The sequence below is a fragment of the Dermacentor andersoni genome, chromosome 1, assembly GCF_023375885.2.
Source record: "Dermacentor andersoni chromosome 1, qqDerAnde1_hic_scaffold, whole genome shotgun sequence".
Classification (NCBI taxonomy): Eukaryota; Metazoa; Arthropoda; class Arachnida; order Ixodida; family Ixodidae; genus Dermacentor; species Dermacentor andersoni.
Window position 1 is genome coordinate 405673742 of NC_092814.1, and position 72089 is coordinate 405745830.

Sequence of the window (72089 nt, forward strand, 5' to 3'; positions counted from 1 at the left end):
AGACTGCCGATCACCGGGACATCACTAAGCACCGGCAGCAGCAAAGCGACGTAATCTGTCTAAATGTTGTTCTCTACGGTGTGCAGGAAACGCTCTTGGATTACACTGCCGGAAGGAACTTGTCGTCCCCATCACAGATTCCCAAAGACCAGCTGCCAGCTCAGAATAGCATATTGGCCACACCCCCCGGAGTGATACGTAACCACGCAGCGACTTCCACCGTGGAGTACTGCTTAATACTGAGCTGCCGATCAGCGGTACTTCATATTGCATATTCCCTAAGACCGGCTACGAGCTGAGATCAGCACATCAGCCACGCCCCTGAGAGTGATACGCAGCCACGCAGCGACTTCCAACAGGGTCTACTGCTTAACTACTGGACTCCGGATCAGCGGAACTTCACTTGGCACTTGCAGCAGCAAAGCGTTGTAACCGTCAAAAAGTTGTTCTCGACCATGTGCAGCGATCGCTCTTGAAATACACTGCCGGAAGGATCGTCCCGTCCCTATCACAGTATCCGAAAGACCGGCTGCCAGCTGAGATCAGCAAACTGGCCCCCACCTTTCGGAGTGATACGCAGCCGCGCAGCGACATCCACCAGGGACTACTGCTTAAATATTTGACTACCGATCAGCGGTACTTCACTTTGCAGGGGTAGCAGTAAAGTGCCGTTACCGTCTAAAAGTTGTTCTCTACGGTGTGCAGGAATTGCTCTTGGCTTATTCTGCCGGATGGAACATGTCGTCCCTATCACAGGTTCCCAAATACCGGCTGCCATCTGAGATCAGCATATCGGCCAAGCCCCCCGGAGTCATACGCAGCCACGCAGCGACATTCACCACGGACTACTGCCTAAATACTGGACTGCTGATCAGCGGTACTCCACTTTGCAGGGGATGAAGTAAAGCGACGTAACCGTCTAAAAGTTGTTCTCGATGGTGCACAGGAATCGCTCTTGGATTACACTGCCGGAAGGCAGCTGTGTTCCCAATCACCGATTCACAAAAACAGGCTGCCATCGGAGATCAGCATATCGGCCACGCCCTCCTGAGCGGTACGCAGCCGCGCAAGGACATCCACCAGGGACTACTGCTTAGATACTGGACTGCCGATGAGAGGTGCGTCACTTGGGAGGGGCAGCAGGAAAGCAACGTAACCATCTAAAAGTTGTTCTTGGCGGTGTGTAGGAATGGCTCTTGAATCGCTCTCGGTCGCTGTGCAACGATGCACTCATCAAAGCAGTTTGCCTTCGCTGCGCAGGTCAGTAACCGGTATTCTTTTTTCGCAGAAAAATGAAGTGACTACTGTCTCCTGCAGCTACCGATCCTACGGTGCTGCGTTTGGATTGTTGTTGAATGTTCTGGTGTAGTGCGTGCCTTGTTGTTGTTGGCTGGCGATATCGAGTCAAATCCAGGTCCCGACACTGTACTCGCGGAACTAATAAAGCTGTCTACCGGTCAATCACAACTACTCGCCGAGGTTTAAGGCCATAGAAACCAACTAACAACTTCCTAACAAGGTATGTCTGACCTCAGTAACAGATTATCCGACCTAGAAACTCACTATCAAGATCTGGTAACACTACGCACCGACCTGGATACGATCTGCACTTACACCACCGGAACAGCCAAAGAAATCAGAGGAATAGAAGCCCGCCTGGACGACGCCGAAAATCGCTTGCGACGAAACAGTTTAAGTTTCTTAATATCAGCGATAACAATTCATCAGAAAACTACGCCCAATTTGAAGAAACGGTCATGCGCTTCTGCCGTGATCACTTAGATCTAACCATTGACCCAAAAGAAAGTGACGGGCTCACCGTCTTGTGCGCCATTCTTCTGGGCGCCCTGGCCCGATAATAGTCAATTTGATATTTTTTTTAAAACCAGAGTGCTTATTCTTTCTAATGGCCGTAAGTTAAGAGGGACTCATTATAGCATTGGGGAGAATTTTCAAGCCCTGCCCGAGATGCGCGAAAACATCTAGTTAGATTTGCCAAAAGTAAAACCAGAAGCTTTTCCTTGCGCTACAAAACATTGTTCATCGGTCCGAAACGGTACGCATTCGACGAATCATCGCAGACAGTAAAAGAAATCTCATAGCATGCGGTTCATCGTTATGTAACTAAACTTCCTGGTAGCAGTACTCGTGGGAAAGTTCCAAATCTTTCTTTTTCCACTATTTTCACAAACTTACGCAGTTTCCTCCTCAAACGCGAACACAACTGTAATTTTGGTTCATCATCTTCCACCAACATACTTGTACTATATGAAACGTGGCTAACAGATGACGTCACTGATACTGAAGTTCTTGCCGATCTACCTAATTTTAATGTTTTCCGAGGGGACCGCAAGGGCTCCAGAGGAGGAGGTGTTCTAATTGCCACTAACCAGCAATTGCCTTGTTCTGTTATTAACATCAAAACAGAACTTGAAATACTATGAGTAATCTGCCGTTCAGCACCTCAAACTGTCTTACTAGGTGTCTGCTACAGACCGCCCTACTGCTATCAAAAATTTTCTTATTACCTAAATGATAGCCTAAATCAACTTACTACTACACTTCCCAACGCGCGCATTCTTCTTTTTGACGATTTCATCTTCCCGTCTATTGACTGGCAGAGCTTCACATCAACAAGCAATGAAGAAATAAGTAACTTCCTTGACGTCTGTCTAAATTTTAATCTCACCCAATTAGTAAAGGACCTACACGCGTCGTACGTGATTCGTCAAACATCTTGGACCTTATACTATTAACCCTGAAAGTTTAGCGTATCTTACTTATCTCCGCAAAGTTAGCGACCACAAAATTATACATGCTACTTGCACCTTCATCGCAGAATCGCACCATACTTTCCTCAAAACGATTCGCCTTAACGACAAAGGCAATTGAAATGAAATGAACAACCAATTGCATGCTTTTTTTCCAGAATTCGAAAGAGGTTCTCACGACCGATCAATTGAGGACAACTGGCTTACTTTTCAAACCAAACTTGCCGAACTTACATCCAAATTCATCTCACCATTACACTTGCTGCCAGTCATAACAAACCCTGGTTCACAAAGTCCTTGAAAACATTTGATAACAAGAAGAAACGCTTTGTCTCTGGAGCAAAACTAAACCGAAGAGAATGCGCATGGAATAAATACTACAAAGCCGAGTCAACATATTTGCGGTCCATTTCTAATGCCAAACACGCATTTTTTCATACTGACCTGCCGAAGATCCTCACCAATAACCCCAGAAAGTTCTGGCAAGTTCTAAACCCTAATCATGCGCCTATCATCACACTTACCGACACACTTGGCGAGGAACTGAGCGACGTTGAGTGCGCAAATATATTTAACATTGCATTTTCATCCGTTTTTACAAACGAAACTGATATGCCAACATTTGTCCCAACAGCCCAACCAAGATCGCTCATGCCACCAATCACATTCGCTGCACACGACATCACCGGTATCATTGAAAATATTAACATGTTATCTTCTGCAGGTACCGACGAAATCACCAGCGAACTCTTAAAAAACTTTCTGAATGCTTCTTCAGTGCAGCTATCTATATTGTTCACCCAATCACTCTGCACGGGTAGCATACACAGCGATCGGAAGGTGGGAAGGTCGTCCCGGTTTTCAAATCAGGTAGCAAAGGATCGCCCCTTAATCATCGCCCCATCTCTTTAACAAGTGTGCCATGCAAAATCATGGAACATGTAATCTGTTCTTGCATAATGAACTTTCTTGGCTCTATTAATATCTTTCATTCTTTTCAACATGGATTCCGTAAGCACCTATCTTGTGAAGCACAATTAGCTATTTTCTTCCGTGACCTGCATATGGACCTTTATTCTAATCTTCAAACCGACTCAATCTTCCTAGATTTCGCGAAAGCCTTCGACAAGGTTCCTCACAAGCGCTCGCTGCTAAAACATTTTTGGTTAAACTTGCATCATAACGTAGTGCAGTGGATAAAAGAATTTCTGGCAAACCGTACCAAATTTGTTCAGATTAATAATCAAGCCTTTAGGTCTCTTGCAGTAACATCAGGCATCCCGCAGGGGTCCGTCTTTGGTCGCCTTCTATTTTTAATATATACTATTACGGTATCATTGAGCGCTGCTCAAGAGACGAGCCGTAACGAGAATGACGAAGAAGTTGGTCGGTGCCCTTGGCACGAGTGAGTGTCAGCCTGGCTGCCTGGCTCCAGTGTAATTTGCGTGTAAATAGCATCTTTCGTCTGTGTCTTTCCACACGTAACATTTCTGGTGGAGGTCAGCGATACCCGTCCTCACCATGGAACTCCGAAGTGGTCGGCACACCGAGCTTGTCGCCATGTCTCCCGGTGACGAGCGCGCCTCTGGAACGACTTCGGCTTGTCCGACTGCTCCACTCGTCACGGTTGCCCCACATCGTGACCCAGGTGTGTTCTCCGGCCTGGAGAGACAGGATATCGACGACTGGATCAAGCTCTATGAACATGCCAGCGCGAATAACAGGCGGGACCGAACGATTATGCCCGCCAATGTCATCTTTTATCTCGGCGGCACCCCACGCGTGTGGCACCAAACGCATGATGACGAAATAACCACTTGGGACAGCTTCAAAGAAAAGCTACGGGCACTGTTCAGCGACCCCATTTGGCTCAAGGCTGCCGCGAGAGAGGCTCTTGCGTCTCGTGTTCAGTCATCTACAGAGCCAAACGTTTCCTACATCATCGACGTCTTGGCTCTATGCCGTAAAGCTGACGATCATATGTCCGAAGCAGATAAAGTGGCAGATGTGCTAAAAGGCATCGCCGACGACGATTTCAATTTGCTTGTTTTCGGCAACGTCTCGACTATCACCGCCATTATAAAAGAATGCCGTCGCTTTGAACAGGCTAAGAGCCGCCGTATCTCACACCACATTGCGCGCCTACCCAACACAGCTGCTACGTCGACATGTGAGGGTAGACCGCGTCAGATCACCCGTATTGTTCGCCGCGAACTCGAGGCCGCCTGTTCTCCAGCCTTCTCCATGACGCCTCCCGGTCCACCAGCAACCACCATTGCGATGATTCAGGCCATCGTCAGACAGGAATTTGAAAACATGGGTCTCGTCTCGACCCAGCGTTCCCCAGTTATCTAGCGGCCCTCCTCGTCCCTGGCAGTGCTTTTCGGGCACATCTCGCCGTAACCCTTCGGAATGGCGTACCCCTGATGACAGGCCGACCTGGTTCCATTGCTGTCGCATCGGCCACGTCGCCCGTCGCTGCCGCAACCGATGGCCACCACCACCTCGGACTTACGCCGCCACTTATTCCCGCACCTTTGGACCTTCTGTACCCTATGCCACCCGTCATGAACCCACTACCGCTGAGGCCCTTGCTCCGAACCTTCGCTACAGTCGCCCTCACCTCGACGCCACCAGTCTCGTTCGCCCCAACTCCGCCGCTTTTCTTCGCCGCCTATCGCCTCTCGGACCCAGCCGGAAAACTAGGCACTGCAGCTTCTGGAGCTGAAGTTGCGTTGTCGACCCTGCCCTCAAATCCTCTCCTCACGCTACCTACTAACCGAAACCTTCTTGACGTTGACGTTGACGGCTATCCTGTCACGGCACTCATCGATACAGGAACACATCTTTCTATTGTGAGTGCTGCCTTCCGACAACGACTGAACAAGCTCCTCACCCCAGCGTCGGCACGCGTCGTCCGCGTTGCGGATGGCGGTACTGTGCCTATCATCGGCATGTGTACGGCACGTGTCAGCATCGCCGGCCGCCACACTCCTGTCCCCTTCACCGTAATTGCTCATTGCCCTCACGACCTTATTCTCGGCCTCGATTTTCTCTCCGCCCATTCTGCTCTTATTGACTGCTCTTCCAGCACCCTTCGCCTTGAGTAGCCGATGCTCATAGAACCTTCTGACGCACCCCTATGCCGCTTACGCTCCACCGGCTTTCTTCGCCTGCCGCCAAGTCCATAGCCTACATTGAACTGTTGTCTTTCCCACCAGTTCCTGATGGCGAGTACCTCGCCACTCCTCTGCCCGACATCCCAATACAGTATGACGTCACCGTGCCTCACAGTATACTTACTATTACTGCGAACCACACTCGCATGCCTGTCTGTACCTTTGGGTTGGCAAATCAAATTCTACCGCAAGGTATTGCCATTGATTGATTGCCGCAAGGTATTGCCACCATTGAGTGTCTCGGCGACCAATACGTGGCAGCGTTATCGACCGATGGTTCTCGCGAGCTTAGCATGCTCCTCGCGCCAACTTCGGGCGTCGATCACAACATGAAGAAAATGGTTGCGACGGACCTGTCCTCTACGCAGGTTGAATATCTTTGCGGAGTATTGTAGTCCTACCGCGATATTTTCGACTTCGACGATCGCCCTTTATGCCAGCCGCTCGCGGTCAAGCATCGCATTCTTACTGGCGATGCTGAGCCTATTCACCGACGACCATATCGAGTTTCTGTGCCGGAACGGCGAGTAATTCAAGATGAAGTGAACAAAATGCTCGATAAAAACATCATTGAGCCTTCATCGAGTCCATGGGCGTCACCTGTGGTGTTGGTTAAGAAAAAGGACGGCACGTGGCGCTTCTGTGTAGACTACCATCACCTGAACAGCATTACAAAAAAGGACGTCTATCCGCTCCTACGTATAGACGACGCCCTTGACTGCCTGCACGGTTCCAGCTATTCATCCTCTATTGATCTTCGTTCGGGATATTGACAGATTGCTGTCGACGATATGGACCGAGAAAAAACCGCTTTCATCCCACCTGATGGCCTATACCAATTTAAAGTAATGCCGTTTGGATTATGCAACGCCCCGGCCACCTTGGAGCGTATGATGGACTCCTTGCTCCAAGGTTTCAAATGGTCCACACGCCTCTGCTACCTCGACGACGTCATCGTCTTCTCGCCAACGTTCTACACTCACCTTGAGCGTCTCACAACTATACTTGATGTATTTCGAAAGGCGCAGCTGCAACTTAACTCGTCTAAATGTCGTTTTGACCACCAACAAATTACTCGTCTGGGCCATCTCGTTGACGCTTCTGTAGTACAGCCTGATCCCGATAAAACTCGCGCTGTCCGAGAGTTTCCGGTTCCGAAGACAGCCGCAGACGTTCGAAGTTTTGTAGGGCTGTGCTCGTACTTTCTTCGTTTTGTTCCAGCTTTTGCGACAATTGCTAGGCCCCTAACTAATCTTTTGAAGAAAGGCGTACAATGATCGTGGGGTACTGCAGAAGCCGCCGCCTTCTCTCGTCTCGTCACTCTTCAAACCTCACCACCCATTCTCGGCCATTTCGACCCTGATGCTCCTACAGAATTACGTACAGATGCCAGCTGTCACGGCGTAGGTGCCGTCTTAGCCCAGCGTCAGCGTGGCAAGGATCGCGTTATTGCGTATGCGAGCCGCCTCCTAGCACCATGGGAACGCAACTATTCCATTACGGAACGAGAATGCCTTGCTGTCATCTGGGTGGTTGCGAAGTTCCGTCCTTACCTTTACGGTCGCCCTTTTTCCGTAGTCACTGACCATCATGCTCTCTGCTGGCTCTCATCGCTAAAAGATCCTACAGGCCGGCTTGGTCGATGGGCTTTGAGGCTACAGGAATTTTCATATTCCATGGTGTACAAGTCTGGCAGCCTGCACCAAGATGCTGACAGTTTGTGGCGTTACCCTGTTGACGACTCTGACTCCTCCAATATTGCCAGTGCTTCTTGTGTATTCTCTGTATCCCAGCTGCTTCATTTCGCCGACGAGCAATGCCGTGACGCCTACATCAGAGCACTCATAGTCCGTTTTGAACACTCTCTGGCCGATACTGCTCTACGACTCTTTGTCCTCCGCGACGGTACTGTCTACCGTCGTAACCTTCATCCGGACGGCTCTGAGTTCCTGCTTGTAATACCTAAATGCCTCCGTACCACAGTTCTAGAAAAGCTTCACGACGCACCAACGGCAGGACACCTCGGCGTACCGTGTACGTCGCCGTTTTTTCTGGCCGGGCCTTGCCCGTTCCGTACGACGTTATGTCGCCGCTTGTGAACTTTGCCAACGACGCAAGAAGCCTTCCCAGCTCCCCGCTGGTTACTTGCAGCCGCTCGACCTCCCTGCCGAGCCCTTCCATGGTGTCGGCTTGGACCTTCTCGGCCCATTTCCGGAATCTACATCAGGAAACAAGTGGGTTGCAGTCGCGGCGGACTACGCGACCCGCTACGCCGTAACCCGTGCTCTTCCGACCCGTTGTGCAACTGATGTTGCGGACTTCCTCCTACATGATATCATTTTGATGCATGGTGCTCCGCGCCAATTGCTTACAGACCACGGCCGCACCTTTTTGGCCAAAGTCATTGACGACATCATGCGTGCCTGCTCAATTTAGCATAAATTTAGCACCTCCTACCACCCCCGAACGAACGGCCTCACTGAGCGTTTGAACCGCACCCTTACAGACATGCTATTGAAATACGTTTCAGACGACCACCGTGACTGGGACATGGCTCTACCTTACATTACCTTTTCATGCAACTCTTCCCGTCTCGAAACTGCTGGCTTTTCCCCGTTTTACCTCTTGTATGGCCGCGAACCGACGCTACCACTGGACACTATGCTTCCGTCCGCCACAGCTTCAACTAGCCATTATGCCCGTGACGCAATCGCCCATGCTGACCATGCTCGCCAACTTGCGCGCGCTTCACTACAAGTGTCTCAAGACAAGCAGAAACAACGCTACTACCTCCGTCACCATGATGTCGATTTTGTGCCCGGCGCCCTCGTATTACTTTGGTCACCATCGCGTAAAGTCGGCCTTTGGGAAAAACTGTTTTCCTGTTACACAGGCCCATATCGCATGATACGCAAAGTGACCGATTTCACCTATGAAATCGTTCTAGCCACGCCCACAACGTCCTCCGCAGTGACAACCAGTGACATTGTCCATGTTGCCCGACTCAAGCCCTGCAACTCTCCATGCACATTGGATATTTAACAGCACCATGACGGTGCTTTTGCCGCCGGGCGTTAATATTACGATATCATTGAGCGATGCTCAAGAGACGAGCCACCCAGAGAATGACGCAGTTGGTCGGTGCCCTTGGCACGAGCGAGTGTCAGCCTGGCTACATGACTCCAGGGTAAATAGCGTGTAAATAGCATCTTTCGTCTGTCTTTTCACACGTAACAATATTAACGACCTACCAACACATGTCTCCTGTAACGCTCGTATCTTTGCCAATGACTGTATTATATATCGCACAATCAGTAACCCCTCTGAACAACTAACTCTCCAAAGTGACTTAACTTGCGTCCAGGACTGTTGAAACGAATGGCTAATGGAACCAGACCCCGATATACGGAAACTAATGTTATTTCAGCGAAAACGTAATCCTCTCCTTTTCCCTTATGCAATCCCGCACGTCACGATAGCATTAACACAGTCTTACAAATACCTAGGCGTAACGTTGTCTAACGATCTAACCTGGAACGCGCATGTCACTAGAGTAATATCATCTGCCAACAGAAGCTTTGCTTTCCTAAAACGTCATCTACGTCTAGCACCACCAAACCTAAAATTCCTTGCACACAAGTCACTCGTACGCTCTAAGCTGGAATATGGCTCTACCATCTGGAGCCCTAACCAAAAATATCTAACAAACTGTCTAGAATCAGTACAGAACCATGCCTCAAGATTCATTCATTCAAGCTAATCATAACATGTCAGAATATTATCGTTAAAAGTAGCATCCGGCTTAACAACCCTGGCTTCTCGGCGTCATATCGCTACTATGTACTTATTTCATAGGTTCTTTTATAGCTCACTTCATCATCCACCCTACATCAATTCTCCTGGATGCATTTCACTCCTGCTTGGTCATCACCTTGAAGTCGCCCGCCCACGTGCCCACACTAACACTTTTGCCTCATCATTCTTCCCACGTTCAGCCTCGTACTGGAACGGCCGTCGACACGACATCGACGCCATCACCTGGCCATCCACGTTTTTGAACTGTATATTTAACATATTTTCCAGCGAGCAAACTTGTACCTAGACATCTTTTTCTTGTGTGTTTATTTCATTTATAAGCTCCCCACCCCTTATGTAATTCACTTCACGTTATTACCTTCAAGGTAATAACGTGAAGTGAAGTGAATTACACTGCCGGAAGGGCCGTATCGTCCCAATCACAGATTCCCAAAGACCGGCTGCCAGCTGAGATCAGTATATCGGCCATTCCCCCCGAAGTGACACGTTGCCACACAGCGACTTCCACCAGGGACAACTGCTTAAATACTGGACTGTCGGTCAGCGGGACTTCACTTTGCAGGGCCAGCAGTAAAGTACCGTAACCGTCTAAAATTTGTTCTCAACGGTGTGCAGGAATCGCTCTTGGATTAAACTGCCAGAAGGAATATGTCGTCCTTATCACCGATTCTCAAAGACCAGATGCCAGGCGAGAGGAGCAAATCGCCCCCTCCCTCCCCGGAGTCATACGCTGCCACGCAGCAACTTCCAGCAGGGACTACTGCTTATACACTGGACTGCCGATTGGCAGGACTTCACATGGCAGCGACAGCAGCAAAGCGACGTAACCGTGTAAAAGTTGTTCTCGACGGTAAGCAGCAATCGCTCATGGATTACACTGCCGGAAGGAACGCGTCGTCCCAATCAGAGATTCCCAAATACCGGCTGCCATCCGAGATCAGCATATCGGCCACGTCTGCAGGAGTTATACGAAGCCGCGCAGCGACATGCACCAGGAACTACTGTTGAAATACTGGACTGCTGATCAGCGGTACTTCACTTTGCACAGGCACCAGTAAAGCGACGTAACTGTCAAATAGTTGTTCTCGACGGTGTGCAGGTATCGCTCTTGGATTACGCTGCCGGAAGGAACGTGTCGTCCCTATCATCATCATCATCATCATCATCATCATCATCATAATCATCATCATCAGCCTAGTTACGCCCACAGCAGGGCAAAGGCCTCTCCCATACTTCTCCAACTACCCCGGTCATGTACTAATTGTGGCCATGTTGTCCCTGCAAACGTCTTAATGTCATCCGCCCACCTAACTTTCTGCCGCCCCCTGCTACGCTTCCCTTCCCTTGGAATCCAGTCCGTAACTCTTAGTGACCATCGGTTATCTTCCCTCCTCATTACATGTCCGGCCCATGCCCATTTCTTTTTCTTGATTTCAATTAAGATGTCGTTTACCCGCGTTTGTTCCCTCACCCAATCTGCTCTTTTCTTATCCCTTAACATTACACCCATCATTCTTCTTTCCATAGCTCGTTGCGTCGTCCTCAATTTCAGCAAAACCCTTTTGAGGGATAGTGGCAACCTGCTGTTCATGATTTGAGAATGGCTGCCAAACGCACCCCAACCCATTCTTATTCTTCTGGTTATTTCAGTCTCATGATCCGGATCCGTGGTCACTACCTGCCCTAAGTAGATGTATTCCCTTACCACTTCCAGTGCTTCGCTACCTATCGTAAACTGCTGTTCTCTTCCGAGACTGTTAAACAATACTTTAGTTTTCTGCAGATTAATTTTCAGACCCACCCTTCTGCTTTGCCTCTCCAGGTCAGGGAGCATGCATTGCAATTGGTCTCCTGAGTTACTAAGCAAGGCAATATCATCAGCGAATCGCAAGTTGCTAAGGTATTCTCCATCAACTTTTATCCCCAATTCTTCCCACTCCAGGCCTCTGAATACCTCCTGTAAACATGCTGCGAATAGCATTGGAGAGATCGTATCTCCCTGCCTGACGCCTTTCTTTATTGGGATTTTGTTGCTTTCTTTATGGAGGACTACGGTGGCTGTGGAGCCGCTATTGATATCTTTCAGTATTTTTAGATACGGCTTGTCTACACCATGATTCCGTAATGCTTCCATGACTGCTGAGGTTTCGACTGAATCAAACGCTTTCTCGTAATCAATGAAAGCTATATATAAGGGTTGGTTATATTCTGCACATTTCTCTATCACTTGATTGATAGCGTGAATATGGTCTATTGTTGAGTAGCCTTTACGGAATCCTGCCTGGTCCTTTGGTTGACAGATGTCTAAGGTGTTCCTGATTCTATTTGCGATTACCTTAGTAAATACTTTGTAGGCAACGGACAGTAAGCTGATCGGTCTATAATTTTTCAAGTCTTTGGCGTCCCCTTTCTTATGGATTAGGATTATGTTAGCGTTCTTCCAAGATTCCGGTACGCTCGAGGTTATGAGGCATCGCGTATACAGGGTGGCCAGTTTCTCTAGAACAATCTGACCACCATCCTTCAACAAATCTGCTGTTACCTGATCTTCCCCAGCTGCCTTCCCCCTTTGCATAGCTCCTAAGGCTTTCTTTACTTCTTCTGGCGTTACCTGTGGGATTTCGAATTCTTCTAGGCTATTCTCTCTTCCACTATCTTCGTGGGTGCCACTGGTACTGTATAAATCTCTATAGAACTCCTCAGCCACTTGAACTATCTCATCCATATTAGTAACGATATTGCCGGCTTTGTCTCTTAACGCACACATCTGATTCTTGCCTATTTCTAGTTTCTTCTTCACTGTTTTTAGGCTTCCTCCGTTCCTGAGAGCCTGTTCAATTCTATGCATATTATAGTTCCTGATGTCCGCTGTCTTACGCTTGTTGATTAACTTAGAATGTTCTGCCAGTTCTATTCTAGCTGAAGGATTAGAGGCTTTCATACATTGGCATTTCTTGATCAGATCTTTCGTCTCCTGCGATAGCTTACTGGTTTCCTGTCTAACGGCGTTACCACCGACTTCTATTGCGCACTCCTTAATGATGCCCATGAGATTGTCGTTCATTGCTTCAACACTAAGGTCCTCTTCCTGAGTTAAAGCCGAATACCTGTTCTGTAGTTTGATCCGGAATTCCTCTAGTTTCTCTCTTACCGCTAACTCATTGATTGGCTTCTTGTGTATCAGTTTCTTTCGTTCCCTCCTCAAGTCTAGGCTAATTCGAGTTCTTACCATCCTGTGGTCACTGCAGCGTACCTTGCCGAGCACGTCTACATCTTGAATGATGCCAGGGTTCGCGCAGAGTATGAAGTCGATTTCATTTCTAGTCTCACCATTCGGGCTCCTCCACGTCCACTTTCGACTAACCCGCTTGCGGAAAAAGGTATTCATTATCCGCATAAAATTCTGTTCTGCAAACTCTACTAATAATTCTCCTCTGCTATTCCTAGAGCCTATGCCATATTCCCCACTGACTTGTCTCCAGCCTGCTTCTTGCCTACCCGGGCATTGAAGTCGCCCATCAGTATAGTGTATTTTGTTTTGACTTTACCCATCGCCGATTCTACGTCTTCATAAAAGCTTTCGACTTCCTGGTCATCATGACTAGATGTAGGAGCGTAGACCTGTACAACCTTCATTTTGTACCTCTTATTAAGTTTCACAACAAGACATGCCACCCTCTCGTTAATGCTATAGAATTCCTGTATGTTACCAGCTATTTCCTTATTAATCAGGAATCCGACTCCTAGTTCTCGTCTCTCCGCTAAGCCCCGGTAACACAGTACATGCCCGCTTTTTAGCACTGTATAGGCTTCTTTTGTCCTCCTAACCTCACTGAGCCCTATTATATCCCATTTACTACCCTCTAATTCCTCCAATAACACTGCTAGACTCGCCTCACTAGATAGCGTTCTAACGTTAAACGTTGCCAGGTTCAGATTCCAATGGCGGCCTGTCCGGAGCCAGGTATTCTTAGCACCCTCTGCAGCGTCACAGATCTGACCGCCGCCGTGGTCAGTTGCTTCGCGGCTGCTGGGGACTGAGGGCCGGGGTTCGATTGTTGTATTCATATAGGAGGTTGTGGCCAAGTACTGCACCAGGGGGGCCAATCCTGCTCTGGTGAGAGAGTGCGTTACCGGTTCTGGTCACCGGGATCAGGCCGCACTCCAGGCCTGTTTGTGCAATTTTCTCAACACACGGTTTTTTTTTTTTGGATTTTCCGGTGGATAATTGCGCGGCACAGGGATTTGGATCACGGTCCTCTTTCACTGGAGACGGATACTCTACCGTCCCCGTAGGAGTTAAATTAAAAATTAATTTATGGGGTTTTACGTGACAAAACCACTTTCTGATTATGCACGTCGTAGTGGAGGACTCCGAAAATTTCGACCACCTGGGGTTCTTTAACGTGCACCTAAATATAAGTACACGGGTGTTTTCGCATTTCGCCCCCATCGAAATGCGGCCGCCGTGGTCGGGGTCCGATCCCGCGACCTCGTGCTCAGCAGTCTAACACCGTAACCACTGAGCAACCACGGCGGGTCCCGCAGGAGTTGTACGCCTCATTTAACCTACAGTGGTGCCCTATTTGATCAGTCAAGGTGGACCAATCTGAGCTCGGTTATACCGCATGGATGGCACTCGGCTAGAGAACCTGGTATTTATGACCTGCACATGTGAGGCCATACATATTTGAAGATGTATATCTTTCTTTTTTTTTTTAATGAGGGTTCCCGTACAGTGATAAAATAAAGGACAAGACATTAAAAGAAAGAAAAAAAAAGAAAGAAAAAGGGGCGAAAAAAAAAGGAACATAACAGGTGATTTGAACTCGTGACCCTTCGATGTTGCCCGGAAAGATAGCTCAGTCGGTTGGTTCGTCAGGCCCCAGGCTACTTTCAAGCGCCACGGCTCCTGCTCCGAGCCTCACACTTACGTGGAAAGAGACTCATGTTGTCCGCGATAGTCAGTTTACTTTCTATACTTTCTAGGAAAAATGGCCGCTCGAGGAGAAGAGCGAACTCGAGCGGCTTTAGAGGCTAGGAAAATTGCCTTAAAATATTTAGACTTGAGGGAAAGCTTCCTTAACAAACTATAACACGGCAATCAGCACTCGAATACGACGAGAGAAATTACTGAGACGTGGAAAATTCCCTTGAAAAAAATCTGGTTTGCGAGACAAATGTTTGTATGTATTGAACCTCTTAAAAGATGAGGGGGGGAAATGTGCGCTCACCGAGAGGGCATCTTCAGCACGAGACCACCACAAGGCGCCTTACAGAGATGTGGAGAGCTTCGCGGCCGGAACGAAGCATCCCCTCTCCGCCGGCCAAGAGGGGAAAACGCGCTTTCCGATCGCTCAAGGTTGCGCGGACAAGGCATAACTCTAGCGTCTAGGAAAAGCTTAACCAGGTGCGATGGCGGCACGCATAGCGTGGGAAGCTAGCCGCCACAATAACTATACCAAGGACTGCTGCTGACGAGGGCGAAATACCTTCGTGTAATTATAATAACCCTAATAGGACTACTTTCGAAAGAAGAAAAAAAAGGAAACGGCCCAGAGGGCTATACTACGAGAGCTATGACTGATAGTTTTCTATATATATATATATATATATATATATATATATATATATATATATATATATATTCATCTCATCTATGGGATCGCATGCGCGCGCTGTTGCTTTGTCTCTGCGTGTAGTAGTTAAGAGAGCCAGTTTAAGGGCGGAGAAGAAGAAAGGAAAGAAAATCAAAAACTGCAGCGCCGTGGTTTTAAAGCGCAGATTCCCAAAGACCGGCTGCTAGAAGAGATCAGCATATCGTGAACGCCCCCCGGAGTCCTGATTGGGCATGGCGGCACCGCAACGAACATGTGGTCCTCAAACTCTTTCGTTTTTCTTCTTCAACCAATACCGGGAATCCTGCTGGCGACCCAGAGCAAGCAGCACGTTTCGCGACTTGCCGAACAAACCATCGATGAAAGTACAGGCATGGAATTCTGCGACGTTCCATGGGCGGATCTGTTTGCCGACACACGGGCATATAAACTGGACAGCTGTTATACCGTGATACCAGCCGACATGACGTCATCAACTACTGACGCTTATAAAGAGAACAGCTGACAGGATTTCGGCGTTGGGCACGGGGGCACCGCAACGAACATGTGGTCCTCAAACCCCTTCGTTTTTCTTCGTCTGACAATACCGGGAATCCTGCTGGCGACCCAGAGCAAGCAGCACGTTTCGCAACTTCCCGAACAAACCATCGATGGTAGTACAGGCACGGAATTCTGCGACGTTCCATGGGAGGATCTGTTTGCCGACACACGGGCATATCAACTGGACAGCTGTTATACCGTGATACCAGCTTACATGACGTCATCAACGACTGACGCTTATAAAAAGAATAGCTTACAGGATTCCGGCATTGCGCACGGCGGCACTGCAACGAACATGTGGTCCTCAAACTCCTTCGTTTTTCTTCTTCACGTGAGAAAATATTTAGCAAAATGCTATCACAGTAATGACCCGTTTCTTCTGGTGCTGCAGTGCCCTCGGCTAATGTGTTTTACGGTTAGCCGTAGTTTCGCACTTTTAAGACCGCTGTTGTTAGTGGATGGCGATATCGAGAGCATCCCTGGACCTTACACGAAGGCGAGTTTGGCAGAGATTCGAAATGTTGCCTCTGATCTAAATACTATCAAAGAAGAAAACACGAGAACCAATGAATCCTTAACAGCTATACTTGCCAAATTCGACAAGCTTGCTCTTCTAGAAGATAGCATAACTTCGGTTGAAGAAAAGGTATCGTTACAGGAACACGGCGTCAATCGCATGGCTAGACAAATCGATGAACTTGAGAACAGAAGCAGGCGGTCTAATTTAATAGTATTTGGCATTACCGAGAGCGAAAGTGAGACAACGGCTACTCTCGAGGAGGACATTACCGGCGAACTTCTCAGAGACACCCTCGGGGTGACAATATCAGGCTTTGAAAGAATTCATCGCCTCGTTGAAAAAAGCCAAACAACATAAGACCAGTAATATTCAAGCTTCTTGACTTCAGAGACAAATCCAAAATACTCAGAAATTGTTCGAAACTAAAAGGTTCCAAGGTATCTATCGGCGAAGACTTTTCAACGAGAGTACGGAACATAAGAAAAATATCTGGGCTAGCAGCAAGACAAACAGAGATTGACAAGAAAAGGTTTCGCTCCACTTTGACAAAATTAAAATCAAGGATTAGTTATTCACATGGGATGAGGAGACGAACACCAGAGTAGCAGTCCCAAAAAGCTAAGCAAAGCACGTAACCACTCACCCTACCAGACATATGAAAACTTTACCGTCATAATATCAATGCCAGAAGTGTCGTAAACAAGGTGGTCGAACTGGAAGCATTCCTTCTTGAGCATAGCCCTGATGTCGTCACTATCACCGAAACATGGCTCTCCCCACATATATCAAACAGCCGTATCTTTCCACCGGGCTATGTAGTGCTACGCAGCGACAGAAGTACACGTGGCGGCGGAGTTGCAATTTTAGTGAAGGACGACATTCAGGTAGCACCCCTACCACAAATCAACGGCGACGAGGCACTTTGGTGTAAGATTAAAAAGGCGAACTTATCTGCCGCTGTTGAAACTCTGTATTGCGCACCTAACTTAGGAGTAGATGGGTTACAAGCTTTGACGGAATATATGCAAATTCATCTTAAAAATGCAAAACAAATCATTCTTATTGGAGATTACAATCTTCCTGACATTGACTGGAATTCGAATTCCATTGGACGCAGAGAAGTAGCCTCTGCAGAAAGACTGCTCGAGATAGCATTCAACTTCGGTTTACGACAGATCATTCGACAACCCACTCGCATCACTTCCACAAGCTGCAGTATTCTGTATTTGATATTTCTAAGTGACAATATCCTGTCAGACAGTGCCACGTGGGAAGTATTGGACGGCGTATCAGACCTTAAAGCAACAAAATGTTCTATGTTATTGCACTCACCAAAGCGTAAGAATGAGCTTTTTACGAATGTTTTAGACTGCTCAAATGCTGATGATGTCAGCACTATTGATTTTCTTGAAAGCTGTTATTCGTCTTTTCCTAATGATTAGCAAAACGATACAGTTCGAGTAGATGACTTGTGGCTATTCTTTAAAAACATTGTTCAAAACTGCTTGACATCATTTGCATCCGAAAAAAAAAAGGTGCAGAAAAAGAACCCGTGGATACCCCGTGGTATAACGCACATGAAACGTAGGATTACAAGGCTAAGGAAAGCTAAAAATAGGTCTGATGAATCTCACTTAACCAAACTAATCCGCAAGCTCTCCCATTCTCTAAAAGTAAATATAAGAGCAGCTAAAGATAGATACCCTAATGTTTCTTTAAAAAACTTTATCAAAACGGCTCCCCATAAATTGTGTACCCGCCGTGGTTGCTCAGTGGCTATGGTGTTGGGCTGCTGAGCACGAGGTCGCGGGATCGAATCCCGGCCACGGCGCCCGCATTTCGATGGGGGCGAAATGCCAAAACGCCCGTGTACTTAGATTTAGGTGCACGTTAAAGATCCCCAGGTGGTCTAAATTTCCGGAGTCCTCCACTACGGCGTGCCTCATAATCAGAAAGTGGTTTTGGCACGTAAAACCCCATAATTGTTTTTTTCCCCATAAATTGTGGTGATATTTGACCTCTCGAACTCATAAAGAAAACAACCTACCACCCACTGAAGCTTTAAAGAAAGCGAAAATGTATAATGACTACTTTAACTCTGTTTTTACCACTCATAATGGCGTTTTACCACCAACAGGAATTTATGAAAGGACTAAAAGGGTACCAATGGACGAGATAATTATTACGGAACCAGGGATCTTTTCACTGCTTCTTAACATTGATGAGAAAAAATTCAGTGGACCTGATGACATTCCAAATACCTTCCTGAAAAGATACGCCGAGTGGGTGGTCAAATACCTCTCACTTATTTATCAAAAATCAATGAACAGTGGGACTTCCCTTGGCAGCGGCAGCAGTAAAGCGACGTAACTGTCAAAAATTTGTTCTCGACGGTGTGCAGCAATCGCTCTTGGATTACGCTGCCGGAAGGAACGTGTCGTCCCTATAACAGATTCCCAAAGACCGGACGCCAGCAGAGATAATCATATCGCCAACGCCCCCTGGAGTCATACCCAGCCACGCAGCGGATTGCACTAGGGCCTACTGCTTAAATACTGGAATGCCGATCAGCGCGACTTCGCTAAGCAGCGGCCGTAGCAAAGCGACGTAACCGTCTAAAAGTGTTTCTCGACGGTGTGCAGCAAACGCTCTTGGATTACACTGCCGAAAGGAACGTGTCGTCGTTATCATAGATTCCCAAAGAGCGGCTGCCAGCTGACATCAGCACATCGGCCACGTCCCACGGTGTGATACGGAACCACGCAGAGACTTCCATCACAGACCGCTGCTTAAATACTGGAGTGCCGATAAGTGGAACTTGACTTGGCAGCGGCAGCAGCAAAGCGACGTAACCGTCTAAAAGGTGTTCTCGATGGTGTGCAGCAATCGCCCTAGAAATAAACTACTGGAAGAAACGTTTCGTCCCTACCGCAGATTCCCAGAGACCGGCGGCCATCTGAGATCAGCATATCGGCTACGCCCTCCGAAGCAACGTTACTAGACTAGCTTCAGTTGTAAAACTCCCCGCCCGCGCGCTTACAGCCGCTGTCGCCACTTCTGTGACAGCCGCCAGAGGGCAACGCTGTTCCATCGGGCTCCACTGCAGACGCCTTGTCACAGCCTTCAGCTCGTGCGGACGGGCAGTTTGCGCGTGTTTCGCGCTCGCTGGCGTTCTCCCTTCTCCGAATTAGTGATACCACGAGAAAGCGGTATCCACTTACAGCAAGAAGATTTATCGCGCCAGTTCGTTAATACTGAAAGAAGGGTAAACTGCACGAAAGGAAGAAACGCATACAGCGAAGCGCGGAAGCTGCGTTTCTAAATGTCGTGTGTTTCTTCCTGTCGTCTTAACGTTTCGCGCAGTTTAGGCTCACGAGCCTGAATATCTGGCCTAAGTGCGTGATTGTAGGATGATCTGCATCCCCACCGAAGCTTCTCACCACGCCAAAGAAGCGCTACAAAAAGAAAGATGAGGTCGGTCTTTGTACACACAAGCCACAAAAAAAAAAAAAAAAAAGAAACAAGTCGGATTTTTCATTCCGTGAAGATGCTTAATCAGCGAAACTGAAACGTGCGGCCCCTGTGTTTATCACTGGGTTGAGGGTTCATTAAAGTATTTCTCAGTTATGAGGTTACACACACAATCGGCTACGAGAGAGAACGACGTCACTGACGGTATGCCCGCAGTCCGCAGTTGTCGCGTGCGTTCGATGTCTCGAGTTTGCTCGGCGGCGTGGTTAGCAGCCTTCGCCTGCGATTTGCCGCTTGTAATTCTTCAAAATTAAATTTCTTCAAAATTAAATCTTTCCGGTACGAAAGACCATGAGTGGCTCATACCCCGTAAACGCGGCCTCCCCATTACGACGACAGAAGTGAAGTGAAATTCTACGCTGGAAAGATGAACGGCCACGCAGCCAGCTGTGGAAGACGACGACGAACGCGGGAGCAGTGGCACAAGCGCGTGCCGTTGATTTCGCAGAGTGTTCCCGGTCGGCACGAGGAATCGCTCTGTTTCACGCCGATCGAAGCGTCGCTTTGCTGGGAGCAGAAAAAAAGTGGTGCGCCGAACTGTTGACATCGTTCCGACAGCGGCCTATGCAGCCAGGTACGCAGCACGGCGGCATCGTCTGCTGATATTCTTAAGAAACTCGGCGAAGGCTACAGTTCCAAGGATGACATGCTTGCGAAATTCGCTCTCAACAACGAACCACAGAATACATTAACGCTGCACCGCGTGCTTAGTCCGGCCCGCCCGCGTAGCCGGCTAGTGAGGAAGTGAAGCCGGGCGCGACTGCAGCGCCACGAAGGCGCGGGCGGGTGGCGGTTCCGCGCAACGGCGCCGAGTTTTAAAACTGAAGCTAGTCTAGTAACGTTGCTCCGAAGTGATACGCAGCGACGCATGGACATCCACCAGGGATTAGATCTTAAATACTGGATGTCGATCAGCGGTTCTTCACTTTAAAGGGCAGCAGTAAACCGACGTAACCCTCAAAAAGGTGTTCTCGACAGTGTGCAGCAATCGCTCTTAGATTAAATTGCCGGAAGGAACATGTCTTCCCTATCACAGATTTCCAAAAACCGGCTGCCAGCTGAGATCAGCATATCGGCCACGCCCTGAGGGTGATACGCAGCCGCGTAGCGACATGCACCCGGTACTACTGCTGAAATACTGCACTGCCGATCAACGCTACTTCACTTGGCAGGGGCAGCAGCAAAGTGCCGTAACCGTATAAAAGTTGCTCTCAACAGTGTGCAGGAATCACTCTTGGATTACTCTGCCGGAAGGAACCTGTCGTCCCTATCACAGATTCCCAAAGACCAGAAGCCAGCTGAGATCAGCAAATGGGCCGCCCCCCCCCCCCCTCTTCGCAGTGATACGCAGCCATGCAGAGACTTCCACCAGGTACTACTGCTCAAATACTAGACTACCGATCAGCGGGACTTAACTTGGCAGCAACACCAGCAAAGCGACGTAACCATATAAAAGTTGCTCTCGACGGTGTGTAGGAATCGCACTTGAATTACCATGCCGGAAAGAACATTTCGTCCCTATCAAAGATTCCCAAAGACCGGTTGCCAGCAGAGATCAGCGTATCTGCCACGCCTCCCGGAGTGATACGCAGCCGCGCAACTACATCCACGCAGTACTACTGCTTAAATACTGGACTGCCAATCAGCGGTACTTCACTTCGCAGGGGCAGCAGCGAAGCGCCCTAACCATATAAAAGTTCTTCTCAACGTTGTGTAGGAAGCGCTCTTGGATTACTCTGCCTAAAGGAACGTGTCGTCCGTATCACAGATTCCCAAAGACTGGCTGCTATCTGAGATCAGCATATCGGCCACGCCCCCAGGAGAGATACGCAGCCGCGCAGCGACATCCACCAGGGACTACTGCTTAAATACTGGACTGCCGATCGGCGGTACTTAACTCTCCAGGGGCAGAATTGCAGCGACGTAACCGTCTAAAAGTTATTCTCGACGGTGTGCAGGAAACACTCGTTTATTATACTCCCGCGAGGAACGTGTCGTCCCTCTAACAGATTCCCAAAACACCAGATGCCAGCTGAGGTCAGCAAATGGGCCACACCCCACCCCCTTCGCAGTGGTGCGCAGCAATGCAGGGACTTCTACCAGGCAGTACTGCTCAAATACTAGACTACCGATCAGCGGGACTTCACTTGGCAGCGACAGCAGCAAAGCGACGTAACCATCTAAAGGTTGATCTCGGCAGTGTGTAGGAATCGCATTTGAATTACAATGCCGGAAGGAACATTTCGTCCCTATCACAGATTCCCAAAGACTGGCTGCCATCTGAGATCAGCATATCGGCCACGCCCCCAGGAATGATACGCAGCCGCGCAGCGACCTACATCAGGAACTACTGCCTAAATACTGGACTGCCGATCCGCGGTACTTCACTTTGAAGGGGCAAAAGTGAAGTGACGTAACCGTCTAAAAGTCTTTCTCAACGGTGTGCAGCAATCGCTCTTAAATAACATTGCCGGAAGGAACGTGTCGTCCCTATCACACATTCCCAAAAACCGGCTGCCAGCTTAGACCAGCATATCGGCCGCGCCCCCGAGGGTGATACGCAGCCGCGCAGTGGCATCCACCCGGCACTACTGCTTAAATACTGGACTGCCGATCAGCGGTACTTCACTTTGCAGGGGCAAAAGTGAAGGGACGTAACCGTCTAAAAGTTGTTCCCGACGGTGTTCAGGAATCGCTCCTGTATTACACTGCCCGAAGGAACCTGTCGTCCCTTTTACAGATTCCCAAAAACCGGCTGCCAGCTGAGATCACTATATGGGCTACGCCTCCCGGAGTGATACGCAGCCGAGCATCGACTTCCACCAGGGACTACTGCTTAAGTATTGCACTGCCGATCAGCGGGACTTCACTAAGCAGCGGTAGCAGCAAACCGACCTTACCGTCTAAAAGTTGTTCTCGACGGTGTGCAGGAAACGCTCTTGGATTACACTACCGGAAGGAACGTGTTATTATCATAGATTCCCAAAGACCAGATGCCAGCTGAGATCAGCAAATCAGGAATCGCTGTTCAAACACACTGCAGGAAGGAACTTGTCGTCCCTATCACAGATCGGCTTCCCCCCCTCCCTGGAGTGATACGCAGACACGCAGCGACTTCAACCAGAGAATCCTGCTTAAATCCTGGCCAGCCGATCAGTGGGACTTTCCTTGGCAGCGGCAGCAGTAAAGTGATGTAACTGTCAAAACGCTGTTCTCGACGGTGTGCAGCAATCGCTCTTGCATTACACTGCGGGAAGGAACTTGTCGTCCCTATCACAGATTCCCAAAGACCGGATGCCAACAGAGATCAACATATCGACAACGCCCGCCGGTGTCATACCCAGCGACGCAGCGCCTTCCACCAGGGTCTACTGCCTAAATACTGGACTGCCGATCATGGGGACGTCGCTAAGGAGCGGCAGCAGCAATGTGACGCAACCGTCTGCAAGTTGTTCTCGACGGTGTGCAGGAAACAATCTTGGATTACACTGCCGGAAGGAATGTGTCGCCCCTATCACAGAATCCCAAAGACCCGTCGCCAGCTGAGATCAGCATATCGGCCACGCCCTCCCCGCTCCCGGAGTGATACGCAGCCACGCAGCGACTTCCACCATGGACTGATGCTTAAATACTGCACTGCCGGTCAGAGGGACTTCACTTGGCAGCGGCAGCAGGAAAGCGACGTAACTGTCTACATGTTATTCTCAACGGTGGGAAGAAATCACTCTGGGATTACACTGCCGGAAGGAATGGGTCGTCCCTATCACAGATTCCCGAAAACCAGCTGCCAGCTGAGATCACTATATTGGCTACGCCCCCCGGAGTGGTACGCAACCACGCAGCAATCTCCACCAGGGGCTGCTTCTTAAATACTGGAGTGCCGATGAGCGGTACTTCATTTGGCAGGGGCAGCAGCAAAGCGACGTAACCGTTTAAACGTTTTTCTCGATGGTGTGCAGGAAACGCTCTTGGATTACACTGCCGGATGAACGTGTCGTCCCTATCACAGATTCCCAAAGACCAGATGCCAGCTGAGATCAGCAAATCACCCTTCCCCCTCCTGGGAGTAATACGCAGACACGCAGCGACTTCCACCAGGGAATACTGCTTTAATACTGGCCTGCCGATCAGCGGGGCTTTCCTTGGCAGTGGCAGCAGTAAAGCGACATAACTGTCAAAAAGTTCTTTTTGGCGATGTGCAGCAATCGCTCTTGGATTACGCTGCCGGATGGAACGTGTCGTCCCTATGACAGATTCCCAAAGACCGGATGCCAGCAGAGATCAGCATATCGTGCACGCCCCCCGGAGTCATACCCATCCACACAGCGGCTTCCAGCAGGGCTACTGTTTGAATACTGGACTGCCGATCAGCGGGACTTTGCTAAGCAGCGGCAGCAGCAAAGCGACGGAACCATCTACAAGTTGTTCTCGATGGTATGCAGGAAAGGCTCTTTGATTACGCTGCCGGAAGGAATGGGTCGTCGATATCACAGATTCCCAAAGACTGGTTGCCAGCTGACATCAGCAAATCGGGCACGACCCCCCCCCCCCCCCCGAGTGATACGTAGCCACGCAACGACTTCCACCAGCGACTGCTGCTTGAATACTGGTGTGCGATGTCGTGCCTGGCGAAGGATGAATCCCAACATAAAATCGTAACGACTCTTTATTCTACTAACGATGGGAGCGGACGGGCATACCTGCGCTACGTTGGTCTCAGTAGCAGAAGGTAGAAAGCGGTTCTTCTCAGCCAGGCAGCCAGTTTTTATAGCCACCTTCGGTGACGCATACCTGGGGTTACGCGGCGGTGGCCCTATGCGTTATCGGCCACGCACTCCGGCTTGCAGCTGTGTTATGCTGGGCCGGATATTAAGAAGACGGAGGGTGCGTAGAAATATGCGCGGCGTGTGTGGTCACATCACCCCCCTGCGGAGTGGAGAGCCGTCAGGCCTTGTAAAAGTCTTGGTAGCATACCCGACGCCCACTGCGTGTAGTGGCAGGAGCAGGCTGCCTTGCCGGCGACGTCCGCAGGTGCACTGGTATTTCCTGGTTCGGCCAAATCGGTGTAGGCCGGCTTCAGTCGGTCGATAGAGACGTGAACGGCGTTCCCGTTAATGCGCTGGGTGAAGGTTTTGTCGTCGCGATGGAGAACTAGGTAGGGTCCGCTGTAAGGTGGCTGTAGAGGCCGGCGGACGGTGTCGTCGCGGAGGAAAGTTTGAGAGCACGTTGCCAGATCCTTGAAGACGAAGGCGGCGGTCTTACAGTGGTGAGCTGCAGGTGACGTGCGGAGGGCAGCGATGGTGCATCGGAGCCGGGCTATGAAATCGGTGGGATCTGACGTCGCGGTGGTGGATGGCGGTGCAGCAAGAAATTCGCCTAGGAGTCGGAGGGGTTCCCCATATACGAGCTCTGCTGGTGTAGCCTGAATGTCGGGCTTGAAGGTGGCGCGAAGACCTAGGGTGACGGCTGGGACGGCTTCAGGCCATGTTGAGTCCGGGTGTCATATGATGGCTGCTTTGAACTGTCGGTGGAAACACTCGATCATCCCGTTGGCGCATGGGTGGTAGCTGGTGGTCCGGGAGCATTCGAGCCCGATGGTCAGCCCGAGCAGCCGGAAACGGTGCGATTCGAACTGTCGTCCTTGGTCGGTGGTGACGCGGCGAGGGGGCCCGAAGCGGGCAAGCCAGCCTGCAAAGAAGGCCGAGGAGACGTCTTCCGCAGATTCCCTCGAAGGGCCATGCCTCAGGCCATCGAGTGTACCGATCGATGGCGGTGAGGCAGTAGCGATAGCGTCCAGGTGGAGCCAAGGGTCCTATGATATCAAGGTGGACGTGTGGAAACCGACCTGAGGTCTGGGGAAATGCGCCGAGTGGTGAAGTGACATGCCTGGTGACTTTAGCGCGCTGGCATTGAATGCAGGAGCGCGCCCAGGTGCGGCAATCCCGCTTCATTCAGGGCCAGACATAGCGGTCGGCCACGAGGCGTGTAGAGGCGAGTATGCCGGCATGGCTGAGATTGTGAGCTGGTTGAAGAGGCCACGGCGATGGGAAAGGGGCACCTAAGGCCTGCTTCGTGCTGTCGATATGTCGCAGTAGATAGTCGTTGTCGATTAAGGTATGGAGACTTGCTGCAGCCGTAGTGAGGACCCGCCCTTAAGAAGCTCCTGCAGTTCGGCGTCTGTGCTCTGAGCCTCGGCGAGGGCATCAGCTGTTATCTGCAAAGGGCTAATAGCTGCCACACGTGAAAGCGTGTCGGCGACCACGTTGTCCTTCCCGCTGACATGTTGGATGTCGGTGGTAAACTGGGCGATGAACGAGAGCTGGTTCTGCTGGACCGGCGGGAGTTTGTCGCTGCGTTGAGAGAAGGCGTAGGTGAGAGGTTTATGGTCGGTGTAGATAGTGCAGTGCTGTGCTTCGAGAATGTGGCGAAAGTACTGAACTGCTTCGTGTATTGCCAGAAGTTCTCTATAGTAACCTGGCGAACTCGACGGGGCGGAGGCCGTGGTTTCGTCGGTGGGAGTGGCCGCAGAAGGGTTCGTTCTGCGAGCTGAGAGTTTCTTGGAGAAGAACGCCAAGGGATGCCAGGTGTTGTCTACGCGCTGCATAAGGGCGGCGCCTGCGGCGATGCTAGAGGCATCCCAAGGGAGCGTCTGCAACAGGATGGGAGAGAAGTGTGGCGGTGCAGAGAGCAGCTTTGCATTTTTCGAAAAGTTCCGTTAAAGCCGGTGTGCCCGTGACGGGTTGGTTTCTTAGTAGACCAGCCAAGGCATCATGGAGGGGAGGCTGGTAGTCGGCTGCGTATGGCAAGAAACGCGTGTAAAAGTTCAGCATGCCGAGGAAACGGTGAAGGTCTTTAGCGGTGGTTGGTTGAGTGTAATTTTACATGTCTGAGATGCGTTTAGGTAAGGGTCGAGTTCCCTCTGATGAGACTTCATGGCCGAAGAATTTGACGACTGAAGCGCCGAGCATGCTCTTTGGGACATTGACGAGTTGGCCATGGTCATCGAGGCGTTGGAAAAGCAGACGAAGGTGCCTGTGGTGTTCGTCGGTGTTGCGGGAAAAGACCAATGTGGCTTCAAGATAGACGAAGCAGAAGTCGAGGCCTCGGATGACTTCGTCGATGGAGCGTTAAAATGTTTGTCCAGCGTTCCACAGGCCAAAGCTCATGAAGGGAAACTCTAACAAGCCGAAATGAGTAATAATTGCAGCTTTCGGGACGTCGTACGGATTGACGGGTATCTACATGTAGGCATTGACCAAGTCTTGTACGGAAAAAACGTGGCAGCCGAAAATTCAATGCGCGAAGTCCGGTAAGTGGTGAACAGGGTACCTGTCCGGAATTGTGCGGGCATTGAGGGCACGGTAGTCCTCACAGGGCCACCAGCCTTCGGTCTTTTTAGGGACGAGGTGAAGGGGCGAGGCCCATGGGCCGTCGGAGGGGGGGGCGTTTCCCTCCCGGAACATGGCTTAGAACTCTGCTTTGGCTATGCGCATGCGGTCCGGGGCAAGGCAACGGGCGCTACAGAAAAGCGGAAGGCCTGGGGCGGTCCGAATGTTGTGCAAGGTAGTGTGCTGCACGTCACGTGGCAACCCACTGGGGAGCGTCAAACCGGGAAATTTGGCAAGGATGGCGTGGTACGGTGAATTATATTCGACACTGAGCACTTTGATGCTTGACTGGTGGGTAGATGTTCGCTGTCCTGGCGCAGAATGTCCCGTTGTCGCGTCGATGAGACGGTCGTGGTAGTAGTCCGGAAGGAGGTTGTAGTGCGCCAAGAAGTCTTAGCCGATGATTGGCTCTGTGACGTCGGCGATGACAAAATTCCAATGAAGTTCACGGCGTAGGTTTTTAAGCTGGACGTGCAGGCGGAGCGAGCGATAAGTTTTGATAGTGGACCGGTTTGCCGCGCTGAGCTCGAAAGGCGGAGAAGGACGGGCACCTTGAAGGTGGGCTGTGGGTAGCAGCAAATGACGGAACCGCTGTCGACAAGGAACCGCTGCTTTGTAATTTGGTCGGTGACAAAGATGCGGTGGCCTCCAGGTTGGCAGCTCGAAGCCGTGGCTACGAGCGTCCGTTGGCGTTTCCCAGATTACTAGCGGTGTAGGGTGGTCGACATTTCCGTGCTCTCTCCCTGAAGCGTCGATGGTAGTAGCACCGGGCGTCGTCAACCCCCGCAGGAGCGTCTGCGCAAGCAGGCGTTTGGTGCGTTGCGACACCACGTACCCGAGCACACGAGGCTTGGTCCCTCCCGCGTGTAGCCGTGCGCGGCTTAGCCGTGTCTGGGGAAACGGGGATCCTGGGGGTTGAGCTGATGCTGGGTGTTTGGAGATTTAAGGCCCCCCGGCGGAGGCAACACACCCCTTTGGCCTCTGCTTCACATAGACGGCACCCCCGGACTGACCCGCCCGGGTGAAATCGGTAGTTGTCTTTTCCTGTCTCTCTCTCCCTCCAGCCTTCGTCTTTCTTTGACTTTTCACCTTTCCTGTCCTCTCTTAGCTTCCGTTTATTTCCAATTTTTCCAGGCAGCAAGCGTTAACCTTGTGTGAATAGCCAACCTAGGTTATTTCATATTCGGTTATAGTAATTACGTACAGCTGGCGTTTGCAGGACTTGTTTTTACAGTTCCTGTAGCGTCCCCTCGTAGGGCTCCACAGTGGGTGGCTGGCGTTATTTCCGAAAACTACACATTCCTCTATGGATAACTCCTTCCCTCAACTGCCTGATCGCCCTCAGAAAAGAGGGCGCACCGATGAAGTTTTCCAGTTTTTTGGCCGACAAAAAGAATCCTTCCCGCGCTTCCATGTGATTCATTCTGCAAAACCAGATAAACCAATAAGAACAATCTCACCCTTCCTTGTTTCCAAGTCATTGACTGAAGTCTTTGGTCTTGGTTATAAGGCGTCGATGATGGCAAGCGGTGATCTCCTCTTGGAGCTCCGCGATCAAAAACATTATGAAAAATTGTCGAAACTAGTGCCGTTTGGGGAAACCCAGATAATTATAACCCCGCACCGCACGATGAACACCACCCGTGGTGTTGTCTCTGACGATGACTTGATGGAGCTCACTGAGGCTGAGCTCTTGGAGGGCTTCAGTGACCAGAATGTTATCAATGTTAAACGAATTAAGATGAGGCAAGATGGAAAAGAGATCAAGAAGAAACACCTGATACTCACCTTCGGCTCAAGTGGCCTTCCCGAGTCCATCGAGGCAGGTTATATCAAACTTCGTGTTCGGCCATACGTTCCCAATCCTCTCAGATGCTTTAAGTGCCAACATTTCGGCCACAGTTCACAGAACTGGTGAGGCCGGCTGACTTGTGCCAAGTGCAGTGACAACGAACATTCCTCTGAAACGTGCCACAACACTCCACATTGTTTTAATTGTGATGGCTAGCATGCCGCATACTCGCGGTCGTGCCCGTCTGGGAAAAGAGAAAAGGAAATCGTAACAGTTAAAGTAAAGGAAAACATAAGTTTCAAGGAGGCACGCAGGCGGGTATCCTACCTGCCAAAGAAAACCTTTGCCGATGTGGCGCGTCAGGGGGCAGCGTCACAACGGCCTCCGGCGCCTGTCCGACTCACAAGCAGTAAGTCGGCAGTTACGCCATCTGTCCCCGCGGCGGTTGCAGCTAGCGCTGCTCCGTCAACCGAGGAGAAGGGACCATCGACCCCGAAGGTGGGCGCAGCCGAGGCTGCCTCCCAGATCCATTCCAGTGCTGGCAACGGCCGGTGCAGCCAAATCCCCCAGGGAGCCCCATTGACCTCCGGGCTGGTGGGCGCAGGGGTCTTGCCCTCCAAGACGGGACCTTCTCTGGCAACTTCTCGCTCACAAGAGCGCGTGTCCGGCGCCTCACAAGAGGCAATGGACACTACACGTATCCCCACGGCGCGCCAAGCGCCTAAGGAGTGGCGAGGCCCCCTCGAAGCTCCAGAAAGGGCAAAACCCCCATTACAGGGCCTCGAAAAAGCTCAGGAATCTAATCTCTGAAACCTATAATTAACACTTCTGTTTCTGTACACACAGCACCTATTGACTTCTAATATGGATACACAAATAATTCAATAGAACGTCAGAGGTCTTCTTAGAAAGCTTGATGATGTGCAGGATCTCATCCAAAAACACAATCCAAAACTGCTGTGTTTGCAAAAAACACACTTTAAATCCGAACACACAAACTTTCGCCGACAGTATATAACTTTTCGCAAAGATCGCGATGATGCTGTCGCATCATCGGGTGGTGTCGCCATTGCTATCCATAAGAGCATTGCGTGTCAACATTTACAGCTACAAACGCCTCTCGAAGCAGTGGCGGTTCGAGCTGTTCTCCTAAACAAACTCATCACCATTATCTCTCTTTACATACCCGCCCACCCCATTACAAATTAACGAAACATGAATTCCAATCCCTTATAGACCAATTGCAAGAACCTTATGTTGTTCCTGGTGAATTCAATGCGCACAGCTCTCTTTGGGGCGACTCTCGTATAGGTGCGCGAGGTCGTCTTGTTGAACAGCTCCTTTGTTCTTCTATTGCGTGTCTTCTGAATAAGAAGAAACCCACATATTACTGTCTTGCAAACAATACCTTTTCTTCAATTGATCTGAGCATAGTTTCCCCGTCCATACACCCCGAACTCGAATGGGAAGTTACGAACAATCCTTACGGAAGCTACCACTTCCCCATACTATTAGGAACACCTAAATAAAACGAATATCCACCACCACAGATGGAAGATTGACACAGCAGACTGGGAGAAATTCCGAAAGTTAACAAGTATATCATAGGATGACATGTCCTCGTTAGAAATTGATGCTGCTGTGCAGTATTTTACAGCCGTCATAATAGATGCCGTATCTAAATGCATACGTGAAGTAAGTGGCTCGGCATACAAACGGCATGTCCCGCGGTGGAACGATGAATGCAGAATCGCATGTAGGAATCAGAACAAAGCGTGGGGGTTGCTACGCGCTTGAGGCCAAAGAGAGATGAGGCCTTGAGAGATGAGGCCAAAGCCTGGAACAGGGTTAATAGGATTAGAGGGCAGCAAACATATTCCCTCCCTCTAGTAAATACACAGGGCGATACACTGCAAGATCAGGCAGACTCACTTGGGGAGCACTTTGAGAGTGTATCAAGTTCAAACCATTATTCGCAATCCTTCCTGAAATATAAACAAATCGAAGAATGCAAGCCATTCATCAGAAAATGTCGACAGAATGAACCGTACAACTGTCCTTTTAGTGTTGCCGACTTGAGAGCTGCCTTTAGCGCATGCAAGAGCTCTGCACCGGGATCTGATAGAATTATGTATGAAATGCTCAAAAACTTACACAATGGCACGCAAGTTACACTACTCACACTTTTCAACACCATCTGAGATGTAGGGTACCTTCCAACCGCATGGAAGGAAGCCATTGTGGTCCCTGTTTTGAAACAAGGCAAAGACCCTTCCTCAGTGGAAAGCTACCGCCCGATAGCACTCCCAAGTTGCATTTATAAGGTATTTGAAAAAATGATAAATCGGCGACTCATTCATTTCCTTGAACAGAGCAAAATGCTTGATCCTTATCAGTGCGGCTTCCGAGAAGGGCGCTCCACAACTGACCATATTGTACGTGTAGAAGCCAATATCCGGGACGAATTTGTACACAAACAGTTTTTGTCATCCACATTCCTCGATATGGAGAATGCGTATGATACAACGTGGCGTTACGGAATCTTAAGAGACTTTTCAGAAATGGGCATCCATGGGAATATGCTAAACCTAATAGAAAGCTATCTGTCCAATCGTACCTTGCGGGTAAAAGTCGGCAATGTACTTTCACGTCCTTTTACGCAAGAAACGTAAAACTGCCGGAAGGAACGTGCCGTCCCTGTCACTGATTCCCAAAGTACCTATGCCGCTGAGATCAGCATATCGGCCACGTCCCACGAGCGATACGCAGCCACGCGGCGACTTCCACCAGGGACTATGGCTTAATTATTGGACTACCGATCAGCGGGACTTCACTAGGCAGCGGCAGCAGCAAAGCGACATTACCGCCTTAAAGTTGTTCTCGACTGCGTGCAGGAATCGCTGTTGAAATACACTGCAGGAAGGAACGTGTCGTCCCTATCACAGATTCTAATGGACCGGACGCCAGCAAAGATCAGCAAATCGGCTTCCCCCCCTCCCTCCCTGGAGCGATACGCAGCCACGCGGCGACTTCCACCAGGAACTACTGTTTAAATGTGTGTGCCCGAAACGCTCTTGGATCATACTGCCGGAAGGAACGTGTCGTCCCTATCACAGATTCTCAAAGACTTGATGCCAGCTGAGATCAACATATCGTCAACGCCCGCCGGAGTCATACTCAGCCAAGCAGCGGCTTCCACCAGGGCCTATTGCCTAAATACTGGACTGCCGATCGGCGGGACTTCCCTTGGCAGCGGCAGCAGCAATGCGACGTAACCGTCTGCAAGCTGTTCTCGACGGTGTGCAGGAAACGCTCTCGGATTAAACTGACGGAAGGAATGTGTCGCCCCTATCACAGATACCCAAAAACCGGCTGCCAGCTGAGATCAGTATATTGGATACGCCCCCCGGAGTGGTACGCAACCACGCTGCGATTTCCACCAGAGACTGCTTCTTAAATACTGTAGTGCCGATGAGCGGTACTTCATTTGGCAGGGGCACCAGCAAAGCGATGTAACCTGTAAAAGTTGTTTTCGACGGTCTGCAGGAATCGCTCCTGGATTACACTGCCGGAGGGAATGTATCGTCTGTATCACAGATTCCCAAAAACCTGCTGCCAGCTGCGATCAGTATATCGGCAGCCCCCCCCCCCCGGAGTGATACGCAGCCGATAGCAAACTGTCGTAACCATCTAAAAGTTGTTCTCCACGGTGTGCAGGAATCGCTGTTCAAACACACTGCAGGAAGGAACTTGTCGTCCCTATCACAGATTCTAAAAGACCGGCTGCCAGCAAAGATCAGCAAATCGGCTTCCCCCCCTCCATGGAGTGATACGCAGCCACGCTGCGACTTCCACCAGGAACTACTGTTTAAATACTGGCCAGCCGATCAGCGGGACTTCACATGTGTGATGACCCCCTTATGGGGGCAAAGTTTCGTGTGCTCAATGGTTCGCTTGGTTCTCTTAGGCGGAGCCTCCGAGAACCCAATTGAGGACAAAGCCGTTGGTTTGAACACACACACAAAGACTTTTATACAAACTAAAAAAGGCTTAAGATAAATAGAAGAAAATAGAAAACATGCCTAAAATAAACACTCAACAAGACATTGCGGCAAGGAACACACATAGGGCTTGCATGAGGTTAACGAGTGCACGAGTCCGGGCTTGCCACGAGGGCGGGGACGCGTCACAGTCTCGACGCGGCGACGCGGCGACAAGCTGGCGAAAGGAGTGGCGTCGGTCTCACAATAGGTCGCGGTGTAAGCTGACCGACCGTGCGACCGCAGAAGCTCACCGGCCTTGAGGAGCTGACGGCACACTCGGGTAGACGGGCGACGCACAGGAACAGGCTGGCAGAAGGCCCAGGTCGGGTGAAGTCCTGGTGGGCCGGGTCCGGAACCCGACGGCCCGTCTTCAACGCCCGCTCCGGTGGTTGACCTCCTCCTGCCGTCGCTTCCTGGGACTCTCCTGGCGTCTCCCCGGCGTCTCCCTGCGTGTCCTCTTGCGTGTCCCCCTCGTTCTGCCGGCGCACCACGCTTTTTCTTTTGGTCTGGCCGATCTGGCATTTTCGGATTGGCTGCCCGACGCTCCGTGGTCTTTCTTGATTGGCGAGGCTTTTCTTCTTTTAGTTGTCTTTCATGCGCGGCGCGTTCACGTGCCGGGCGCTCTTCGGCGTCGTCGTTTTCCTCCTTCCGGCTCGGCGCGCGTGCACTCAGCGTCGTCTGCTCCTGACCGTTCCGATCGCCGCACCATGTCGCGCACCACACATCACAACATGGCAGCGGCAGCAGTAAGGCGACGTAACCTTCAAAAAGTTATTCTCACCGGTGTGCCGGAAACGCTCTTGGCTGATACTGCCGGAAGGAACGTGTCGTCCCTTTTACAGATTCCCAAATACATGATGCCAGCTGAGATCAGGAAATTGCCCTCCCTATCCCCGGAGTGATACGCAGCGACGAAGCGACTTCGACGAGGGAATACTGCTTAAATACTGGACTGCCGATCAGCGGGACTTCCCTTGGCAGCGGCAGCAGTAAAGTGATGTAACTGTCAAAAGTTGCTCTCGACGGTGTGCAGCAATCACTCTAGGATTACGCTGCCGGAAGGAACGTGTCGTCCTTATCACAGATTCCCAAAGACCGGATGGCAGCAGAGATCAGCATATCGTCAACGCCCACCGGAGTCATACCCAGCCACGCAGCGGCTTCCACCAGGGCCTACTGCTTGAATACTGGACTGCCGATCAGCGGGATTTCGCTAAGCAGCTGCCGCTGCAAAGCGAAGTAACCGTCTACAAGTTGTTCTCGACGGTGTGCAGGAAACGCTCTTGGATTACACAACCGGAAGGAACGTGTCATTATCATAGATTCCCAATGACCGGCTGGCAACAGAGATAACTATATCGACTACGCCCCCCGGAGTGATACGCCGCCGAGCATCGACTTCCACCAGGGACTACTGCTTAAATACTGGACTGCCGATCAGCGGGACATCACTAAGCAGCGACAGCAGCAAAACGATGTAACCGTCTAAAAGTTGTTCTCGACGGTGTGCAGGAATCGCTGTTGAAATACTCTGCAGGAAGGAACGTGTCGTCCCTATCACAGATTCTAAAAGACCGGCTGCTAGCAAAGTTCAGCAAATCGGCTTCCCTCCCCCTCCCTGGAGTGATACGCAGCCACGCCGCGACTTCCACGAGGGACTATTGTTTAAATACTGGCCAGCCGATCGGCAGCGGTAGCGGTAAAGCGACATAACCTTCAAAAAGTTGTTCTCGGAGGTGTACAGGAAACGCTCTGGGATTGTACTGCTGGAAGGAAGGTGTCGTCGCCATCACTGATTCCCAAAAACCGGCTGCCAGCTGAGATCAGCATATCGGCCACTTCCCCTCCCCCCCCCCCCCCCCCCAGTGATACGCAGCCACGCAGCGATTTCCACCAGGGACTACTGCATACTGGAGTGCCGATAAGCGGGATTTCAGTTGGCAGCGGCAGCAGCAAAGCGACGTAACCGTCTAAAAGTTATTCGCAATTGTGTGCAGGAATCGCTCTGGGATTTCATTGCCGTATGGAACGTAAGACCGGATGCCAGCTGAGATCAGCATATTGGCCACGCCGCCGGCGTGATAGGTGCAGCAATCGGTGTGCAGCAATCGCTCTTGTATTACACTGCCGGAAGGAACGTGTCGTCCCTACAACAGGTTCTCAAAGACTGGTCGCCAGCTAAGATCATCATATCGGCAACGCCCCCCCCCCGCCCCCCACCCCGAGCGATTCGCAGCCACGCGGCGACTTCGAACAGGGCCTATTCCTATATTAATGGGCTGCCGATCAGCGGTACTTTACTTGGCAGGGGCAGCAGCAAAGCGATGTAACCGTTTAAAAGTTGTTCTGGATGGTGCGCAGGAATCTCTCTTTGTTTATACTGCCGGAAGGAACGTGTCGTCCCTTTCACAGATTCCGAAATACGCAGACGCGTAGCGAAATCCCCCAGGGACTGCTGCTTAAATACTGGATGCCGATCAGCGTTACTTCACTTTGCAGTGGGAGCCGTAAAGCGACGTTACCCTCAAAAAGTTGGTTTCGACGGTGTGCAGCAATGAAGCAAGGAAGGTATCGTCCCTATCACAGATTCAGAAATACCGGCTGCCAGCAGAGATCAGCCTAACGGCTACGCCGTCCGGAGTTAAGCGCATCCGCGGAGCGATTTCCACCAGGTAATAGTGCTTAAATACTGGACTGCCGATCAGTGGGACTTCACTAAGCAGTGGCAGGAGCAAACCGACGTAGCCGTCTACAAGTTGTTCTCGACAGTGTGCAGGAAACGCTCTTGGATTACACTGCCGGAAGGAATGTTTCGTCCCTATGACAGATTCCCAAAGACCGGTTGCCAGCAGAGATCAGCATATCGTCAACGCCCCCCGGAGTCATACCCAGCCACGCAGCGGCTTCCACCAGGGACTACTGCTTAAATACTGGACTGCTGATCAGCGGGACTTCGCTAATCAGCGGCAGGAGCAAAGCGACGTAACCATCTACAAGTTGTTCTCGACAGTGTGCAGGAAACGCTCTTGGATTACACTGCCGGAGTGAACGTGTCGTCCCTATTACAGATTCCGAAAGACCGGTTGCTGCTGAGATCAGCATATCGGCCACGCCCCCCCCCCCCCCCCCGAGTGATACGCAGCCACGCAGTTACTTCCACCAGGGACTATTGCCTAATTACTGGACTGCCGATCAGTGGTACTTCACTTGGCAGGGGCAGCAGCATTCGCGACGTAACCGTTTAAAAGTTGTTCTGGACGGAGAGCAGGAATCTCGCTTGGTTACACTGCCGGAAAGAACATGTCGTCCCTATCACAGATTCCGAAATAGCGGCTGCCAGCTGAGATCACCATATCGTCCACGCTCCCCGGAGCGATACGCATCGGCGCAGCGATTTCCACCAGGGAATACTGCTTAAATACTGGGTGCCGATAAGAGGTACTTCACTTTGCAGTGGCAGCAGTAAAGCGACGTAACCGTAAGAAAGTTGGTCTCGATGGGGTGGAGCAATCGCTCTTGGATTACGCTGCCGGAAGGAACGTGTCGTCCCTATCATTGATTTCCAAAGTCCAGTTGCCGCTGGCAATCAGCATATTGGCCACGCCCCCCTCCCCCCCCCCTTGTGATACGCCTCCGCGCAGCGATTTCCACCAGGGAATACTGCTTAAATACTGGACTGCCGATCAGTGGCACTTCACTAAGCAGCGACAGCAGCAAAGCGACGTAACCGTCTACAAGTTCTTCTCGACGGTGAACAGGAAACGCTCTTGGATTACTCGGCCGGAAAGAACGTGTCGTCCCTATCACTGATTCCCAAAGAGCGGCTGCCAGCTGACATTAGCATTTCGGTCACGCCCCCCGGAGGGATACGCAGCCACGCAGCGACTTCCACCAGGGACTGCTGCTTAAGTACTGGACTGCCGATCAGCGGGACTTTACTTGGCAGGGGCAGCAGCAAAGCGACGTAAAAGTTTAAAAGTTGTTCTGGACGGTGTGCAGGAATCTCCCTTGGATTACACTGCCGGAAGGAACGTGTCGTCCATATCATAGATTCCGAAATATCGGCTGCCATCTGAGATCACCATATCGTCCACGCTCCCCGGAGCGATACGCAGCCGCGCAGCGAAATCCCCCAGGGACTGCTGCTTAAATACTGGATGCCGATCAGCGTTATTTCAATTCGCAGTGGCAGCAGTAGAGCGACGTAACCGTCAAAAAGTTGGTCTCGGCGGTGTGCAGCAGTCGCTCTCGGACTACACTGGCGGAAGGAACGTGTGGTCCCTATCACAGATTCCCAAAGACCGGTTGCCAGCTGCGATCAGCAAATCGGCCTCCCCCGCTCCCCTGAGTGATGCGCAGCCACGCAGCGACTTCCACCAGGGACTATTGATGAATTACTGGACTCCCGATCAGCGGCACTTCACTTGGCAGTGGCAGCAGCAATGCGACCGATCAGTGGCTTCCTGCACACCGTCAAGAGAACTTTTGAACGGTTACGTTCAAAAGTTGTTCTCGACGGTGTGCAGGAATCGCTCTTGGATTACACTTTCGGGAGGAACGTGTCGTCCCTAACACAGTTTACCAAATGCCGGCTGCCATCTGAGATGCGCATATCTGCCATGACCCCGGAGTGATACGCAGCCGCACAGCGACATCCACCTGGGACTACTTACTGCTTAAATACTGGACTGCCGATCAGCGGTACTTCACTTGGCAGGTGCAGCACTAAAGCGACGTAACCGTCTAAAAGTTGTTCTCGACAGTGTGTAGTAATCGCTCTTGAATGACACTGCCTGAAGGAACGTGTCATCCCTGTCACAGATCGTCGAAATTTCCGGCGAAGACGACGACGTCATCCAAGTAAACAAGACAGGTCTGCCGCTTCAGTCCTGCTAAAACCATGTCCATCACGCGCTGGAACGTTGCAGGCGCCGAGAACAGTTCAAATGACATAACCTTGAACTCATAGAGGCCCTCTGGCGTGATCAAGGCGGTCTTTTCGCGATCCCTTTCGTCGACTTCTATTTGCCAGTAGCCAGACTTGAGGTCCATCGATGAGAAGTATTCAGCATTGCAGAGCCGATCCAATGCGTCGTCTATCTGTGGGAGGGGGTATACGTCTTTCTTCGGTGATTTTTTTCAGTCGACGATAATCGACGCAGAAACGTAGGGTTCCGTCCTTTTTCTTCAATAAAATAACTGGAGACGCCCACGGGCTTTTCGACGGCTGGATGATGTCGTCGCGCAGCATTCGCGTTCGCGTTCTCACGTGGAAACTCGGTAAGGGCTCTGGCGGAGTGGTCGAGCGCGCTCTTCGGTTATTATGCCATGCTTTGTGACTGGTGTTTGTCGAATCCTCGATGACGTCGAAAAGCAGCCTTTGTATCGTCGAAGTAGACTTCTGAGCTGTTGCTGCTTAATCACGGGGAGACTTCGATTTATGTCGAAGTCTGGCTGGGGAACTACGGTCGTCGGGGTAGATGCGCAGAATCAGAGAGGACAAATGCATCGCTAGTTTCCTGAATTTCCTCGATGTATGCGATCGTCGTGCCCTTGTTGATGTGCTTGAACTCCTGGCTGAAGTTTGTCAGCAACACTTTCGTGTTTCCTCCGTGCAGTCTAGCGATCCCTCTTGCGACGCAAATTTCGCGGTCGAGCAGTAGACGTTGGTCGCCTTCGATGACGCCTTCTACGTCAGCGGGTGTTTCGGTGCCGACCGAAATAACAATGCTGGAGCGAGGTGGGATGCTCACTTGATCTTCGAGCAAACTCAAGGCGTGGTGACTACGAGGGCTCTCCGGTGGTATCGCTTCATCTCCCGACAGCGTTATTGACTTCGACTTCAGGTCGATGATTGCGCCGTGTTGGTTCAGGAAGTCCATGCCGAGAATGACGCCTCGTGAACACTGTTGCAGGATAACGAAAGTGGCAGGGTAAGTCCGGTCATGAATGTTAATTCTTGCCGTGCAGATTCCCCTCGACGTGATGAGGTGTCCTCCAGCGGTCCGAATCAACGGGCCTTCCCATGCCGTCTTAACTTTCTTTAATTGGGCTGCAATGGGTCCACTCATGACGGAGTAATCGGCTCCGGTGTCTACTAAGGCGGTGACTGCGCGGTCGTCGAGAAGCATGTCGAGGTCGGTTGTTCTTTGTCTTGCGTTACAGTTAGGCTTTGGCGTCGGATCACGGCTGCGTCGCGTACGTGGCGTCACCAGGATGTCTTTCGTCAGCGTGTTCTTTCCTGCCAGACTTCGTCGGGACGGCGGTGTGTCGTCGTTGTTACGTCGTCGAGATAGCCTTTTCGGCGTCTTCGTCGGTGGTGGAGGATGTTCGTCAGTTCGACGAACAGCAACCGCACCTCCATCGGTTGCTGCTTTTAGTTTTCCGGGTATCTGCTGACGGACCGGCCCCGGGCTGGGCCAGTGTATGGTCGGCGCTGCGGCGACAGGTAGCGGCCTGGTGACGGCGGTCGCCGAGGGCTCCACTGAGTAGCGGCGAGGTAGTCGGCGATGTCACGAGGGCGTTCACCTTCCCTCGGGCTCTGTGCGTTGACGGCGAAGCCTCGCAACCCAGGCCGCGGTATGGGCATTGGCGGTACACATGGCCGGCTTCGCCGCAGTGGTAGCAGAGCGGGCGGTGGTCGGGGGCGCGCCAAATGTCTGTCTTGCTCGCGTAGGTGCGCTGGGCGACAGGTGGTCATGCTGGCGGCGGCGGACGACGGAATTGCGGCGTTACAGGGCCCTGGCGCGGTCTCGGAGGGTGACCTTGACGGCATGCGACGACGGCGTAAGTCATCGCTTATGGCTGGTGCTGCGGTAATTGTGGTTGCACCTCGCGAACTCCAAGCGATCGGTGCACCTCTTCTTTCACGATGTCGGCGATCGAGGCCACTTGAGGCTGCGACGATGGCAAAACCTTGCGCAGTTCTTCGCGCACAGTGGCGCTGATGGTCTCGCACAGATCGTCCGTGGCCAGTGATTGAATTCCGGCGTAGCTTGTTGGCTTAGTGCGTCGGTCGAATTGCCGGGTCCGCAATCCCAGTGTCTTCTCGATGCTCGTCGCCTCCCGAAGAAACTCGTCGACGGTCTTCGGTGGGCTTCTTACCATTCCGGCGAAAAGTTCCTCCTTTACACCACGCATCAGTAGGCGGACTTTCCTGTCCTCGGACATTTCTGGGTCGGCGTGGCGGAACAGACGCTTCATTTCCTCAGTGAAGATTCCGATCGTCTCATTCGGGAGCTGCGCTCTGGTCTCCAGTAGAGCTTGGACTCGCTCTTTTCGCACGACGCTTGTAAATGTTTGCTGGAAGCCGCTTCGGAAGAGGTCCCACGTCGTCAAGGTGGCTTCTCAATTCTCGAACCACGTCCTGGCGGCATCCTGCAATGCGAAATAGACATGTCATAGCTTGTCGCCGCTTTGCCAGATGTTAAACGTAGCGACCCTCTCATACGTTTCCAGCCAGCTTTCCGGGTCCTCAAATGTGGAACTGCGGAACGTCGGTGGTTCCCTGGGCTGCTGAAGCACGATGGGGGACGCTGAGGCTGCCATTGGGTTTGCCTTGGTGACAATCTTCTTGGTCTTCTCCGGTAGAAGTCCGTGCTCCGGGGGCAGCTGTTGAAGACGGCGGCTTGCTCGATGGTCCGGGACTACGTTGGTGTTCTCTTTGCGGTCCTTGCTTGGATCACGGCTTGTCGGGGGCGTCTGATACATGAAAAAAAGCGCCTCCACCAGATGTCACGTGGTGGGGACGTTGAAGAACAGAGTTTCAATACTGTGAAGGACAAAACTAACTTTTATTGGGCAAACCTGTGTCCACAAAAACAGGCTACACTTATCGCACAACGATAGCGGCGAACATGGTCGGCGATCGTCGAAAATGTGATCAGCCGGTGCAGCGCGTCGGCTTTTATACAGTAGTCATCGAATGTTCCAGACTACTCGTTGGGACCCACGTGCCTTCTACAAAGTTCTACACCATTCGCGTCACGCGATGAAATGAGATAACACAAGGTTCGGCAACAACAGACAGCGGATAGAAGCATCGATAACATTCCAGAAACTTCGGATACAGGCAGGCGCGTGCCGCGCTGTGCGATAAGATTTGTTAGGCGGCGAAACCTGGTCGCCCAATACATATAGGTACACCTGTCAATATATTATGACGCTGTAGTTATTTCATTAATTCGAACGAAGGTTTTACAGCAGGAAAAAGGTTGCTATTCCAGGTAAACTTGTGTTTTTCTCACAATTTATATAACCAAACTGTGGATGTGTGACATTCGTAACATATGAATGAATTTTAATTCATCCTTTAGTCATGCTTCAAAAAGAGACTAGAAATTGCATGCGGCACCTCTCCAATCAGCAGATCGTACATATACAGTCAAAAGTGGTACTTTCCTGCAGTGCCGCACTCTATATAACCTTTCGGTTCAGCAGCATTCGAACTATTGACTGTGTTTTCAGAAGGAGAAGTGTACTTGACACAGTATATGCATGTGTGAATTTGGTTTTCTTTGTATGTGTTGGTTCACTGACACAAACAGTGCAAAAATCAGTTGTACCATGTGGCTGACGACGACTTCTGCTGCTGGGAATGCTGCACTTCATCTTTTATAGTACTGCATGGCATCTCAAGCAAAGCTAGCACATAATATTATCAAGAAATCTAACCGCTGTTATAGCTGTTTTCCTCAAAGAAAGCTTGTCCTTTATAGGCTGTGTTATTCTGAGCTCTCCACTGATGTTTCAGTAGTATCATCCCTTAGTGAGAGAGATTGGAGGAAATAATTCATGTTAGTGTTTAAATGGCGTCCTTAGTATGTGCATTTGTTCCAACAAACTTGTCTAGATTTCTTTTTTCTGCAGTGTACAGCATATGAAAGCGTCAGCAACTGCTGAGTTGCTAACCTGCATATGCATTTATCACTATGCAGGTGGCATTCAGCTGTACCACTGCAGTGCTGCGGAAGTTGCCAGCACCAGCGGCGTTGCAACAGCTGTTTCACAGCATGTCGGTATGGGCTAATTTACAATTAAGTTAGGATGGGCTAGTATTATGGACCACTGCTACTCTGTATTGTGACAGATCCACATGATAAGCGATGTAGTCGGTACAGCTAAAACCTTTCAATGTTTTACTATGGTACATGAAAGGCTCTCCGGCAGTAAAACACGTTGTGGGGCTAGTTGGTGCATAGCTTTCAATAGATTAAGCGCCAAAAATGACGGCACACAAGAAGAAATACAGACAGGACAAGGCGCTACTTGCAACTGTTTATTGAAATGACAGGTGGCTGATTATATAGCCATGAGGAGAGGGGAACGGAAAAGGAGGGACACTAAATATGTGAATGCGCACGTGCGAGAACACTCAAGATAAAGGGAATCACGCTTAATCTAAATCTAAAACTTATCTAAAAACACACTTTCATTCTAGTATATATTCAAAGACGGGGTACTGATACAGTTGTCCCCTCTTTTCTTAATCTCGTTGGCCTCCAACAATTCCCGCGCAACAGAATCTTTACTTTTATACATGATTGCCGTATCATGAAGCCTCGCTTCACATACCCGTTCATCCTCATTTCCGCAGGCCTTGCAATGAAGCGGCAAGTTTGAACCATATCCATTTTTCAATGATAGCTTATGCTCCCGCAGGCGTTCATTAATACATCGCCCAGTTTGGCCGATATACTCTTTTCCACACTTCAGTGGTATGTGGTATACTACCCCTTCTTCACACTTAACAAAGGGGTTCGTATGTTTAATAGAACACCCTACTTTTTTAGAGTCATCCGGACCAATCAGGCGGCACAAAGTAGCAAGTTTTCGCGGCGCGGAAAAAACCACAGGAATTTTGTATTTCACGGCGACGTGTTTCAGATTATGCGCCACTTTATGAGAATATGGTGTCACCACCGCTTTACCTTTCTTTTCGACTGTTTGACCTTCTTCACTTCTTTTTCTTTCTTTTTTGAGTTTTTTCAATAACGCCTCTGAAACTGCGCCTAAAGCCAAGCAAGGAAAGCCAGCCTTCCTCAACTTCAAGATCTCGTCGTCAAAGCTTGCTTGTGCCTTATGACAGCATAATTTTTTCAGTGCGGATTCTAGGCACATAGTGGCAATTGCTCGTTTAACAGTCTTGGAGTGTGTAGACTCATACGGCAACACCTCTTTGCGGGCACGGCGTCGGTACATCCAGCAGGAGCCTTCGTCAGTAAGGGTTATGCAAGATCTAAAAACTGCAAGCTGTTATCCTTGGCTAGTTCGAAAGTAAAATCTAAGCCTTTTCCTTGGTGTTTAAAATCAGTGAAATGCCCTGCACAGTATGCGAGTAAGTCAAGGGAGATCGTTCCGTCAGTAAAATTAAAAAATCGTCAACATACCTAAATACCTTGAGCACATTGCCTCCTTCAAACACCTTCGATAGCGCTCTGTCGATACCCGCAAGGAAAATGTTGCAAAGTACGGGAGCCACGCCCGAGCCAATACAAATTCCTTTCCTTTGCACATAAAAGTGGCCTTGAAAACACACAGCTGTTGAGCACAAATAAAACTCCAAGAGTGCCATGAAGTTTTCCACGGAAATTCGTGCTGTATTCTGAAAGGATACCTGCCCGTTCATCTCAATGCAGCTCAGGACGGCAGCTAACAATTCTTTTTGCGGAATAGAATAAAAAAGGTCAACAACATCTATTTAGAACAAGCATCCTATCGACTGGGACTCACGTAAAAAGGCTATGACGTCAAAACTATTCCTTACCATGAATGGGTCATCTATAACCAACGTGTTAAGCTGCTTTAGAAGGTAGCGGCTAACGTTGTTTTGCCAGGAAGCTCTTTCACTTACATTACATCTGAACGGTATATCAGCTTTGTGCGTTTTTGCAGTAAAGAATACATTTAAACAGCTTTTCCTACATTTGTGGATGCTGCTAGCCAGCTTCTGTAGTCCAAGGTCTTCACATAAACACACATAAACACACACATAAACACACATAAACACACATAAACACACACTTAACACACTTTGTTAAGTGTGAAGAAGGGGTAGTATACCACATACCACTGAAGTGTGGAAAAGAGTATATCGGCCAAACTGGGCGATGTATTAATGAACGCCTGCGGGAGCATAAGCTATCATTGAAAAATGGATATGGTTCAAACTTGCCGCTTCATTGCAAGGCCTGCGGAAATGAGGATGAACGGGTATGTGAAGCGAGGCTTCATGATACGACAATCATGTATAAAAGTAAAGATTCTGTTGCGCGGGAATTGTTGGAGGCCAACGAGATTAAGAAAAGAGGGGACAACTGTATCAGTACCCCGTCTTTGAATATATACTCGAATGAAAGTGTGTTTTTAGATAAGCTTTAGATTTAGATTAAGCGTGACTCCCTTTATCTTCAGTGTTCTCGCGCGTGCGCATTCACATATTTAGTGTCCCTCCTTTTCCGTTCCCCTCTCGTCATGGCTATATATTCAGCCACCTGTCATTTCAATAAACAGTTGCAAGTAGCGCCTTGTCCTGTCTGTATTTCTTCTTGTGTGCCGTCATTTTTGGCGCTTAATCTAATGGAAGGCTCTCCTTTTCGTCACTGGAACAGGGGAGAAGAGCATGCAGGCACTCCTGAATGTACATATATTGCAACACATGGGACACACAGAGACACTTTAGTGAAAATGCCTGCAGAGTCGGTTTGGCTCCCTCCACGCAGGGAGGACAAGCTTTTACCGTGACGCGGCCACTACGCCAGTCTCGTGCGTTGTGCTCCTCGAGGTCTTGGTTCCTCGCTACATCCGCGAGTCCGAGAGGGCCGCCGCCCCCTTCCTGGGGGTGCTGCCCCCCTTCCCCTCGGTTTTGCGCGGTCGCTGCCTCTCTAGAGCTGCCGAGACCTGCTGTACGGCCTTGAGGTGTGTCTCTTGGTCATAGCTCCTCGTTGCAGCCTCGAGCTGCGGCGGGATTGTCGTCTTCTCGCTAGCTTCTCGCGGATTTATGCTACAGTCCCCAAGGATGTGAGCCGCGGTGGCTCTCTCCTTCGCGCACAGTCTACACACGTCACTCGCGTACACGCTCGGGCACACGTGCTTAGCTAGCACCAGGGTGAGCAGGGACCCCGTCTGTAACTGTCTGTATAACCCTGCCTCCTTCCAGGTAAGCCCCGGGTGAGGTGGCGGCATAGTTTGTCTGTTCAGTCTGTACCACTTCGCTATTTCGTTGGAGGTGGTCATCTTGTCCTTGGCACTGCACCGCGACCAACACTCCGAGTCGGCCGTGCTTCCAGCTGCGCGGTTGTTAGTCCTCGCGCGGCCGAGTTGGTCGTCTCATTGTGGTTCACGTTCCCGCGTTCCGACACGTCACTGCCCATGTGGGCCGGAAACCACTTGATCATCACATCACTTTTGGTCCGATGTCTTCGGCCTTGCGTAGTATGCGCGCGGCCTCACTACATACCCTACCCTTGGCGTAGTTCTTCACTGCCGTTCTAGAGTCACACACCACTGTAGTGCATCCGGGGTCGGAGATGGCCAAGGCGATGGCCACCTCCTCCGCCTGGTGCGCCTCTCGAGTCCGGACGCTCGCCGCGGTCTTCGTTGCACCCGTTGATGCCTCGACTGCCACCACCGCGTATGCGTCGCTGCTCCCTCGATACTCCGCCACGTCCACGTAGAGGGCGGCTTCTTCTCTGGCGGGGAGGTACACGAGAGCCCTGGCCCTCGCCAACCTCCGCTCCTTGTTGGGCTCGGGGTTCACGTTCCTTGGGATCGGGCAGACCCTGAGCTTTCTGTTGATGCTATCTGGTATAGGTACATCTTCCTGCTGCTTGCCTTCCCTCGGCTCGCGGCCAAGGTCCCGCAGTATCTGTCTTCCCGTTCTCGTTTCAGAGAGACGCTCGAGTTGCGCCGTTCTCTGTGCTTCGGCTTTTTCGTCTAGCCTGTTGTGGACTCCCAGCGCCATGAATTTTTCGGTGTTCGTGCTCCCGAGGAGACCAAGTGCCGCCTTATACGCCTTGCGTATCATCATCAGCAGCAGCAGCCTGGTTATGCCCACTGTAGCGCCAAGGCCTCTCCCATACTTCTCCAACTACCCCGGTCATGTACTAATTGTGGCCATGTTGTCCCTGCAAACTTCTTAGTCTCATCCGCCCACCTAACTTTCTGCCGCCCTCTTCTACGCTTTCCTTCCCTTGGAATCCATTCCGTAACTCTTAATGACCATCGGTTATCTTCCCTCCTCATTACTGGTCCTTCCCATGCCCATTTCTTTTTCTTGATTTCCACTAAGATATCACTAACTCGCGTTTGTTCCCTCACCCAATCTGCTCTTTTCTTATCCCTTAACGTTACGCCTATCATTCTTCTTTCCATAGCTCGTTGCGTCGTGCTCAATTTAAGTAGAACCCTTTTCGTAAGCATCCAGATTTCTGCCCCGTACGTAGTTCATTGTATGTTCGTTGTATGTTCGTTGTCATCTGCTGAACTGTTTGCGTGAGCGCAGTGAGGCGTTCGTTGGTTACCTTGCTGGTCGCCTCAAGACGGTCGAGTCTGTCGTCCTGTTTTTCGATTCTCTCCATTATGTTTCGTTCCTTGGCGCCCTCTATGGCTCTCCTCTTTGGAGCCGGTCCCGCCTATTTCGTGGCGCTCGGGTGCACTTCGGCCTCTGGTTCGTCCTCGGTTATCTCTTCTTGTTTCCTCTGTTGTGCGGGCTTCGGTAGCAGCTGCTGCTGTTGCTGCAACGCAATTAATGTCGTTAGCTTCTCGTTGATTTCCTTGATGTTTGCGTCCTGTTCGGCGATTCTCCGCTTTAGCATCTCGTTCTCATCTCTCAGGGCTTTTACCACCCCGTTCTCCTCTTGGATCTTCTTCGCGGCGTTTTGCGCTGGTGGTTGCCTCTTCTCTGCCATGTTTGCCTTGACTGCGTCGGCCCAGGCGACTCTCTCCCTCGACTGCGACGGTCTGTGGCGGCTGGCGCTCCTGCCTTCCTTTCTGTTGTCCCTCTTGCAGCTGCTGTCGCGCTGCCTCGATTCCCCGCGGGGTCTCTTGGCAGACGGAAACATTTCCGGATCCGGTTGTTGCTGCATGGCTTCCATCTTGCGTTCCCATTGCCGTTTTTTGACCACGTACGGCATCTTGTACTTGTTTTTTCATTCCCTCTCGCCCATTTGATGCTGTCCCCCGCAGAGCTTGCACTTGGGCTTGCATTCGCGTTTGTGATCCTCGCTGGGGTTCACGATTCTGCAGCCGAAGCACACTCTGGTGTTGGGATTCGGGCATACGTCTCTTCTATGGCCGACCTTGCCGCATTGCCTGCACACGTCACCCGCCGTGGTTGCTTAGTGGCTATGGTGTTGGGCTGCTAAGCACGAGGTCGCGGGATCGAATCCCGGCCGCGGCGGCCGCATTTCGATGGGGGTGAAATGCGAAAACACCCGTGTACTTATATTTAGGTGCACGTTAAAGAACACCACCCCACTACGGCGTGCCTCATAATCAGAAAGTGGCTTTGGCACGAAAAACCCCATAATTTAATTTTTTGCCTCTACACGACAATGTGCTTGCGGTAACCCCCGCACCTGACTAATATCGAGCTATACTTGACGTAGTTCGGTACTTTCTGTCCTGCGAAGAGTGTTATCACCGTGGTTGTATTACCGATTCTGTGCGCCTCCACCGCTAGGGGGTTGCATGGGTTCACGATGTTTTCGGCTACCTCCTCCGGGGTGTCCTCTACGGCTATGCCTCGGATGACTCCCTTGACCGTACCGTCTGGCGCCCTTCGGTAGGCGCTGACTTTGTATGTCCTGCCTCCTATGTTAAGGGCTTTGAACTTAGAGTATAGCGTGACACGCCTCTCATCCGGGGTGCTGACCACGATGATGTTTTGCTGTGCGTTCGTGCAGATGGTGTCTGCTTTGGCTTCTTCGTTCGTTACTCGAGCCACCGTCATGACGGCCGACATAATTATTGAACCGTCAGTTCTCACTACGTTGAGACCTCCACGTGGTCTCATGACTATCTTGATGTCTTCTTTCGGCATGTCTATCGGCATCCTCGCCGCTTTCGTTACCGAGGCTGCAACTCTCTCAGCAAAGCTGGCGCTAGTCTTGGGTCTAGACTGGCGAGTAATGGCGGCGGACTCGCCGTTTTCCTTGCCAACCATGATCTGGTTGATACGCTTGCCGGAGGCCGACCAGCCTTCGGCTTCTTGCGGTGCACTCTTAAAAAAAAGGTAGTCGCAAGCGACTCTTTTCGGGGTGTATCTTCTCGTCGCACATATGATGACCTTTTGGGTGGTAACACGTACTTTCTTGGAAACACAGTGCGGGCGACTCCCTCACAGTACCGGTGACTCTCTCCCGCAAGACCTACTGAGGTGTATGTATTACTCCCAAAGCAGGAGTTGATGCGAGTACCTCAGTGGTCCATGCAAGTACCCCTTGGTAGTCAGCGGTACCCCTTTGGAATGGCAACAATGACCCTTCCTAGGGTAGTCATCTGAAGGCTCACAATGGTGGTGTACATGACTACCATGGCAAGAGTTGGTGAAACTACCTTTTGGGTGGTAACACGTACTCTCTTGGAAATACAGTGTGGGCGACTCCCTCAGCACCGGTGACTCTCTCCCGCAAGACCTACTGAGGTGTAGGTATTACTCCCAAAGCAGGAGTTGATGTGACTACCTCAGTGGTCCATGCGAGTACTCCTTGGTAGTCAGCGGTACCCCTTTGGAATGACAACAATGACCCTTCCAAGGGTAGTCATCTGAAGATTGACAATGGTGGTGTACATGACTACCATGGCAAGAGTTAGTGAAACTACCTCCTGGTATTTAACCGAACCCTTTGCAGCAACTGCTGTGACCTCTGCCTGGGTAGTCAATAGACTGTCTCTACACTAAGATGGAATCTCACAACATAATAGATTTTAGTCTGCATGTGCAACAAATGCCTAGATATTCTAAAGCTTTTAGCCACCATTATATGTTATGATAAACTGTAATACTATAAACAACTAAAAAAAACACTGAGCACATAGCACTACAGTGAGTGAAACGCCAAGAGCAAAAATTTCACTACCATAACTGTGTTAACCTCTAACGCATCAATGCACTATACCTGGCAAAAACAGAGGACAGCAGTCTGATTTGCTCAACTGGAATCAATGGCCAACCTTAAGAAACACTATGCTTCAGTTTAAAAGGCACACTGAACAGCTGCAAGATGTCCAAGGTTATCAGGTATAGTAGCATTTCAGGCATTTGAGCAAGAATTTAATTCTTTGCCATGAGAAAGGGCCCATTTATTTCAATATGCCATGGAGACATATGTGGACCGAAGAATTAAATTTCAATATTGATTTTGAATGACCAATTTACAATCACACCAAATCAAAGCACTCGTACAGCATCGATGCCAACGGAAGAAATATGCCTAAAGACCAGATAAATGCAAAGCACGGCATGGAAAATAGTGCCAGTTTAATATATCTGTGCTGCCTGCATAGTAGGTACATCCCATAATGTTTCAAAAGTGCAATTTGTTGGCCATCCTTTCATCCAAATTGTCAAAATAGACTGTTGTCTCACTTCCTAAATGTTTCCGTTTGCACTGCCACCATGTTTGCATCAAATTCTGTCTGCTCCGGTAAACAACTGAAAGAACAACACAACTGTTAAAAACTTGTAAAAAATTTATTCAATAAAAGATATGCACACATCACAGTAACCTTCAGCAAGAGCACATATAGTGATCACAAGGAGCACTTAATTCTTGTAAGCAGAGCACCCAGTTTAGAGGAGAACAGGAAGAGCCTGAGAATAGCTATACTACATCCGTTAATGTTCTCGTGGAATGAACCACAAATGGCCTTGCCACCATGGTATATCGCAAGTCCACACATGTCAAAATACCTAAATTTTCTTTCTGTAAACCTTCATCATCATCATCAGCAGCAGCAGCAGCAGCAGCAGCAGCAGCCTGGTTACGGCCACTGCAGGGCAAAGGCCTCTCCCATACTTCTCCAACTACCCGGTCATGTGCTCATTGTGGCCATGGTGTCCCTGCAAACTTCTTAATCACATCCTCCCACCTAACTTTCTGCCACCGCCTGCTACGCTCCCCTTCCCTTGGAATCCAGTCCGTAACCCTTAATGACCATCGGTTATCTTGCCTCCTCAATACATGTCCTGCCCATGCGCGTTTCTTTTTCTTGACTTCAACTAAGATGTCATTAACTCGCGTTTGTTCCCTCACCCAATCTGCTCTTTTCTTATTCCTTAACGTTACACCCATTATTCTTCTTTCCATAGCTTGTTGCGTCGTCCTCAATTTAAGTAGAACCCTTTTCGTAAGCCTCCAGGTTCCTGCCCCGTACGCGAGTACTTGTAAGACACAGGTGTTATACACTTTTCTCTTGAGGGAAAATGGCAGCCTGCTGTTCATGATCTGAGAATGCCTGCCAAACGCACCGCATCCCATTCTTAATCTTCTGATTATTTCAGTCTCATGATCCGGATCCGTGGTCACTACATGCCCTAAGCAGATGTATTCCCTTACCACTTCCAGTGCCTCGCTACCTATCGTAGACTGCTGTTCACTTCCGAGACTGTTAAACATTACTTTAGTTTTCTGCAGATTAATTTTTAGATCCACCCTTCTACTTTGCCTCTCCAGGTCAGTGAGCATGCATTGCAGTCGGTCCCCCGAGTTGCTAAGCAAGGCAATATCACCAGCGAATTGCAAGTTACGAAGGTATTCTCCGTTACCTCTTATCCCTAATTCTTCCCAATCCTGGTCTGTAAATACCTCCTGTAAACACGTTGTGAATAGCATTGTAGATATCGTATTTTCCTGCCTGATGCCCTTCTTTATTGGGATTTTGTTGCTTTGCTTATGGAGGACAACAGTGGCTGTGGAGCCGGTGCAAATTTCTTTCAGTATTTTTATATACAGCTCATCTACACCCCGATTCCGTAATGCCTCCATGACTGCTAAGGTTTCGACCGAATCAAATGCTTTCTCGTAATCAATGAAAGCTATATATAAGGATTGGTTATATTCCGCACATTTCTCTATAACCTGAGTGATAGTGTGAATATGGTCTATTATTGAGTAGCCTTTACGGAATCCTGCATGGTCCTTTGGTTGACAAAAGTCTAAGGTGTTCCTGATTCTATTTGCGGTTACCTTAGTAAATACTTTGTAGGCAATGGACAGTAAGCTGATCGGTCCATAATTTTTCAAGACTTTGGCGTCCCCTTTCTTATGGACTAGGATTATGTCAGCGTTCTTCCAAAATTCTGTAAACCTCAAGGACCACCAAATGCTCGGTCGCCTCATCGCTAGGAACCTTGCTTTTCCATCTTCGGTCGAGCCCTAAAGGCATAAAGCAGCGTTGATCTTGGTGGGAAATGACATGGCAAGTAATGGCCAGCTTCTGTAACTGCTAAATGAGCAAGAATGTTATGCCTCAGCGCCCATCCACCAAGTGGTGGCAAAGAAAAGCAAGCGTGCTACCATCCTGTATGCAGGTGCCATGAGCGGGCCTTTTAACAGAGTGTTTAATGATTGCAGTGTTTGTGTGGCGCATGTCCTTTCCAGCAAGCTAAGTGATGAAATGGTGCACGTGAAGAACTTCCTTGGTGTCGTGTATAAATTCCTATGGAAAAAATGAGATTCACTGTACACTGACAAATCGGAAAACTTCGAAAAGTGCCTAAAGCAGCATCAGCACGAAGTTGCCAAACGCAACCCTGTTTCCAAGACATATTTATTCATTTAACCATGCTGCAGGCCAATTCTATGGCCCTAGCAGGAGGGGCATTTTCGCAATGACAGACAATAAATAACAGTAATAAATTAAAAACAAGGAAAAGTAACGCTAACACAATGGAAAAGCAATTTTCAACAAAACAAAAAAAAGAACAAGAACAGAACTAAAGCCGGCAGAAAATACGTACGTTTGTACAATTGCAAGAATCTATTGCTTACAAAAGAAATGTTCCGGTTCTGCTGAAAAGTCACTGGCCTTGACAACACTCCAAACGCCAGGAGAAGATAGGTAATTCTATAGACAGACTAGGCATTCGTTATAGCTACTGTATTACCAACGCAACTACTACTAATATCACTGCATCTTCAGATGATACGCTAAGGAATATAAGTGACACGATAGCCTGCTTGACATCTATGCATGCGGCATGCATCTATGCAGCACAGAACCAAGCCACTGCCTCTCCTGTCATTTGCAAGCGAGGAACCCATACTGGCCTCGAAATAATTTTATTTATAAAAAAACTATAATTGGTGAGTATTTGTTTTATGTCACCATAATAAAAACTAACTATGAACAACATTAAAACAAGAAAAATTTTTAGGTTTGGCTGGCTACTGCACTCCTCAGCTGTATAATCCAAGGCTAAGATCAGCGAAACAGCATGACTGTTAAAAAAGAAAAAAAAAAGAGGCTACGTGGATACAGCGAGGTGTATCCCAAGAACACTCAGACTTTGGTGACTTGGTGAGCTTTCTCAGCCTGCTCAACAGCTTGTTCAACACTGGCTGCTGTTTTTTTAGTTGCTGCGGCTGACCGTGCTTTCAATGCTGTTAGGACTTTAAGTGCTTTGGTGCCTAGCTTTGTTGTTTTTGTTCTGATTTGCATCATGTGCTCTAGCAATGAGAGCGTCTGCTTTGCAGAGCTGACGTATTCGATGTTGAACGCCCAGTACATAGAAAATAACACTACTACACCAGAAGTGAAGTCCAGTACATCAACGCATACGTCCTCACACTTCACACACATGGCCTCGGAAGACATGGGGCTGTCGCCAGTGTACAGCAATGTGGGGTGGGCAAACTCCTGTCCTGGTGTCTGCAAATCAAACAAATAAAGAACATAAATTCTTGGGGCACAAAAACAAATGGCGCTGCTCAGTGACATCTTAAAAAAACTGACTTTTATTTTAGTGAAGGGTTGTTCAAATGAAAACTTAAGCAGTGCAAAAGATCAAAAGTGTAAGTTTTTGTTTGAAGTAGGAAGAAATGGTTTGTTATACCGCATTTACTTGCATAATGATCGCACTTTCTTGCCAAAAAAATTGATGCAAATTCAGGGGTGCGACCATTATGCCGGTTAAATTTCCTGCGAAAAGAAAACATTTTTTTTCATCCCGCATTTGCGGCGGGATGACAACAGGTCAACAAAGAGGCGGCTGCCACTGTAACAGGGCGGGACACCAAAACAAAAATGGTGGCTGGCGGAGCAAGCCAGACGCGCCGAATGCGATTTTTTCTTCTTCTCGTAAGTACATTATGCGCATTGACACAGTTTCTTCCGTATCAGCAACGCATAATACTGTTACTATCGGCAAGTTTGTGGCAATAACGTAGCCATGACCACTTTGAGGGGACAGAAACAGAGATGGGCGCGCTTAGCTGCCAGTGACAGAAACACATGATGGGTACGCTGCGGAAACTGCGGCATTTGTCTTCACTACTATATTGATACGGCATGCTTCCACTATGGGTAGGCGAATATCTTAGCTGTGTTACGAGCATCAGCATATGAATAGGGTACACTTCTAACGTATCAGTGTAAACGTGGCTGCTATCGTTGCCACTCGCGATTTGTTGCGTGCCCACGAGTGCAGGTGAGAAGAATTGAAAAGTACGTTTTCTGTTGTTGTTGACCACAACCATTATAAAGCCTATAAATAATAAAGCCAAGGTGAGCTTGGCTGTAGCTTTTTTTCATGCAAGTGCAGAAAGTGATGAAAGGAACGAAATGGGGCATCTGCTTAAGAATGTTCGGGCGTGCAGACTGCTTGGTATGTCTTGAAGAGTTGTTCGCATATCATTCGACAGCATTCGACAGATCGCGATCGCGCGATCATCATTAGCTGGACTTGGCGCACGACATATGACTGCGGAAAGTTCGGGGTGCGATCATTACATAGGAAAGGAACAAAATCAAACTTTGAGAACTAAATTCATGGCTGCGATTATTATGGAAGTGGATCATTATGCGAGTAAAATACGGTATTACTAGAAATTAGGACAGAACAGTTCTAAGCATTTACTTCAAAAGCCGAAGGGCCTATATTAGTGTGCTACAAAAAATGCAATATGCTGGAGTTCAATTTTTATAACTTAATTTTGCAAGATCATATGTGTATCCATGCATGATTGCACAACAAGATATAATTCCTTTGATAATGTCTATTAGGTAGAGAGCATGAATGGTTTCCCTTGTTACTTTCAATGTTTTCAAAGCCCAGCAAAAGGTCGCCCTAATAATCCGAGTACATAGAATGGCATAGATAAAGTGCCTGCGCACTGGATAAATTACTTGATACTTCTTATGCCTTAATGATTAAGTTAACATAATTAGGCAATTTCAATTTAGGGCTATACTTCAATTGTTTACCTTAGTGGTTTTCTAGCTCCCAAATTTCCCTACAGTTCTACATCATTTTTATGGCCCCATGTGGATATTATGTACTTATCATGCTGACAGCTCAAAGTTCTAACCATTTTTGTGAACATGTCGTCCCCTCGCTCATTGACAAGGAATGGTAGAACCATCAAAGCGCCCACGCCTCTTGCATCTGAAGAGAAAAATGACACCAGTGAAAGTGCTGCAGTTGCTGACCAATTTCGCTGCTTGTAATTATTCAGTAAATTAGCAAGTGCAACAAAACTACAAGTACTAACAGTTTATAAGATTCGTACAGTCATACAGCAGTACACTTCAGGAATCTCAATGGCACAATGCAGTACTAAATGGGCAGTGAACATATAGTAACTGCATATAGCTGTCTACAATAAGGATATTTGCAAGATGTGTTCTTTAGCCATTTGATGTATGATGCTTACATGTGGAAGTGTACTGCAAGTGGTTCAAACATAAATAAGGGGAACGAAGGGGCCAGACTTTGTTAATCAAGACTGTATAAAGCCAATGAATATCTAGACCACGGAAAGCACAGGAAAAATTAAATATGATTTTATTGAAATGCACAACTAATAAGAAAATGGAAAAGTAGACAAAAAACAATTTGCCACGTACCCTGCCTTACACATGTGATGGTACATCAATTAAGCTACGATGGAGGCTATTTTCTCCTATTCACCTCGCTCAGCATTTATGTATGTTTATTAGATATGACCTTGGGAGTGTTAACTAGCACCACCCTTGGGAATGGTTGACTGCGAAACATGTTTGTTGAACCACAGGCTTTCTATGGTTGGATCGAACATGAAAACCTTCCTTATTCATTTCCTATTGCTCTTTGTTTTTCTTGTTTTAGGCAAACTTCAGCAGTAGCTATGTATTTCAAAGGCATAAAATACAGACACTGATTCAACTTACCATAGTTTTCATAGTCATATCATAAGAAGCCAACACTGACACCAGGACAACATAGGGGAAATTACTTGTGCTTAATATATGAAAATAAAGAAACGATGAATTAATGCAAATTAAAGTGGATGAAAAAACAACTTGCCCTAGGTGGGAACTGAACCCACAACCTTCGCATTTCGCGTGCGATGCTCTACCAATTGAGCTACCGCGGCGTCGTTTTCCCATCCACTTTCTTGGGTATTTATGTGTCCTAGTAGAACCCTGGAGTTTTAGCCAGAGCCACCACTCAGACCTTGGCGGCAGACGTGGACCGTCCCTTCTGCCGCAGGCGTCACGAGAACGTGATCTTTTTTTGGGTGAAAGCAACTGGTCCATAAACCCACATATGCTACCTGAAGGCATCAATGTTGCCAGATTCAAGACCCTCATTATGTAATCAACGAAAAGAAAGGGGGGTTAACTGAGGGGCCCGATTTTATTAGTCATATCATAAGAAGCCAACAAACACTGACACCAAATACAACATAGGGGAAATTTCTTGTGCTTAATAAATAAAATAAGGAAACGATGAATTAATGGAAATTAAAGTGGATGAAAAAACTACTTGCCGCAGGTGGGAACCGAACCCACAACCTTCGCATTTCGCGAAGGTTGTTCTATTTGTTCAATTGGTTCATTCATTCAATTGGTAGAGCATCGCACACGAAATGCGAAGGTTGTGGGTTCGGTTCCCAGCTGCGGCAAGTTGTTTTTTCATCCACTTTAATTTCCATTAATTCATCGTTTCTTTATTTTCATTTATTAAGCACAAGTAATCTCCCCTATGTTGTCCTTGGTGTCAGTGTTTGTAGGCTTCTTATGACATGACTAATAAAAATCGGGCCCCTCGGTTAACCCCCCTTTCTTCTCGTTCATAGTTTTCATAGAAATATGTAATCCTAATTTTAGAAAGCTTAAGGATAGGGCTAGTTCATACGAACACATCAGCTAGTTTTTTTACTCCTATTCAGGCAGACACAGCACTAAGGACATTGATTATGTGAGGACGCATAGAAAAAATGTTACATCACAATGTGTAATTTTCTTGTGTGCCTTCAATTTGTGTCCTTAGCGCTGTTCCTACCTTAATACGGGGCTAGTTTGTTATACATGTTGAAGTGAAATGCATTATTAAGCTACAATAACAAACAATGAATGGTATCATGTCTGTCCTTTCTGCCGTGCTTCCTCCTGACTCAGTAGTGCGTTTTACTATATTGCTATGTAAACAAGCAATTGAGAGTTAATCTTATGCTGCGTACCATACTGCAGCTACAATGCCCTCTACGGTTCCTTAGCAGTCAGCAGAAGCTATTCATTGGAAATAGGCTTTATGTTCAAATAACTTTGTGGCTTCCTTAACTAAAGCTGAAATATAGCTCATGAGCAACACACAACTTTATCCCTTCAGCCATGACAGTGTGTGGTCGCAATATGCACAAAATTTTCTGCAAACACAAAGCAAACTCAGAAGAAATCTCAGCCTGTAGGATCATATTGAAGTGACGTCAGGCCAGTCATCACCGTTACACAAAAAGTTGAATGTGAAATTTATTAGTTTAGATGCATTATTTCACGAAAATAAATTAAAATTGTTAGAGAAGTAGGTGACACTGTTATTGATCTAAGGTCCTTCTAATGAAAATAAAAACACTAAATAACAGCGATGATACAGAGCAACACCTCAGGCTTTTTTATGAAACATGGTGTTATGTTTTTAAGATACTGTTGTTTGGCATTATTTGCCTTACAGTGATTATCCGTTTAGCAATAGTGGAAGCTTACATTCATAATCAGTACCATATTCAATATTTGTAACTTAGTTGTTATCAGGATATTTAAGAGCTGCATCTTGAAAAGACAGCATTATGACTGAAAGGGTTATTGCCAGTGAACACTGCTAGCCGAACTTTATATGGCACAGCAATTAACAGTGTCATAGGAGGCAAAATGTGCTCAATCTGACTATGCACCTACATTATGAGGTGTGCTGATGCAGGAAAATTTTAATATGGCACATATATCCCTGGACTCCTCAAACTTCTATTTTTCCAAAGCTGCTTATAAACACTGGCAATGCACTAACTGCAATACACTGCAGGAAAAGAATTTGTGTGCTTGGCCCCCTAGAAGAACGCATTATCTTGAGCCTTAACGACTTACAGTTTCTCGCAAGTCTGTTCTCCACAGCCATTTCTGCCAGCACAGTGCACAGAGTTGACTGCGCTGCTCGCTTGAGCCTTGCTGCGTTTAGAATATGGTCGCTGTAATCGTTCAGTGCTTTCAGCAATGCGTTATCAGGTGGTACACCGGTTAGGCGACAGCATTCATTGCAGATCTGTAAGAATTAAAACATACCTTGAAACCAGTTCATGGAAACAATGTGAAGCATGGTCAACAGTACCAAGGTACTGTCAGTTTGCAGACATCAGTGCTAAGACAATGTGATCATTTGTGGTCAGAATAAGTGACGCACAGTCTTGCAGAAGAGTAAAGGACAGTTGTTGAGAAATGTGAAGTTTCTGGCTTGCTCCTCTGCATAACAAATCATCGAAAGCTGAACATCAAGAAATGTAACTTTGATAACTTGACATTCCATGAGGATTAAATAAGAAATGCTGTGTGCTGTGAGTGGTGACACAACCGTTACAATAGTTAGTGTCACAAAGCTCTTTAATTCGATTGAAGTAGCTTCACTGGAGCAGGAGCATGCAGTTATTTGCTGTTACTTCATGGTATGTAAGTGAATGCCATTCAGGCATGCTTGTAACACTAATAACTTGTCATATTTACTGTTTGAGGGCTACAGCATGCACAGCAAATTGGAAACTAGAGAAGAGAGTTGGGTTAGTTGGTACTGTGTCTTTTGTAGCGAAATAATTATAAGTGTGAGAACAATTTCTATAAGAGAGGAGATAGGACAGTGCACGAGACTTTTAACTGAGAAATCTTAATGAATCAAGGACCAGCAAGGATGCCTGCGTGTAAGCATGAACAAATGAGCAAACAAGCCAATAAATAAAATAAAACCAGACATGATAAACCACTACGGATCATTGATGCAAATGTTCATATCCAGACACGTGACTAATTTCCTTGTGAGTGCCAAAGACAGTGTGCTTACGCATCTATTACCTGTTTTTAGTAGGCAAAAAAGCTTCAAACACTTTCCTATAAATTTGAGCACTGAGCCGCCTTAGAACACATGCATTATCAAAGCATGGGGAGCATTTGTGTTTGTGGCACTGATCAGCTAAGTGACTAGCTGCAGCTAGGGTGATGACAATGGTTCAGTGCTCCCTTATGAGGTCCTTCAGGCATCTCCCTGTCTGGCCTATACAGCATTTTCCACATGAAAGTGGAATATTGTATACTACCTCAACAACCTTGCAATCCACAAAGTGCATGGCATGCTTCTTTGTGCAGGCACCTTTACCTCTTTTATGGGCTCTCAGTTATAGGCACCAAAGTGTCTTCCAGATAGCCAGCACTACGCAAATGCTTTGGCTTTTGCTCCACGCTGCAGGGTACTTAGTGCTCACAGGATTTTACAAGAGCAGCTCTGAGGCAGTTGACTGCTATGTAGCAGCAAGTGGAAAAAACAGTGCAGTTTAAATAAATTTGGAGATTTAAGCTGCCACAAGACAGCAAAATGGGAAGAGTAGACAGCAATGGTGACAATTTCTTGGGTCGAGCTGTGATCACATACAGTAACCCAGCAAGGAACATAGTGAGAATCATAGTTTGTGCCAGCAGTTTCTTAAATTACACGTTTGCATTTCTCAATGTGCTTTATCATTATGGTATAGTGGGAAGAAGCCTTGTGTACTGTATTAGAATTAATTATTTTTAGACAGATAACCTAAAGGTAAAGAATATGTTTGGATATGTTTCTTGGTGTTGACTTTTGCTTAGAGAAGGCTCAGGTAATGGTTCCCCAGTAGGACTAAAGCTATTATTAAGGTAGTTGAACTAACCAGCTATGATAATGCAAGATAAAAATTGCCAATGAGGCAACTGAAGAAATTTCACAATAAAAACTATAAAGTGCTGAACCATTAGGTACGCTCACCTCCTTTTAAAGCTTTAAAGCTGGATAGAGGTCTAGAAGAGCGGCAAGACTCATTCCCTCTTGTTCTATGTTTGCTCTCCTAGCAGCTGTGGTCCTGTTCATGGCGTCCTCTATTTTGTCCATGTCGGGGTTTCCCTTCTTGAGTTCTTTTTTCATAAAATTTGTTGTCTCGGAGATGAAGACCTCATCTACTTCAAATGCTGGCTTCACAGCAGTCTGAAAGTGCGAGATAACAGAGACAGTATAACAAAGTTTGGTTTCATAACATTGGGAAAATTAAAGGCAAGGAGAAAAAGATTTACCATACTTATGCATCCAACACATACACTGCATGTTATCATTTAAAAGGCCTTCCTATACTTCTAGAACGTAAGTAAGGTCACCCAGTCATTTTGTACTACTACTGTAAATGCACAAGAAAAATAGTAATCCTCTGCATAAAACAGGAACCTAAAGGTTTTTCTAAGCATTTGTCTATTATCACACCCAAAGGCCTCTATGGGTGCTACAGAGGTGATGGGTAAATGACTTGCAAACAAACATTTATGAAAAGAAAAGCAAGAAAAAGACAAAGAAATTAAAGAAGCCCAGCATATTCACCCAAAATGAAGCAACAGCTGACAACACCAACACTGGGTTAGTGTAGATACGCAGTAGGCAGAACACATTTAAATGTACATGGCTTCACTTCGCTGTAATTTGAGACAACTGTCTCCCAATAATGAGGCTCACTGCTGTGAACTTATAGCATAATGCCCTGCAATGTCACATTTTCACATGAAATGTGCAGAATGTTTCTGTTATACATGAATGAAATGCAAGCTGTGATTCTATGGGGGAATGGCACTGAGCTACTGCCTACAAAACAATCTGCATAAGTGTAAGTGACAGCATCATTAACAGGACTACCCTGCTGCTTTGCAGGGAGTCACTTCATCTCAGTAACATCAAAAGCGAGTTTCGCGCTTGACAGAGATAAGACAAAGCTCTAAATAAGGGCCAGAATTAAGTAGTATTCTTTATTGATCAAATAATGGCCACTATCTTCTGTCAAGTTAACAATGTCACACAAAATAGCGAATTACAGTGGCCGCAGGCAACTCAGTGTTCTGACATACCGCATCTAGCGACTGCCTCATAACACATGATCCTTACGTAATACTTGCACTTTCCTTTTGCAGCAAGCAATTATAGTACTGAAGTACTGCAACGCACTTGCAAAGCAGAAATATTTCTTTATAGTAGGATCAAGACCACATAATAAAAAGGACACCACAGCCACAGCGTCGATGAAGTGCATCGCGCGGTACCGTAAAAGTGCTGAAGGCTCCTTCTCGGCACTGTAGAGTGATTTTCATTCTACCTAGTTCCTGTTTCGTGGTCTCACAAAGACTGTGGAATGATCAACACGTTGCAACAAGAGTCGCTAAAATTATACATTCACATTCACTGGAAGCACTTCATTTGTCTAACCCTTTAATGACTGCACATATAAATACAAAACAAATTATTTTATACTTAAATGTGCAAAATACATCGAGAATAAGCATAATCAACGAAAAGAAATAATATTTTGCAGAAATTCCTTCAGCAATATAGGGGAATATAACTGGAAGTTGGCTTCTCCCCAAGCCACATATGGCTGGCTGCGTTTGGAATTTGTACAGAGAGCTCTTTGCATATGTGAATTATAGGTGTACATTTCTTCACATTGTGTGTCTGACATGACTACAGCCGGAGATCTCATACCGGTCTGTCTCCTCTGACCGTGCTTTCAAAAGAAAGCGAGTCGCATGTCTAACTTCCTTCCCATCCTGTGTTCCTGCTCTAAACCAACAAATGACACTTGCTGTCAGTCATACAGTGTTGGCTCAAGACATTTAACCAGAAACTTCTTACTCAATGCCAAAAATCAGCAAGAAAAATAAATATTTTTTGGTACGCTGTATAAATAAAGGGTTAAAACAACTCAAGTGTCAGAGTAGCATAGCCACCCACCTTTCACTACATCTTAGCATGTATATCAATATATATTACAGTAAGATGCTGCATTATTGGTCTAGAAATGCTTCCACCACTACATCTTGAACCAATGTTTCACTCTAGGTTCAAGGTGGCAATGCGATATGATATTTTGCTCCTTTAATCACCTATAATTTCTCTAACAGCATTGCAGATATAGCTGCTACAGCCTGATTGCATATTTGCATTTGTTAAAGAAAAAATGTAAATGATATGAACAAGTACATCAAAAGAAGCAACTAAATGTTTCAACTAAGTCACATAACGAAGGGAGAGTCAGTTTACATGTCAGTCAAAATATACATGCAAACGTGCAGCTTATCACCTGTCTTCGAAATCCAGACGTTGAGCATGTACCAGAACTTTCGCCAGCCTTTCTCGCCTTCGCTTTTGCATTTTCGGCATCGACTTCAGGGCATCCTGGGGGCATTCGCTTTCGCATAATTTTGTATTTGTTCCTGAGGCTCATATACCACGTGAACTGGAATTAAATTAGAGCAATTGTCTTTACATGCCTAAAGAACAGTTCAATGGCTTCCAGTTTTCAGGTTATGAAAGAAACTGCAAAGACAGTACACAATCAAGCATGGAGTTGCCCTAATCTTAGCTTGCTTTTTGCACTATTTCTTTCATGTTCCAAAATGTACCAACTGAGCTATTTTAGCACACCTTTAAACAAAATAGCTGATAATTTCTTTCAGTATTGGTGTTGGTGAAAACTTTAATGCATGAAAACGGCTACAGGTACAAAAATATATTATTTAACCAAATATATATTTAGCTGAACATGCAATTTGCATACCAAATGCAGAGGTGCTGTTGGCACCTTCATATTTAATTAAGCTGCAAAACTTTAAAACCAGCCCATCTCTACTCAATCACAAGCACCCAGACCTGGACAGCCGCAAGCTAGGACGGTCATAAACGTTACAAAGTACTAAATTAATTATGGGGTTTTACGTGCCAAAACCACATTCTGATTATGAGGCACGCCGTAGTGGAGGGCTCCGGAAATTTTTACCACCTGGGGATCTTTAACGTGCACCTAAATCTAAGTACACGGGTATTTTCGCATTTCGCCCCCGTCGAAATGCGGCCGCCGAGGCCGGGATTTGATCCTGCGACCTCGTGCTCAGCAGTCCAACACCATAGCCACTGAGGAACCACGGCGGGTCGTTACAAAGTACTAAGAAAGGCTTTGGCAGCACGCTTAACGTAAAGAAAAAAATTCTGCGGTTTTACGTGCCAATAGCATTGTCTGATTAAGAGGCACGCCATAGTGGGGGACTCCGGAAATTTGGACAACCTGGGGTTCTTCAATGTGCACCTAAATCTAAGTAAACAGGTGTTTATGCATTACACCTTCATGAAAATGCGGCCGCCGTGACCGGGATATGCTTAACATATAGAAGTGCAAAAGAAATCAAAATGAAGGAAAGTTATGAGAAAATGCTCTTACATGGCCAGAGTCCGATGTGTCCATCAGTGCTGGGTAGTGGTTGACGAGGCTCCTTGCGGCAACGTTGTACAGTTTATTAGGGTACCTGATGTTTACAAAAGCATGCATGAATTTTCTACATAAAACAATACACAAAAAATAAAAGATGCAACAGCACTGTAGCGCAATATTTCCCATGAAATAATATCAAACAGTTGAACTTTGATTCATGAGACGGGAGAACTGAAGTAAACTGCACCATGAAAGCATTAGGTGCGTGATGAGAACTAGGTTAGAGCATTGATCAGATGGATTTGACAAAGGACAGGGGTAACATTTAATCCCTTTGTCCTGCAATAGCCAAGATACACTGATAATCATGACCAGAGTATGTTTTAATTAATATATCAAATGAGCTATAACTAAAACATGCACACAAGGGAAAATCAGCCATGAATACAAGCTTGAAGGAGCATCTTCTATAAGAATTTAGCAGGGCAGCTTATTGAGCTGCTTGTTAATCCATTATCCTGCATGTACAGTGCAAAGGTTAAACGAGGACGTAGACGCAAGCACTGACTACCAATGGAGGTTTTGTTGCCGAATTTACACAAAATAGTCATATAGCTATGAGAAAAATAATTACTAAAAAGGTGAACAAAGCAGACCATTAAGGGACACACGAAGAAATGTAGTTGCATAAAAAATGCTGGCCATAGGTTTCACTTCTCAGAAACGTGAACTCTTTTTCTGATACGGCAATTAATGGCTTGCTGATGCATGCACTCTGTTCCCACACCAATTTTGCTGCTTCAACTATGATATGGGTACGAGCATCCCTGTGCTTGTGAATAACTGACATTCTTTTGAACCAACGAGTGCAGCCACACATGCTAGTATGATGTGCCAAAAAGCCTACTCTGCCATTGGGCACATTACATGCATGTTCACACAACCTCTGATGAAGGCATCTGGCAGTCTGCCCCATTTGACAAGCACCGCATCAAATAAATTTCGTACACAACCTCTTATGTGGAGTCAAGACACCAAATCTTAAGCCTGATCTGCAAGGTCAGGCTTATCAGGCCCTATCAGAAAAAGAGCTAAAGGTTTTCTGGTTAACTTCCCTGCCTTTCCTTCTCCACTTTTTCCTTCCTTCCTTTTCTGGAAGTCACAGGTATGGCCGGCATTTGTGATGCAACCTTAAATTTTTTTTGTTAACCTCTATTTTCTGCATTGTTCACCATTTTTTGCCCACTAGTCTGTTTTTTCTTGCTTCTACCTCCAGAAGTTTTTCAGTAGCTGTTTCACTCGCTTGTGTAAATTTGGCACATAGGATAATAGCCTCTTAATTGACAGTCGGCACTTCTGTCTATTGGATTGGAAAAACTTTGATAAAAGTCCTGCAGGACGCACGTCAGCGTACTCGTTTACTTTTATGCTGTACACTACCTACAAGAACTGTAACCAGCAGCTAAGGAAGTTTTAGCCAATGCATCATTCTAGCCCCCTCATTAACCCAAGGCTCATGGCAAAGAAACCATGGAGGATATTGCTATATTGAAGCACAACATTAATTAGGACTGAGTGTTAACCTTTCTGTAGTTTTCGTGACTGTTTTTTGTGGATAAAGAGGAATGTATGCAGAATAAATGCTGCTGATGGTATCCAAACCCGCAAATTTCACATGGCACACGCAGCGCTGTACGAATTCAGCTAGCCACAACTGTCTTTCCATCCAATTCACTTGGTGTTTGTATACATGCATCAAATGTAGTGCTGGAAATGTTATGGTTCGTATTGTTAGCTGGAATAAAAAAAATGGGCGCAGGGCTGCAATGTCAACAAAGCCATTGAATATTTAAATTTCGCGGGTTAGAAAATCAGTGAACTATAATTCAAGACTAGTCAACAAATTATCACAGACTGACTGAATAAACTTTATTGAAACCAGCAAGAGATGGTGGCTGGGCCTAGGCCTCCCACGTGGGGACGTCGAGGTGTTGCCTCTTCGCCGCCTCGCAGGCCTGCTGGGTCGCCCAGAGTTGGTCGTCAAGGTTGGGGCTACGCAGGGCAGCGCGCCATCTCGACGAGAGGGTCGTGGGGTTACTGTCGGGGTATTGGTGTGTACAGTCCCAAAGCATGTGTGGAAGTGTGGCTGGCTGTGTCTTGCAGATATGGCACGTGGGATTGGGGTAAATTTCTGGGTAGATCTTGTTGTAAAGTTGTAACGAGGGGTAAGTATTGGTTTGTAGCAGGCGGAAAGTTGTAGCCTGCGCTCGGGATAGTTTGTTGTGTGGGCCGGGGAAGGTTCTACGCTCTAAGTAGAAGGATCATTGTAGAAGGATCTAAGTAGAAGATCATTGTAGCGTGTCAGGCGATCCCTACCGGTGGGGGCAGCCTCCCCTTCTCCCGCGCGGTTAACTAGGCCTCGCGCTAGGGAGTGGGTAACCTCGTTGAGGTTGGGGAGGTGCGGGTGGACGGTGCCTACATGAGCCGGGAACCAGACGAGTGTAACCTGATCGTCGGTTGAGCGGGGCGCTTGTTGCAAGATGCGCAAGGCTTGGTGTGAAATACGGCCGTTGATATGGTTGATAACAGCGGAGCGGGAGTCAGAGAGGATGGTATGGCATGTTGGGTCTAGTGTGGCTAGCGCGATGGCCACTTCTTCAGCTTGCTCAGCGTGTGGGGTTACTAGGCTGATAGCATGGTGGAGAGAGCCTTCACGCGTGGTGACGGCTGCAAAGCGGGTACCTTGGGGATATTCGGCGGCGTCGACGAATCTCACACCGTCGTGGCGAGTAAGGGATTTGGTGAGAACCGTGGCACGTGCTGTGCGACGTGCGTCGTTGTATTCGGGGTGCATGTTTCTGGGGATAGGATCGGCGTGAATCCAAGCTCGTATGGTGGAGGGGATCTGGTGCTTATGGCCGTGTTGATGGTGGTAGGTGATACCGTGCGAGGTGAGGATCACCTACCTGCGAGGTGAGGATCACCAACTCCTTGGCAAGATCGATCATGACAAGATTAAAAAGCATTGGGAAGATAACGGAGCCCTGGGGAGTTCCCGCGCTGCCCAAAGTCTGGTCGTCGGAGCGGAGATCCCCCACCGAAAGGAAGGCCGTGCGATTAGACAGAAAGTCTCTGACGTAATTATAAGCGCGCGCACCGAGATTAAGGCGTGAGATGCGGTCAAGAATGGTGGAATGGGCTGTGCTGTCAAATGCTTTTTCGAGATCGAGGCCGAGTATAGCTTTAGTAGTACGTGTTCTATCTTCTAGTATATGGTGCTTAAGTTGTAGCATGACGTCTTGGGTCGACAGGTGGGCCCGGAAGCCAATGACAGAGTGAGGATACACTGCAGTGTCTTCCAGATGGGTGTTAATTCGCGTGAGGAAGGCATGCTCCATAACCTTTCCCACACGTGAGGTTAGTGAGATGGGGCGAAGATGATCGAGGCTATAAGGTTTGCCAGGTTTCGGAATAAGGATGACCTTTGCTGTTTTCCAGGCCGGCGGAATGGCACCATTACGCCAGCAGTCATTGATATAATCTGTCAGGTGGGTGACGGAGGCATCATCCAGATTACGGAGGGCTTTGTTAGTGACCCCATCGGGCCCAGGGGCAGAACGGCTGTTTAATTTATGCAGGGCGGCTTGGATCTCAGCGACACTAAAGTCTTCGTCCAGTGGGGGGTCGGGGGCCCCGGTGTAGGAGCCGTGAGATCGCACTGGGCCCACGGGGAGATGCTTGTTGGTGAGGTAGTCTAATACTTGGGCGCGGCCCTGTTTCTTCCTTTCCGTATAGAGAAGTTTAGTGAGGCGATCTTGTTGGGAAGAGCGGGTGGCTTGACTATCGAGGAGGTGTTTGAGAAGCTTCCAAGAAGAGGGACAATGGATCTGTCTGTCAGCAGTATTGCACAGTTCAGTCCACTGCTGACGGCTCAGAGTGAGGCAATGGGCTTCGATTTCCTTATTAAGGAGGGCTATTTTAGCGCGGAGGCGCCTGTTGAGACGTTGCCCTTTCCCGTGGGATAGGATGGATGTTTTAGCCGCGAGGAGGTGGGCCAGTCTACTGTCCATGCGCTCGACGGGGGCATCGGTGGTAATGGTGTGCGTGGCTGCATTGGTATCGGAGTGGAGATTTCGGGTCCATGCATCAGTATCCGCTATGCGTTCCGTGTGCTGGTCAGCGGATCGATGCTTGCGAAATGCATCCCAGTCAACCCATGTGAACTCACGGGGTTTGGCAGTAACTGCAGCTATCCGAGGGAGAAGTATGGCAATGATGCAATGGTCACTACCGAGATCATGTTGTGTGTTGCTCCATTGGGCGTTGGTGACGTTCTTGGTAAATGTCAGGTCGGGGGTCGTGTCGCGGGAAGTGGAGCTACCGAGGCGTGTGGGGAACGTGGGGTCTGTAATGAAAGTGAGGTCGAGGTCTTGGGAGTCTTTCCAGAGGTTTTGAGCCGCCGTCGTCGAGTAGCCATATCCCCGTACCGTGTGGGGGACGTTGAAGTGTCCACCGATAACGAGGGGGTTGGTGCCAGCTACGTTAAGGGCCTTCTTGAAGAGGGTGAGAAAACGGCTTCGAACTTTGGCAGAGGGATGGCTGTACACGTTAAGGAGAAAAATACTTTCCTTACGTCTCCTGGTGGCGATAAGCTCAACGAGAAGGTGTTCGATGTTTCGGTTGTGGAGATTGTGTTCGATGGCGGTGATTCTCTTGTGGACGAAAGTGCAGAGGCGGCGAGAAGCATGTGGCGGGATGAAAGGTTGGTAACCTGGGAGGGTGACCGAATCGATATGGGTTTCCTGAATCATGATGACTTCCGGTTGCCGGTTGACGGTACGAAGGTGTTGACAGGTGACTGGCTGTTTGCGGAGATAGCCTCGGCAGTTCCACTGCCAGATAAGTGTATCTCTCTTATTGTGGGCCATGATGGGGATTGGGGGATGCCGTCAGGGGCAGTGCTGGGGTTTGGAGGGTAGGAGGAGCCGGCATGGGGAGAACTTGTAGGTGGGTTTCAATGTTTGTGACGCGCTGTGCCAGTGCGAGAACGGCGTGTTGCATGGATTCGACTGCGTTCTGGAGTGTGGTCATCGTGCTTTGAAGTGCGACTAGCATGTCCTTAACCTCTGAGCGCACTTGGCCCGTGCCTTCCTCTTGGAGGGCCCGCTTTTTGGGGGCTGGTGTCAGTGGAGCGTCGTGGCTAGAGGAGTGGGACGCTTCGGCGGGTGGTGTAGGAGCGGGTGTCTTGGATTGTTTAAGATCGCGAACCTCTTGCGAGAGCTTGTGAATTAGGTCGCGCATAATGGCATTTTCTTTTTTGAGGTGAGCTATTTCTGCGTTATCATTGGTGTTGGTGGACTGTGGAGAAGGTGTGCTGCGACCCTCTCGCGAGGCGCCCTTAAGGGCTTCAACGAAGCTCACCTTGGTAGTAGGAGACTTGGCGGGTGGGGCAGAAGTAGATCTGGATCGGGAACGGCGCTGTCTCGAACGTGAAGGGGTCCGGGAACAATGTTGCCTCGAGCGTGATGGAGTCCGGGATCTGGAGCGGGGCCTGGAGTTCAAGGGCGGGAAGTCGCTTTCTTGAAGGGTGGCTTGCATTGCAGCTCGGCGTTCCCCAATGCGCTTGCGAATAACGTATGGTGTCTTGTAGCGAGCCGTACACGATTTGTCCGCTGTAAGATGAGGGCCGCCACACAGTGAGCATTCGGGGTTACAAGAGTGATCGGGAGGTGGGTTGCGGACTCCGCAACCTCTGTAGATGTTGTTATTGGGAAAAGGGCAGACATCCATGCGGTGTCCGAGGCGGCCGCATTGGTAGCAAATTTCTATTTGCTTGTGGAATAATGAGCATGGTATTAAGGTAGCTCCGTAACGGACCAGATATGGCACGTCGGGGCCACTGAAGGCGATAACAACGGTGGTTGTCGTTCCAATGCGTTTTGCGGCTAGTGCGAGGGGGTTGCGAGTATTGACGATATTGGCGTTGACTTTCTGTGAGGTATCGGAGAGGGGGATTCCGCGGATGACTCCCTTCGTGGTGTCCTCGGCGGCCGTCTCATACGCGTTAACATCGTGCGTGACCCCATTGACTTGAATGGATTTTATGCAGACATACCGGTCGACGTTCTGCAGACTTGGCGTACTGACAACGACAATGTTTTGTTGGGTGTTGGGGCACACCGTGTCTTGTTGAATATCAGCTGGGCTGAGCTGTGCGGCTTGGAGAACGGCTGTAGTCACGGTAGGACTACCAATTTTGGCGATCTTGAGGGCTCCCTTGGGGCGAATGATAATCTTGGTTTGGTTGGAAGGTAGCGGAGGCATGCAATTATCAGCGATAAAAACATTTTCTACCAACAATGCCGTACACACTGCTGCACGCTTAAAAGGCACTAGACAATTTGGGTATTGCTCACTGCCCCAATGCAAAGCTTTAGGGAAACAATTTTTCCCCTCACTTATCGAGATTTCGCAAGGGGAACTGTGCAGCAACTAAGTTATTATCATGAATTAGACAACAGAAACTTGTTTTGATTACAGACACCTCCCACTTGCCTTAGTGACGTAACCACATGAACATGGAGGGCAATACACTTTCTATTAACATTGTGCTTAACTTCCATGTTACAATATGAGGTTGAGAAAAATCTGTGACCAACTATAATTATGAGACATTTACTGTGGAATGAATTCCCATTAAGTACATTCAATCCCAACTTTATTTACATCTGGGCATAGGTCGGCAAACTGACTCACAAGTCGGCTCGCTCAGACTGATCTCTGAATGTGAGTCTCAGCGAGTCCGGCTGAGTCAAATTTCGGTGAGTCTTAGCCCGAATGAGCCTGGCTGAGTACAATTTTAGGGAGTGTAAGTGAGTTCTCATTATTTTGCGGACCTATGCATCCAGGTAAGTGTTGTAACTTACATTTTCTGAGATGACAAATGGCAGGCAATCCACTCAATTATTTTCTTTCGAAGATTGTCAGGCACATCTCCTCTTGTGACAGTTCGGAGGTGTGCAGCAATTTCAATGGGCATCGGAGGCAGTGTATATGTTGATTCGTTGTACTGTACTTTGACTGCATTCTTCCTATGTTCGACTTCACTACCAGACAGCCTTAAAAAGAGAAGTATTCATTGAAATCAACAACAATACAGAGCTAGAAAAACGAAAGATATGGTATCACAGACTATCACTCCACACGCTCAAATTTACCTACTATAGTTAGTGACAATCCAAATATGGGCACATCTGCCAGTGGCAAATGGAGCCCGTTGCTGTTCAGGGATAATAATGTACAAACAGCAAAAATCATGGACTGTGACAACCAAGACTGCTTACAGAAGGAATGGGTTGTTAAACAAAATTTGGAGAGGAATTTTACCGTCCCCTCCTTACCAACACACCGTGACCCCTCTCCCCGTTTTCGTATTGGTACCATGCACAAGGAAGGTGCATTACTGGTCCCTTCACAAACATGGGTATCATGAGCAAAAAGCTCCCCCTCCAAGGTGAAAAAAGCAACCGGAATGATGCACTTACAAACATTCCTTTTGAGGGAAACTTGTTGCTAGCTTCATTGTCGACCTATAAGTGACTACAGAGGTACTGCTTTGTGAAGGACAAAAACTGGGTCATAAAGTGCCAAGTCCATACTAGCATTACGTCTTCGGGACATAAAGAGAGAACAAAAGTAAGTTAGATAAAGGCCAAAGATTATATGATGGAACAAAAATATACTTGAACATTCTGGTTCTCGAATACACAAAATAGACTGCTTGTGTTTATCCAAACATTACCTCCCTATCGCATTTCTGGTGGCTAACGAATGAATACTACAATCAATGTATTTTTTCTGATAACTTCTTGGCGCCTTTGCAAGTTCATGTTATCTATTACAAGTTTCTTTTTTGTGAAACATGGCCACTATTGCAAACAGGAAGATGACTTTTCCCTCAGCATTACATAAATATGAGCTACTGAGATAGATACAAACATTAAGGTCGGGTAAGACTTTGATAGGTGGTATGGAACGATTGAGGAGTCACGAACATGATTGTGCTTCTTAAGCTCTTCATATAGCATGTTATATTTGGGCTGTCTAGACCGCACAAAATTTTAAAAAATGTATTGCAGCTTTTTGTTTTTATGTTTTCACAAATACACTTCATTTGTCATATCTATTAGTAGCAGAGCATTCCAATTTTGAACACGGACTGTGGTATGCTGCACAAGTGGAACTAGGACTACATAAATACATAAAATATTAGGGGAAAAAGCTTTTGTTTTTACATACTAGAATTGCCCCTATGGCATGCATTTATTTGTTTACTAAATTCCCATGAGCTTATTCCCTGAAGTTAAGATGCAACCAAGGGTAGAAAAAAAGCTTTAGGGCAGGGATGAGTGTCACTTGCTACTACTTTATTAAAAGCAGATGGCAACATATTTATAGGTGAAGGTGGCCATGTGCGCACATATGTTTACACACAATACTCAAACAAGCTTGCATCATTATCCAATCATACAGTGCACAAACTGCCGTTCTGTGCTATGTAAAGCCACAGATGTATCGATGACAGACGTCATGTTTCATGTTGATGAAACAGGCCTCCATTAATTCCCATGCCAGAGAATCTGCTTTTACCAAGAATGCGGGTATGGAAAAGATCTGGCTCACACATGCGGGAATCGCGACGCAAAGGCAATAGTGTATTAATCTTATCCTTGACAGACAGCTCATGTTCCCTTGCCAAATCGTTATGCAGCGTCCTGTCTGGCCAATATGCACCCAGCTGTGATTAGGTGGAATTTCGTACACCACACCGACCGTGCAAGTAACGTGTGGCCTTGTATAATTTTTACCATAAATGGTCAGCTTCTGTGGGTCTCAGATGCATGGGCACAGGCCAGTAAGCTTCTGTGGAGCAAAAAAAAAAAA

At 48.3% G+C, this 72089-nt stretch overlaps 1 pseudogene; it reads right to left on the reverse strand.

Moving 5' to 3' along the window:
• Positions 1 to 26084: 26084 nt before the first annotated feature.
• Positions 26085 to 48732, reverse strand: LOC126518671 (uncharacterized; annotated as a pseudogene).
• Between the last annotated feature and the right edge of the window lie 23357 nt (positions 48733 to 72089).